This window comes from Malus sylvestris, chromosome 12 (assembly GCF_916048215.2).
Source record: "Malus sylvestris chromosome 12, drMalSylv7.2, whole genome shotgun sequence".
In the NCBI taxonomy this organism is placed as follows: Eukaryota; Viridiplantae; Streptophyta; class Magnoliopsida; order Rosales; family Rosaceae; genus Malus; species Malus sylvestris.
Window position 1 is genome coordinate 25,333,911 of NC_062271.1, and position 71,523 is coordinate 25,405,433.

A 71,523-nucleotide genomic window follows, 5' to 3' on the forward strand; every position below is an offset into this window, starting at 1 on the left:
GCACAGGCCTTCACGTGATGTTCACCTCCCACATCACACGCTCACTTTGGATCCAAGTTAGGTGCACAGTCCTGTCGTACAGACCATTATAGGTGGTCCCGACTCGTAGGTGACCTGCGATTATTTGCACAGTCTTTATGTGATCGTAACACTTGAACGTATTTATTTACACCTAGTCCTGTCGTACGTATCACTCTAGGTGGTTCCAACTCGTGTGAAAACATATTTGATGAGCTATGAGTTCAGCCGTACAGGCCACAATAGGTGGATCCGACTGACATATTACTAGCTATTTGGCATGGCATAAATGTGGTTTTAGCTATTCTGAGTATGGTTTCGATATAGATATGTATTCTATTTTCTGGGAAATTATACGGGTTTTACGGCGATGGGTTATTACTTTTGATAAGTGAAATGCTTTTGAAAAGCTTTGTTTTTGTCCACTCACACTTTCTGTTTTACGCCCCTCCAGGTTCTAGTAGCAAAGTTTCTTCGTCAACGAGGATTCTTGGCATATCCCAGTACAAGTGGCTTCCTATGATGGTATAATCCTTATCTTACCTTACTGTACTTTACTTATGCTATGTAATCACGTGTGAAATAGGTCCATACTCGCTCACCGCGCACTCATGTACTTAGGCACTTTTAGGTTTAAATTTATTCACATTTTACACATCATCACACTTTATGGCTTCGTCACCTTCCAGGTATCGGCCAGCACAGCTCGATTCGGTATCCTACAACATGATAATTTAATGGTATTAGTAATGAAGTTGTCATGCAACACTTTCAAAATCTGAAAACGCGTCGAGATATATTGTCCGCTTTGGGCCACAACCACGTCCTCACAGTTTTGTTTCTGGGAACTCACACGAGAACTTCCTAGTGGGTCATCTATCGTGGGATTGCTCTCGCGCAAACTCGCTTAACTTCGGAGTTTCGATGAAACCTGAAGCCAGTGAGCTCCCAAAAAGTCTCGTGCTAGGTAGAGATGAGCATAGATTTAAATATCGATATTATCGGCGAAATATCGCCGATAATATCGATTTTTCGGGGAATGGATATTTAAATAGGTATCCGTGTGATTTTCGTCAAAATATCGCGATATTATCGATAATATCGCGATATTTTGGAAATATCGCGACATTTTTTGGAACTGTGCAATCGGACTCCGAGAAGAACGCCGGAGAAGAATGTCGGAGATGGTGTGCCTATTCCCGAGCCGATTTCGTCCCAAAAACCTTGCAAAAACACAATTTTTAACATCAATTTCACATATAAACTTCAGATTTCACGCATGCAAGAGGTAATCAACATAGGGTTTAGTCGGATCTCACCTGAAAACTTGGGTGTGCCTGGGTGTGGGTACGATCGGGGAAGCCGAGCTTCCTCTGCGCGTCGCCGTGCTTCCCAGAGACGGAGGAGATGGAGGGAGAGGGAGGGAGGGTGGTGGAGATGCTGCGCTGGCATCGGGGTGGACGGATTTGGGTGTGCCTGGGTGTGGGTGCGATCGGGGAAGCCGAGCTTCCTCTGCACGTCGCCGTGCTTCCCAGAGACGGAGGAGAGGGAGGGAGAGGGAGGGAGAGTGGTGGAGACGCTGCGCTGGCATCGGGGTGGACGGATTTGGGTGTGCCTGGGTGTGGGTGCGATCGGGGAAGCCGAGCTTCCTCTGCGCGTCGCCGTGCTTCCCAGAGACGGAGGAGAGGGAGGGAGAGTTCAGGAGGGTGAGAGTTCAGGAGGAGAGGGAGGGAGAGTTCGGGGGAGGGAGAGTTCGAGAGAGAGATAGAGTTGAGAACTCTGAGAGAGTGAGGGGTCCGAGAGGGACTCGGGAAAAGAGAGAGAGATAGGGTGAGGGTTAGTGGGCTGCCACGTGGCAGCGTGACAGAGAGTGAGAATCAAGATGAAGGGTCCAGATTAGATTAGGATAAAGGACTCAATTGCACAATTTATATAATTTCAGAAAAAGAGTGAAAATATAAATTAATCTGGGGGTCTAGATTAGATTAGGATAAAGGACTCAATTTCAGGGAAAAAGTGAAAATATATAATTTCAGGGAAATAGTAGAAGTTGTATTGATTGGTTAGGCATATGGAAATGCAAAAAATTGTTTTTCTAATGATTCTAATCAATTTCAAGAAAAATAATGAATTTATAAGGGTAAGATGAGTCTATAAAAGTGATATAATGAGTCTATAAGAGTGTCGGTCAGTTAGACAATTTAGATTTTTTTAATCATTTTTGCCAATTGGCTTGTTATCGCCTTTTTTTATTATCAAATTGGATTATTATTCATTAAATTGGATTATTATCAAATTGGATTATTATTCATCACCATGTTTTATATTAGGATTATTTTTTTATGAAATTGGATTATTATTCATTAAATTGGATTATTATGAAATTGGATTATTATTCATTAAATTGGATAACTACTCTTCACAATACACTCACTATACACATAGAGATGATGAAGATAGTGAAAATTTTGAACCTCATAGGAACTCTATGTGGTACTAAGTCACTTATGTATCTTACCATGCAATGTATAAAGTGTAAAATGTTGTACTAATTCATTATATATAAATGATTATGGTGTGTTTAGACTTCTTTCATTAATTACTACATATTTTCTACACTCACAATGTTTGTCAGCTCGCTATATAATCAACTTGATAATGTTAAATCCATCATGCAATGCATTTCTTTCCAATTTTTTGTGATAAACTAATAGATAATTGACTAAATAAACATCCTACAAAGTTTCAATAAAAATTTCCAAGTTTTTCTTACAATTTCCGTGGTTTCCATGTAATTTTTATCGATATCGATATTTTACCGATATTTCCATCGATATTTCCGTGTTTTCGGACTACCGATATTTCCGATATTACCGATATTTTCTTCCTTGGAGATGAGAATATACATATAAGGCTTAGAGGATCCACTTCCCTGGACGATGTGGGATGTACAGTACCCATGTTTTGTTTTGGTACAATAATTTTTTTTTTTTGTTAATTTTGATGAATGTACCTATACACACACACACACACATAATATAATAGAGAGTATACTTTATATTTTATTATTTTTAATCCCACAAATTATGGGTTTTATTTAAAATCACATTAATATAAACAATACAAATTTCAATTTTTAATTTTTAATTTAAAAACTATAGTAACTTACATTATTACATTAATGTCATGGGCTTTGATAAACAACTAAAAACAGGTAAGGTTTCAATCAAAGAATATTGATAATCAGAGACCGTATCTAAATTGTTCAAAAAAAAAATAGGGGTGTGATATCCACACAACCCATTTTACTTCCCACACACCTTTTTAATTTTCGGCTTTCGGATTAGATGAATTGAAGAAGATCAACAGATATAAATTATCAAGGGGCGTGTGAAAAGTAAAATGGGGTGTGTGGATAACACATCCCAAAAAATATATAAGTTACATGAGCAATTCAGACTAAATATTACTAAATTATAACTTCACTATAAATTGTTATCCAAAAACGTGGAGGTAATCGAATTACCGAATAACTAAAACATGCATGTATATGTTCATCATGCTTTAAGAAAAGTATGCTTTTCTGTATTCGTATCAGATGATTGAAATGGCTTTTATGCGTTTGGGTTAACTTTTAGTCAAGCCCACCAATGTTCTTCAACGTTTGAAGCCTCAAGGAAAAACTTTCAGTTAGTCATTTGCACTCGATATGCTTTGTTTATTTTCTTCTCTTCTTTTCTTTGTCGAAGTTACGTTGCATGTTCTCTTCTCGTCCCACAGAACCCACACCCTCTTTACTTTTCCAAGTATTCAGAAATTTCTGGTACCCTCTTTACTCTTCGAGATACTCTCATGCATGCAACAAATTTTTAGTTCGTCCAATAAATGCTTCTTACGTGTTTCAAAAATACTTTATCTATCCACGATTGATAAGTGGTAAAACTCCTCGTCCTCCTTGAGAAGAGTCAAACTGTACGGCCAAACGCCTGCATTTCCAAGTTTTGACTAATTCTAGGACAACCAGCTACTGCAAATTTATGCTGACTAGATATTCAAAACCCAAAAAGATGGACTAAGGTGAATGGAACTTTTGCCCAACAAAATGAGATCTAACTTACCATTCTGCCCTTTTCGAGCATTATCCTGTGGCATTTCAGTATAAAATTGGCTCTAGGAGTTTGGTATGGCAATGGGATATTTGGAATTAATAAAAAAATGGTGGTCGAACGAATCTGATGATCCTCTACCACAGTTTTTTCGAATTCTCTCTCCTGTTGTTTACAATCTTTGATTAATTATTTGTATGTCCATGGAGAAACTTTTTTATTAATTTCTTTTTTTCCAATAGATTTTTTTTTAACCATTGTATCGTTTTGAACAATTCTAATTGCATCAAATAATAAATTACATTTTTTGATTCGATCGTATGAATCAATTCTTACTTATAAGTGGAGGATTTGGGGGTTAAATGTGGACTTAACTACAAGCCTACAACACAACTAGAATTTGAATTTGAGTCGTATTGTTTTCAAAATGTATCATTAAAATTCATTTCACATGCATAATGATAAAAAAAAAAAAAAATCCATTTTTTAAAGTACCTGTAGAAAAGGGTCATTTCACCATTTCCATTACAAGAATGGGAAAATCTTAGGTATGATCAGGAATTTATTTCTATGTTAGTGTCGTTTTGTGACTTGATCAAGTAATGAGCGAATACTCAAATAATGTTGTAATACAATATGTGGATGACTCACATGAATAGTTCGTTATTATTTATCCAAAGAAAAATCAGATGGATTATTATAATTTATTCATATGAAGAAAAACGGATAGGTTACTATTCATGTACAATATTTCACTATTCATTTGAGGAAAGTTTGTAAAGTGAATAGTATTGCTATAGTAATCTTTTGCCTATAAGATGAGAGCATACAGAGGAAGGAAGAAGAAAGAAGAAAAAGAAAGAGATGGGAGAAAAACATACAGAGGAAAAAAAAAGGAGTTAGGGAGGAAAGGAAGAGAAGAGGAAAGAAGAGAGATGCGGAAGAAATTACCAATGAGCCAGGCTAGGGAGAAAAGAGAAAATAGTGAGAGTTATTTTGTACTCCTATTATTTTAGATAATGAAAGAAAGTATTACTGCTGCCCCGAGGACGTAAGCACACTTGCCGAATCTAGTAAATATTGTGTCTTATTTACTTTATTCCACTGCACACATACCGTCGATTTTACAACACGTTATCAGCGCGAGAAGCTCTTGTGTCAGTGGAAAGCACAACACCATAAATCCGGTGAAACACTACCTACCTCTCACCTCTGTCGGTTGGAATCTCACAGATAAGAATTTTTTTTCATTTTATCTTCATATCTTTGTATGACTAATTTTCTTAAAGTAAATATACATTTGGTTATATAACTATTATCATTGGCAGAAAATCTAACGGCCATGTAAACACTCTCTGAACTCAAACTTTCTGACCTCGGATTGAGATACTTCTTCCTTGAAAGTTGTTCATCCGTCTAATACCTATAACATATCAAATTTTCAGAAAATTCGAACGGTGATATCGTCGCCAATGTCTGAAACACCAACCCAGTTTCCAATTCCGTAGAAAACTGGACAGCCATCTTATGAGTATCGAAACTCCTTTTTTCAGTATCTCAGATCGAAATTATGTCTTCATGAAAGTTGTTCGGTATCCTCCTATCCATATCATACTAAAATTTTAGCCAAATCTAACGGCTTGATCGTCTCATAAGTTGCAGGCACTACTCTTGACTCCAAAACTTATGGTAACAGTATCGATTTTTTTGAAACTCACCGGAGGAGGAACACCAATTGAGACTTATTGTTACTATTACTTCCTGAGTAACTAAAAGGACCTAGAGTTGTGAAAGAAAAAAAAAGGGATGGGACAGAAGAAAGTGGTGGACAAAGAAAAAGAAAAAGCAAAAGATAGGGACTTAATCATTACCTTTTATGTTTTGGCATATTTATGTGAATGATGCTGGTTTAAAGCCCTATCATAAGTTCTATTTATTTACAATGGGTGAAATTATTACCCTTTGCTTTAAGTTTTGATATTTATGTGAATGGTGCTGAATCAAAGTCCTTGTCATAAGCTTTATTTACTTAAAAGCAATTTATTTACTATGGTTGGAATTACCGCCTATTGCTTTAATTTATTTAGTGTACTACATTTTATGATGAGTATATAAAAAGACCTGAAGTTCCTTGATTAGATTAAAACATGAAGTTTCTTGATCCTCATCATATAAAATGATTGGACATGAAGTTCCACCATTAAAAAAAGATCAGACTTGAAGTTCCTTGATCATCATTATATAAAAAAGATTGGACTCAAAGTTCCTTGATCAAATCAAAACTTGAAGTTTTTGAATCAACTGAGAGAACATTAGTTCTGCAATTAAATTAAACTGAAGACCATAAGCGCCTTAGTCCACAAACTATTACATGAGAGCCAGAAGTCCCTTGATTCATGTAAATGAGGACCATGAGTTCCTTAATCCATGTACAGATTAAGTATAAGCATGAGTTCCAAAACATATGAACCTAAAATGATGTCGATATTGAGAATAAATTTTGAGTCCATATGAATTATGTTTTGACCTGAAGTTCAAAATATGAATAATTTTAAGAACTTGAAGTTCTAACATTTTGTATAGACATATGTTATATGTGCTATGAGTTAATTATCGCAATTTCTGTCATACCTGAATTTCTTCCTCTTGGAAATAAGGAAATGGTGAACTTAGCAAAACCCGATTTTGTGGCCATCAACATCTTACACAAGAGATACTTTCATGAATTCATAATGCTTGAGAATTCATACAGAAGCATATGATATTAGAAAACATCTTTGCTTAAAGGCTCTTTGATTCATATTAATGGAACTCATAGTGTCCTATATCTAACAAACTGGAAGTTTCAAGCATGTATAAAACCAAAAGAGAATGAAATTTTCTACACACACACACACACACACACACACATGTACATACACATGAGTTACAACTAAAAAAACAAACAAATGAGGGGCCTTTGATTCATATTAATGGAACCCATAGTGTCCTATATCTAACAAACTGGAAGTTTCAAACATGTATAAAACCAGAAGAGAATGAAATTTTCTACACACACACACACACACACACATGTACATACACATGAGTTACAACTACAAAAACAAACAAATGGGGGGCCTTCACAAAGGTTGCTCATGTGAAACCTCAGTACTTGGCAGCACCTCAGAAGGGGGAGGCATTGGAGATTGATTATGTGATGCTCGAGTACTTGGCAAAACACCATAAGGGGAAGACATCAGTTGCCTTCAGAATCTAGCCACGAATCTATGGTGATCACTTTGAATCTGACTTTCAGATTCCTGCAGCTGGTCGATCTCTCTTTTCATACTCGTCGAGTAAATATTTGCAAGTTTGTGCAACTCTTTATTCTCGTGTTTGAGCCCTCTAATCTCTTGTCTAAGACTTGCCACCTCAGCTATTACTGTTTCGACTTGGCGAGTTCGAGCAAGTAAGCATTAGCCCATGTTGGATACAGAACCCGCACACTGAACACTAAAAGCTAAAGAGTCTTGAACGGCCAATTCATCAGACCTTTTTGAAAGTATTCTTTTGTCTCTGAAAGTGAGAAGGTTCCTAGCTACTACTGTAGCCGTTATATCTTCCCTCATCATAAAGTCTCCAACCGTAAGAAGGCCATTAGAAGATAAGAAGGACATGCGCCATATATTATTTTGATGTGGCTCGTGTGTATTTTCTCCTAGACTCAAATCTAAACAAAGGTTAGATGGGCAAGCCATTTTCAGAAATGATGAAAGAAAATGGTTGGATAGAGTGAAATCTCAAAAATACAACAAAGATAATTTTCACTGGCGGGTAACCTTCAAAGCGTGCATTTTGAAAGCAATTGATACCTCTATAAAAGGAGAGGCAACGCAGCCACCTATTCAAAAATTGAAGAGACACCGCTCTCCGAATTTCAAAAGCTGGATTTTTTTGAATAAAGTTTGTCAACATTTCTCAAACGCAATCTCAACTTTCTAGATATCAATGACAACTCTGTTAAAATATCACTGGCAAAGTTAAAACACGTAAAGTTCACTATTCTAACTACATCACTATTGCCGACAAGTATGGGTAACAAAGCCACATCCGCACCACTACCTGTTATTGGGAAATCCCTATATATGTCGACCTTCGTCCTTCATGGCAAAGAACACCTCCAAAATGCCTAACTTATCTTCCTTGCCAATAATGCATTTGCGACCAAACCTCTTAACATATTCAATCTTCCTTTTCTCGAATACCTTTTCAACCAAGTCTATCAAAATGCCACACTTATTTTCTCAGCAAGAAACCCCTTTTCGATCAAAAGGTTTACACCAGCATCAAAATTTATACTTTTTCTTTCAAGAGCAAAAGTATCTCATATTATCAATCTTGAGAGCAAAAGTATCTCATATCATATCATGTTCTTTCCCTGCCTTTTCCTTTACCATTGCTCTTACCTGCAAGGCAAGGAGAAATAAAGCAATCAATCAGAACCTGAAATCAAACTTCCGATTAGGAGCCGACTACCTAGAACCTTTCCTGATTGCTTACCTTGCATTGCTCTCGAGTAGTCATCTTCAACTGTTGTTGAAGCTGGATCTCAAGTCACCAACATGATAGAATAATTGATACGTTGTTGGCTCTATACACTGAAGCTGCCAATCATGGATGAGTCACCAACAAGTGATGAACCATCCAAGGGTAAAGATTGTGCACCACTTTTACTGGGCAAGAGACTGAAGTAGAATGATTAATGATGAGTTTATGGAAGTCTAAAGGGAGAAAATTGGTGGTTGACTGGGTAAATGGAAGACCAAAGTTCAATGATGGGAATCCTACTCACATCCCCAACAAACTCTACCAGTATATGTCATTCACATGATGTACAAAAGAGTAATGAACATTACTAATTGATTACATGTTACAGAGACGCCGCGTGGATTGAAGTCTCAGTCAGACTATCCACAAACTTGACACTACTAAATTGTTGCATGCCTGAAGCATGACAGTCGCCGCATGGATTCAAGTTCCAAAAGGGATAATCCATGGACATGGCAATTTTAATATATTGTATGCCTATAGCATAATCGATGTGTAGGTTCCAATGATTCAACTCCCAAGAATTGGAGATTAAAAATCCAAGCTCTATAACACTCTTGAGGAGGTTATGATCCAAACTCTCAAACAATTCATCTAATAAGATATGACTGTCCTAGAAGAGACAATGTAAAGCCCCTGAAGAGGCAAGGATATCCAAAGTAATGATATACTTATAAATATGCATGTGCATGCACATGAGAATTATGGGATCACAAATTGATGATTACCAATGTTAATTTTGGTTTTTAGTAGCTACTAAATTCATCAATGAGATGTGTTGATATTGAGCCACATTCTTTTGTTCATCGACAAAAAGAAAAATTATTGGCCAAAATGGAGAAAGACAATTCCATTACCATTTATTAAGAATGTGGAAAAATAGACCTATAGTACAAATCGCCAAATGATGTTGAACCCAGAAGGTTACATATGAGCATTTGTAATACAGTGAACTACACTCAACATGATATGACACAAGGTTCCTAGTTGAAACATGAAATTGTGATATACTCATGTAAACATGATTTCTCATTATGAAACTTGTTCATTTAAATGGAGAATTATATATTACACGAAGTTTTATGAAATACCTGAAGCATATATGCACGAGTAAATCCCTCAAGTATACATGGAAGCAAGTTGCTCTGTATAAATTCCAAAGGAGAATGTGTCATAAAATGTAGAAAATCCCTAAAGGATTTAGACTGCTTGAAGAAAGCCCTGGAAGGTAAAGCATAAATTATGTACTCAATACCAATAGATGGTATAAATTGCATTTGTTTGTACCATACTTAGGGCCTCCGTATTTGGACCTCGTATAAATACTCGAAGGACTCAAATGTAATTATGTAATAAATGAAGGGGCAAATATGTAATAAGTGAGGAGCCCTTATTCTATAAAAGGGACTCCTCACTCTCATAATGGGGGAGGCCGGAGATCCCAAAGCCTCACTCTCATATTCAAAGCTCTATCTCCCTCACAATCCTCTCACAAACAGAGAAATACAATATCAGTGTGGACGTAGCCCAAACATTGGGGGTAAACCACGATACATCTTGTGTTCTTTACTTTCTTGCAGATTCACGGTCGGATTTACGTTGTTCCAAGACCCTTCCGGTTTTGTGCATCAACAGCCTTAGTGAGTACTATCTTTATGATGTTATTGCAACATACTAAATCTCTTGCATGAGTTGATAATATTAGAATGGGACTCTTGAAGAGTTTAGAAGATTATAAAGCGTTGAAAGGAATACTGTCTCGAGTTGCAGATCGAACAATATGTCAACATAAATCTTATTCAAAATGTTTATGGTAGTAAAAAACTATATGGATTGAAGATTATGAGTTGAATACTCAAATGATTAACCAATATTTAGACACTAAGAAAGATCATTCATCCTCGTGAGGGAAATGATGAATTGATATTTGGTCCAGGAGTACTATACCTTAGTGAGGTATGTGCCTTACTGTATTTAGTACAATACACTGAACCAGATGTTACATTTCTTGTGAAGCACAATACCAACATATGGTATTAGAATGAAGTAAAGTTTATCTTTTGATAACTCCAAGAAATTATAGACATGTGTTTGTTCTATTCTAAAGAACTCACCAATAGCCATGGTCTTATTGGGCAAGCAAAAATATGAATATCTATGTAGCCTACATACAAATCGCTCTTAGAAATGTTTTGTATTTACATATAGAAATAAATTGATCCTACAATGATCAAGGAAGCAACATTCATTGCCACATCTTCATATCTCTCAGAAATACATGAGTTTAGTTAAAACTTGTGGCCATTAAAATTTGGAGCGCATGTGAACCACTTTCTGAAGCAAACACTCCAACTATAATGATTACATCAACATATTAATCAATCAGATTAAAGAATTTGAAATTAGGGGGAGATACTCATCAGGGGGAGCATCCAAAACATATCAAGGTTTTAACAAGGCAACCGAAATTGACGTATGGCCATCCAAGGAGTGTTGTAATATAATATGTGGATGGCCCACATGAATAGTTCATTACTATTCATCCAAAGAAAAATCAAATGGATTATTATTCATATGAAGAAAAACGGATGAGTTACTATTTATGTACAATATTTCACTATTCATTTTAGGAAAGTTTGTAAAGTGAATAGTGTTGCTATAGGAATCTTTAAGATGAGAGCATACGAAGGAAGGAAGAAGAGAGAAGAAGAAGAAGAAAGAGATGAGAGAAAAACATATAGAGGAAAGAAAGAGGAGTTATGGAGGAAAGGAAGAGAAGAGAAAAGAAGAGAGATGCGGAAGAAATTACCAGTGAGCCAAGCTAGAGAGAAAAGAGAAAATAATGAGAGTTATTTTGTACTCCTATTATTTCAGATAATGAAAGAAAGTGTTACTGCTGCCTCGAGGATGTAGGCACAATTGCCGAACCTCGTAAATATTGTGTCTTATTTACTTTATTCCACTGCACACATATCGTCGATTTTACAACAAATAAAGAAATATTTCACTACAAGATAAAATCTCTCCACAAATACGAAATACTCATCATTACTCCTGAAAAGCATCCACACAAAAAATACCAGATTCAATTGATATGTGACATTCTACACGTTTCTAATTTTAGCAACAGTAGAAATTTTTTCAAGATAATTTATTTTTTTATTTAATATAACGATACTTGAGGAAAAGGAATTTGAGCTTACTTACACAATGAGCCCATCATGTGAGTTGAACGTGATGCCTCACTCTTACAACAAACAAAAATAACTAAACCGTAATACTAATGACAAATGCCTATATACATGCATGATGGAGGCCCAACTTTAGAAGTTTTATATGAACAATAGGAGCAAATTGGAGACCCAACTATGCAATTGCAGATTGTGATGATGATGTTGTAAAACATTTAAGAAGGGCATATAACTTCTCAAAGTGAATGAGGTGCTTTCTGATGCGGTAGAGGTGCAGAGTATAGAGCAATGCAGCCAATGTTACCACACCAAAAGACAGCAAAGTCAACTTCCAAAAATCCTGCAAAATAACAATGCAGTTAAACAAAAACCCAAATGGGTTTCATTAATAACTTTATTAAATATTTTAGAAACTTAAAAAGTTTCTGAAGTGAGAAATATAAAAAATTAGTGTCACACAAAGTCACCAAACTATGGATTCTGGGGTTGAACATGGGGATTGAACACATGAACTGGACTATTTTAGTCTTTAGGTGCAAAACAAAAATGGAAGCTGTTCAAAAGTCAAAACTAGAAGAAGTTGACCATTAGGCTTTTGGTCTATACTCTATAGCTTGACTAATATACGAATGATGTTTGGGTCAATCGAACTAGGGATGCAACTCGAGAGAAACTTAGATGCAGCTGATCGTATATTTTCTCGTGCGTATTATTATTATGTTGTGTATATCGCTCTTGTCACCTGACACAATCACATGAGAAGAGAGTAGACACAAAGTGATATACTACCGATTGAACCTTAGCTTTTTCTGTAGTACTTTGTGGGTTAGGTAGTTTGTAAGGTCGACCTAACTTTAATTCATACTTCACAATTTGAGTTTGAACTTACTTTTCAATTTCTGACAGGTTAAAAGCCGATTAGGGTTTTGTGAACTTTGTTGGATTTGGATTGACCTTACCTGAGTTGCACCCTACCTAGAATCATCAAGCCATAAAGTAAAATATGATTACCTGTGGATTAGAGATGATTATTCCCATGACATAACCCATCAGATCCATAATTGACTGAAGGGAGTTTTGAACACCTCCCACTACACATCGATCCGATTCAGGAACTCGATCCTGTCCAACATATGGATACATCTAAATGTCAAGGCATCATAGAAATGCTGAAAACACTTTCATCACAAATCATAAAAAAACCTATAAGATTATTAGTTTAGTTTAAATTAATATTGTTTTACTTTACCTGCATTTGTTGGATTACCGCTAAATCAAACATCCACAATCCAAGCCTAGAAGCAGCCACTCCTGCCATCAGCATATATGCCGATAAGTTGCTATTAGATATCCAAATTGAAGCAACACACAGTAGGAGGAAGGTCCACTGCATTAAGAAATAAATATGAATTAAGATTAGAATCTGAAATTGTGATCACTCGAAAATAAGTCCGCTCTAGTAAATTTAACTGAAATTGTCCAGTTCAGACCGATCCATCAAAGGAGCCCCAAAGTTTTTACCTGAGACCAGATGGACCAAAGTCCGGTTCTGAGTTTTAGAATATGAGATTGCACTATAGGGTACACAATTGTTGCAGCAATTCCAATTGCAGCACTGATTCCACGTGCTATCCCAATGACATATGCAGGTATGCCTTCCCATTCCAGTGTAGCTGTCATCAATGTCCCAAAGCTGGAATAAGAGATTCAATTGGTAAGAGACTTACTCACAAATCACAACGCTAGAATAAATATATGCACAAATAGAACCGGTTTTAAGTTTTTAATCAAAAAGTTTAGACAAACTACATGACTAAATTTCAAGTGCAACAAAAAAGAATATGGATGTTATTTTCAAACTTCAAAGATGAAGGACTATTCGAAAGAGGTTTATGTCTAAACGTATCCCTACTAATCCCCTAAAAAATGGTGGGATTCCTAGGAACTAGTTTAAACATCATTCTTTATACGAAGAGTCCGTCTTAATCCTACAAATTAGAAGATAACATCATATATTCTTCCAAGACTGCACTTGAAATCAAGTCGTTTATCTCGTCTAATCATGTCCGACATATCAAACATGGCCTAAACCATAGTTTATATACGGTTTATTGCCCATTTAGTATCATTTTGGTTCTATTTTTGATTAAAAGTTTGCAACCAGTTCTATTTGTGTGTATAGCCAAAGCCCGACGGAAGTTAAGGTTAAAGGAAATTAGTATTGGTAGGGTTTTTACCTAAGCACAGTAAAAAATAACAGAGACAGAGCAACACCAGGGAGCACAACATCTTGCTGCAAATACACTCTCCATGCAGCCACATAAGGGATCCTTGAGACCATTTCAGTTACTCTCTTAATCCAGCTTACCTCGGCCGGTTCCAAATTGTTTTTATCATGAGAAAGCAAGCTGCTTGTCTCCTGACCATCAGTAGACACATCACTTCTTGAAGGCATTGATATCTTCCGTTGGCTGCTTTCGCCTAGAGCCGGAATCCCTTTGTATACAGACATGAAAAGCCAGTATTCCAACCAGATAGTTGTAGTGTTCCAGAGTGCTAAAGTTAAAGCAGAAGCCTTTAGGGACACAAAGCTGATAATGAAGCCAGTTAGCACAGGAGCACATAGCTTGCAGAAGAGATCGATACGCCGAAGGACCGAGTTCATTTTTGTCAGTATTTCTGGATTAGAATGGCTTTCTGATATCACCACAACCCTGCAGAAAGAGCAATTGATATATAATATGCACAACAAATCTGGGCTAAGGATAAACAAGGACTTATCTTTGACCGACCCAAAAAACCTCATCCTAGAAATTACTTCTATTAAAAGTTAAACATGGCCTGTTTGGGATCTTATTTTGGAAGGGCTAAAGCCTAAAGGTGTGTTGTATTTGTCAAACATAAGGGTGCTTCATTAAGAAGCGCTTTTCCAGAACCACTTGTCAGGTGCTTCATCAAGAAGCACTTTCAAGTTTTTTTTTTAATTTTTTTATTTTTAAACTCACTTGAATTTTTAACAAAAATTTCAGCATATTTCTAATAAGTGCACTTTTAACATAAGCGTGTTGTGCGCATAAATTCGTCATTGTAGTCATACTAATTCTCCTTGTATACACCTTTGCTTTACTCTTTTATATAAGTTTTACATTCTATTTGCGTCTTGTAGGTTGTAACAAGCAAAGAGTGAAAATGAGCTAAAAAGAAAGTACAAAGACTAAAAAAGCTTTTACAATCCTATTCAGTCTGCACTATCTGTGCAGATCAGCGGAGTTCGCAGAATAAATTGTACCGACTCGGAAAGAACCCGAAGATGAGCCGTACACCCTTGTAAAACTACGAACGTCTATTTTCTATAGAATTTATGGTCATGAATATCATTTTTGTAGAGGGCGTTGTGACAGTTTTAGTACATGAAGGTCGGGCTGCACGAGAATTCAAAGTTTTTTACAACTGGGCATATTAGGGGGTTAAAATTTCTATTTACTGTTGGGATGAGCCAAAAGTTTGGAAGAAAACAAATGAGAATGCTTTTTGATATAGGGTAATGCTAGGGAGATCAAAATTTTTAAACTAAATTTGCAAACAAATTGGATTAATTAGTGTCGATTAATGTGCTTTTTCTTATTAGTGCCACATCATTTAGTTTGCAATTTGGTTTAAAAAAATTGGGGTATCATTTTTGTTCACCATCATAAATTATGGTGTATGTTCACCACACACTTAATCAATTGACGCGTGTCATTTCACTTAATCTTGGTTAATTTTTTTTCAAAAATAATAGAGTAACATTTAATGTGAAAGTTAATTAAAATTATGTGTATAATAAGCATACACTATAATTATGTTAGTAAAAAAATACTCCTAAAATTTAGTTTTTCTAACGTTACTCTTCGATATAATGAAACTTTCAAACTCAATAGGTGAAAAGATAAGGAGGCTATTCTTGGCCTTTGGCTGTTACAAATGAAAGGGGACATATTATCCCTGATCAGAGCAGCGTGCAAAACAATAGAAAAAATAAAAGAAATAAAAAAGAAAGCAGCCACCAAACAGAGGAGGCAGCAGCAGCGTGGTAAACAAGAATTAAAATAGAAAATTCAGTGCCAGCCGCACCATCTAATCATTAGAAATGTCTAAGTCAAGTTTGTTTTTTTTTTTTTAAGTTTTCGATTATGCTTTTGTTATAAACGAATTTGACGATGTTTATTGATAATTTCAGATTATATTTCACTTTTTACATGTATTTGTTATGCTTGATCACCATAATTATTTCTTATATTGAGTTTGTTAAATAGATAAATTTAAATGATCGAGGGTTGTGTTTATACCAAGAGACAAAAGAACTATTGCAAAGTTCTTGGAGTTAAGCAGCACGAAAAATCGAAATAGATATTGTGTTTTGGGCTTTGTGTCTTTTGTCAATTCAATTGTATTATGCTTTCTTGAGATGCAACTTAGCAGATAACATTATAAATGCTTTGAGTTTGAAAAGAGTGTAGAAACCATGCCTTATTCCATACTTAGGAGAATCAATATATAGTTTAAAGAATAAATATCATGCCTTTAGGTTGACAAACACTAATATCTCAATCTGTTTGCATGTCGTTGCTTTAGGAAGGTAGTTAGTAGTGAATACTGAAACCCTAACTCGTCTTCTCACTGTTTCAAATCTTATTCCAAATCTGTTTGCATTTGATTATTTTTGTTTTATTCTATTTTGTTTATTATCAGTTTCAAATAATCTTCAACATATTCTATTAAATCTCTTGTGTGAATCTTTGTTAGTTTTTGTGAACAAATTAATTTAAATTCTTAGGAATCATAATCTAGATACGTATTAGTGCAATCTTGTGGGAATGATCTTGTACTTGCTTTCTATACTAGGTGTTTGATCTTGTCTATTGGCAAGTTTAAAACGTGTAATTAGTAGCATAATATTTAGAATGTTAATATTCATGACAAAGCACTTATGAGCAAAATGCTTCCTATAGAAGCAATCTCAGAGCAGCATCGTTCTAATGAAAGTCTGAGCAATTAATTAGAGAATTTACCAGTCTCTTTCAACTAAGATGGTGCCGGCAAGAGTAGAAGTAACTGCAACAGCTCCTGCGACGTTGGTTAATATTACTAGCATGATAAACGCATGAAAATTTGTGCGGCTTAAATCAGAGTAGACCAGTAATGCCATCACAGTGCCTCCAGCAATAATAGAAGAGAGATTTTGTGTTACCAACCAAAGCCGGAGAACCTGTTCACAGAAGTGAAAGATGTGTATAATTATGTAACAATTTTTTTGTCTCCCTTTTTCTTCTAAGAATTCACATATATAAGCTAGCCTATACCTTTATATATGTAAATCTATCCACCCAGTGTCCAACTAAGGGTCCGAAAAGCGCGGTGGAGGCTGATTCCACCGCGCCATAGATAGCAGCAAAGAGTAGGGAGTCGGGCCAAATGCTTATCATGTATAAACCAACAGAAAATTCCCACACCCTGCAGAAAACAGAAGAAAATTCAATAGAAATTAAAGTTTGATCAAAATCCAACCTGCTCTTTCATTTGTTCCTTTTTAGAGATTTCAAGTGATATCAATAATCAACAAGTTCATAATCTTCAACTTAGTTTCTGATCTTTAATTTATCCTTTTTTTTTTTATTCTTTCCAGCACTTGATGTGGTTTCATAAAACTTTCAGCAGCAAAGTAAGAAAAACAAATTATTAATTTCAACGCATCATTTGACGTAATTAAGGAAGTTCACAATAAATTTAAGGAAAAAACTCAAACCAAAAATATAAAAAAATTATACATGAAAAGTAGTAAATTAACCTGGTGCCCCATCTGGATAAAAAGTGGCCAAAGTAGAGATATCTGATTAGATGAGGAGGAACTCCATCATCTTTTGGATTAGGAGGGTGTTCTTGCACTCGGGATAAAAAGGGTTCTCTCACTTCCTCCATTTCAGATCAAAACACCAGACGTGCAGAAGAGCGACCGAGGGTTTGTTGTTACGTGGTGCAAAACTGAAACACTGCAGCTATCAATACAACAATCATAGATATTAATGCTGACTTGAGGATGCGAATCTCTCTAGCTACGTGGTTTTGATCTACTCGGAAAAAAATAGAAAATTGGGTCTCAATCCAGTGCGTCTACGCCTCAGAAAAACCTAGCTGCTAAACAGAAACTCACATTTGATTTGATCACGTGATCGCGATGCTACCAACCCTTCCTGAACTTTCCAACAATAAAAATCCAAATAGTAAAGGCATCTACTTTTTCTATAGCCTATTCGCCTCATAGCAACTCTACCCATGGAGCCCTCCCTCCTCACTGGCAATCCACTATTGAATTCATCCTATTGAACAGTAACTGTCTTTAATGAATAGTAACTGTCATTAATGAACAATAATTGTCATTTGCATCTCAACATTTTGAGCCCCCTCCCTGGCAATAGGCAATAAAATATTAGTTTTTTTTGTTTGTTTAAATAATACAAAATAAAATTATTTGTAATTTCGGATAAGATTTTTTAAATCGTTCTCGTTGCGCCACGTGTCATTTTATAAAAAAAACAATTATTGAGCGATGGAGTTCGATAAGATTTTTATCCAATGTCATCGTGCCACGTGTCGTTATCTTTTGAGAATTTTTACGATAGATTTCGATCAGATTTTAACTCGTTCAAAATTGCGCCACGTGTCATTATCCGAAAAGATAATTATTGGAGATCGATTTCGATAAGATTTTTATCCAATACGATCGTGCCACGTGTCATTATCTTTTCAGAATCTTTGAGGATAGATTTCGATCATATTTTTAACGAATGACGGCATGCCACGTGTCCTCATCTACAATCTGATCCTTTCTGAATCGCCCATATAATCCATCATCCATCCTCACAAATCTCACAAATTGGATTGAAACTTTGAGAGAAAGATAGGAATTTGATTGAAAGTAGTTGAGAAAATATGAAATTGTGGTGTAAGGTAGATGGAGAATAAGTGGTATTTATAGAAAAGTAAAAACAATTTTTTACAAATTTTTTTTCAGATTTTTTACAATTTTTTTCGAATTTTTTCCATTTTTTTTAATTTTGTTATTCAAATAATTAATCTCTGCCGTTGGATTTTAAAAAATTTGAATTCCAACACTCCAGATTGTGCCACGTGTCACAACGGTAACTTTTCTTAATTTTAAAACTATTTTTTCTTTATTTATAAAGCATATTAATATCGACCGTTGATCTCAGATCGAATGGTTGATATTAAATAAGATTTTTTTTTTTTTTTACCGTTGAGATCCAACGGTCCAAATTAAGGAGCCGTTGAGATCGAACGGACCGTGGGAAGCCACGTGGCTTCCCAACGGTAACTGAGACCACTGCAAAAGTGGACTGCTTTTCTGAAAAGCTGTTGGGCGACGCACCCCCATGCGCGAGTGGGGTGCACGCGCTTGACAGAAAAAAATAAAAAAAGGGTTTGGAGCTCGGGCTCACGGGCTGTCAAAAGTTGACAGGCCTTCTGCTCGGGCCTTCTCACCAGCTCGAGCTCTTCAAGGCTGGAGTTGATTCACAGGGCCTCAGGCCCTTTCCTCTCCCCTGCCCCCCGGGCAACTCCCATGGCTGGAGCTGCTCTCATATGCAACTAAAGTAGATAAAATTGTACTATAAAAGTTGACTTGATAGGTTGCCTACTCAATTATGTCATGAAAATATTTGTCACTCATATGGATTAAGCAAGCCAAGTAGGCAGAATTATATTTTAATATTGTATTTTATCTATAATAACTACTTAATTATACATTTTAGTTCTGGCATCCGAAACTTAATTTTCTACTTATGTTATTGTAGTCAACATTGCCTACTTTGGGAAGTAGCTAAAATTTGAAAACTCAATTGCCTATACCAAAGCTAGTTTTGCTTATGTGGCTCATCAAAATGGATTTGCATACTCAATTGCTATTGGAGATGCTCTAATATGATAGAAGGATTAGTTTTTAGACCATATTATGTGACAGTAGTTTACATGCTCAAACAATCGTTACGATATATTAGTGATTCTTACGTACATGACGCTTTACGTAATATTAAAATCGAAACCCTTCAACTGGTGGATTTCTACAAACATTAGATTAATCAGATGAAAAGTCACATCTTCGTTATAGGCCAATCTGTCTGCCACCCTTCCATGCCCTTGTGATTCAACTCTAATATGCTTTATATCTGATCATCAGATGGTAATTATATTAAACACATGAAAGTATTATAGCAAATTCAAGCAATCCTCCAATCCTTGGCCTTCAAATAATGTTAACAACTAGGATATTTAATCATAGTATATACTTTGCAATATTAAATTAAACAAATTAAAAGGTGTGGTCCAATATTTTGGTGGATAGGATGTTGGTTTTTACTCATGTGTCTCGGGTTCGAAACTTCTCACTCCTCTAAATTATTGTAATAATTTCAAACTTTTCCCTCTCCTATTAATAATAATAAAATTAAAAAAAAGTTAAAGGTGCGCAGGGTAACTGATACAAATGGACAAAGTTGTAATACAAATATTAAGGAGGAAATTTTTGTGAGAAAGGTTTATATTAACTCATCCGTTGAGTTGGATACTTCATCATAAATATATACATTTTTCAATTGGCAGTTACGTAAAACTTTTGACTTTTTGCAAGTAATTATCTTTTAATGATTCAATAAAGACAACTGTTATTAGCACTTTAAAAATCACATTCTACACTTCTCACAAGTGTATTTTTCTTTCTAATTATAGAAAGTTTAGAATGCAAAATGAGATTTTTGAAGTTTTAATAACAATTCCCTAAATAAATATATCTTCCTATCAGTCAGCTGTGTCACGGCAACCTCGCCGGCAAGTCCCATGTTGTTGTTTTTGCTTTCTTAATTTTAAGAGTATCTTAAGTTGTAAAATACTCACTCTTCACATGTAAAGTGTTTTTATTCTTGACAAATTAAATCATAAGTTGGCAGTGACACACGTAAAGATGACTTATTAAAAATGTAAAGGTGCAGCCACACAATACTACGATTTTGTAGTATTCATTTTCACTTGCAAGTGGGAGGTCTTAGGTTCGAATCTCGTAGATGGCGAATTCGATACTAAATTAAGTTGAGATGAACTCGAAGTGTAAGGTCAAAACCTGTGTGGATTATGTTGTTGTAAACATAGGATAGTGCTACCTACATACTTATTTTTATTTTTCAAACATTCAACTTAATTTTCAACTATCAAATCGAATGAATTGAATGAGGTAAATGTCTAAAAATTATCAAGGATATGTGGGAGGTAAAAATAGACGTGTCATCGCACAACCCTATTGCAATTCTACATAATCTAAATTACTTAATAACAAAATTTTCTTTGTCAATAAAAAAAGAGAGTAGAAGTTAGAAGGATCAAATTAAGAACTTAAAAAAACAATAATCAAAGTAAACGTTATTGACAATATAGTAAACTAAACACAATTTTTTTTTCACAGCCGCAAAATGAATGCGGGGAAGGCAGGATTTGAGAGCGTTGAATCAGTCAAATTATTGCATGATTTATAACTTGATGGAGTCTTTCATGTTCCAAAGTTTCGTGTTAATTTATTGTGTGTGAGTAAATTAACACGAGCTAGCGTGATGCAAAACTGGCCAAGGATTTGCTGTCCCTAAAATAATGTCTCCTTTCGTGTCTCATTTTTATTTGTTTGACACGTGTCTTTCACCTTAATAGTGGTTAACTTCTGTTAAGCTTTATTATCTTGTATTGAGAAATAATAAAAAAACCTCCAAAATACCAAAAGTCAAGCCGAAGCGGCCGAGACTGTCTATTTCCCCAACGCCTTCGTCTTCATCGCCGAACACCCCAACCATCCCAAAAGTTGCCATAATTCTCATTGATGGTGTCCATGCTAAAACTCGAAACGATGTTCCATGAAAAATATATCGATAAAGATCGGAATTGAATCGGATCGGAATTGTCGTTTGGAATCTCATTGAACCGGAGCCAACGATTTGATTCGAGTCGAACTAGAGCCGGCGATTTAAATTGAAATGAACTGGATCTGTCGATTTGATTTGAATCGAACTAAATCGAAGCCGGCGATTTGGATTGAATTTCTGAGGAATTGGGAGATAACGATATCGTGGGGATCAATTAGGCTCTGAAGCGGGAGTTTAGAGGGAGAGAGAGGGAGGGAGAGATACAAATCGAGGCCGAGGGTGTTGTCGTCGGTGAGGTGGGGTGGTTGAGGTGCTTGGCTGACGGCACCGGTTGCTCGGGAATCTGATACTCCTCATGTATTTTGGGGAATTGTTTTTTCGACTGAACTCACAATAATACAACTTAACAGACGTAAACTTCTGTTAAAATGGATGACACGTGTCAAATAAATGAAAAAGAGACATAGAAGGAGACGTCACTTCAGGGACAGCAGATCCTTGGCCTGCAAAACTATTAATTTATTGAGCTGAGCGTTTGTTTTTCATATAGCACGTCTTGGTTTCGATTTCTGATGATGGTGATTAGGAGAAGGCTGAAATACCTTTGTGAGTCTTCCCGATCTCTGAAATTGTGGACTGCTGTGGTGAAGTCATTAGCTATTCCCCTTTAGGAAAAAAAAAATAGGCATAGTTATATTTTAATATTTTATTTTATCTATAACGTCTACTTTTACTTGGGATTCTTAACGAAACACTCCTGGTACTGTTCACTTTTAACGTTAAGGACATTTTAACTCTAAAAAGCCACTTTTGGTACTATTCACTTACAACACATTTTTGTCATTTTTATTAAAACTCAAAGTTTTTAAGCTCTTTTCATTAATTTTCTTCTTTTACATTTTAGTTTTGGCATGCAAAGCTTGATTTGCCTACTTGTGTTATTGTAGTCAACATTGCTTATAGTAGGCAAAATTTGTAAACTCAATTACCTATACCGTTGAAGCTAGTTTTACTTACATGGCTCATCAAATGAATTTGCATACTCAATTGCCATTAGAGATGCTCTAATATAATACATGAACTAGATTTTTAGACCATATTATGTGACAGAAGATCACATGCTAAAACAACCGTTATAATATACTAATAATTCTTACGTACATGACTCGTTACGTCATAGTAAAATCGAAACCCTTCGGCGGGTGGATTTTATAAGGAACGCATATGTTAGATCATAGTACAAATCAGATAAATTGAGCAAAATTAAGAGAATTAGAATCCTGCACATGCAATTCTACAGACATAAGATTAATTAGATGAAAAGTCAGATCTTCATGAAAAGTATTGAGTAAACTATAATGCTAAAAGTACTTTTAGCAAAGACAGATGGGATTAGAATAGTTAATATGAAAGTTTCATTAATTGATATTGTTCACCTGTCTTCAATAAAAAAAACATTTTTTTATAAATATGTACATAACTGTTTTTGCTTTCTACTGTTTTGAAATCATAATTTTGACAAAAAAAAAACATTTCTTTTTCTCATTTACCAAACTCAATTAAGGCTTCAATTAAGTATATACTTTGCAACGTTTATTTAAAAGGAAAACTAATGAAAAAGGTTTAAAAACTTTGAGTTTTAATGATAAGGACAAAATAAAGGGTAAAGTGAATAGTACCAGGATTGACTTTTTAGTGTAAAAATGTGGTTTTTCGTTAAAGTGAACAGTACCGGGTGCTTTTCGTTAAAGTTCCCTTATTTAAATTTGCACACAGAAGCAATGCTGCAATCCTTGGCCATCAAGCAATGTTAACAACTATGATTAGTCATTAGTATACACTTTGCAACATTTAATTAAATAAATTAAGAGGTCGAAGGTGCATGGCAGCTATACAAATGGACAAAGTTGTGATACAAAAATTAAGGGGAAAAAATCATTGAAAAAGGTTTATATTAACTCATCTGTTGAGTTAGATGCTTAATTATAAATATATACATTTTTTCAATTGGCGGTTACCTAAAACTTTTGTATTTATGCGAGTAATTCGCTTTCAATGATTAAATAAATACATGTATCAGTCAGTCAGCTGTGTCAGGTTTGTAAAATACCACTTGCAAGTCTCAACAGCAACCTCGCCGGCAAGTCCCATGCGGTTATTTTACCTTTCTTAATATCAAGCGTATTTTAAGTCGGATGTGGTGGATTGACAGACCCCCATCTTCGTTAGTTCATGTTTTATGTAATGATGGTCTTCTTTGTTCTCGTTAGCCGGATGTGGTGGGTTTGGGGTGACACTTCAACTTAGTTCAAGTGTTTGTGGCTTGTATCCCCGCTCACTGTTTTGCTTTGTTTTTAGTTTCGTAGTGTTTGCCTTTGTGTAAGCTTTCTTGCTTTTGTTTGGCTTCTTAGCCCTGGGATGTGTTTCTCCTGGTTCTCAAAAAAAAAAAAAAAATCAAGAGTATTTTAAGTCAGAGAATACTCGGCCCCTCACATGTAAGGTGTTATTATTCTTGCACAAATCAAATCACAAGTTGACCATTGACACACGTCAAGATGACTTGTTAAAAATGTAAAGGCGCAAAAGGAAATCAAAGTTCTTTTAAATTTTATTCGTGTCTCACTTATTTAGAATGAGTTTGAAGCTGTTTCTTGTAAATTTTATTTGTGTCTCACTTATTTGAAATGAGTTGGAAGCCACTTCCAAATGAGTCTCTTAACTTTGCTTACATTTACCAACACATGCAAAATGAAATAAACCTTTTAGTGGCAGAATAGTTATCTTAAAACAGTCGCTAAAGATATGCACAACCTCTTCAGTGACAAAAAATCGTTGGTCCTCACCGAAAAAGCTTCAGCGACCATTTTATATATATTTTTTTTCTTTGTAAATTTTAGTAAGCGCATGCATAGCATCTGTTCAATTGCTTGCAAGTAGGCCTGGCATTTTGGACCCAACCCGTTAACCCGACCTGACCCAACCCGTTAATATTTGTATTTGGGTGGATGCTTAACGGGTCGGGTCGTTAACAGGTGAACCCGTTAACAACCCGTTAAATAACGGGTCACTTTGGGTCAACCCGTTAGACCCGTTAGGACCCGTTAACACCCGTTAGTTGAGGATATTTTAGTAATTTTAGTAAAATCTTAATGACAAAAAATAAACTTTATGCAAAAAATAAAAATAAAAATAATTGTTAACGGGTGTTAACGGGTGAAACGGATGACCCGTTAACTTAACGGGTCGGGTTCGGGTGACCCATTAACTTAACGGGTCGGGTTCAACACGACCCAAACCCAATAAATCCGACCCGTTTGCAGGTCTACTTGCAAGTAACAACTCAAACTTTAGAGATGAAAGTGCATTTAACAAATAATTGTTTTCCAATGAAAATAAAGGTTTGGGTACATTGATAGGTCCAGGAAAAAAAACAAAGATGAGCGAAGAAAGTATGAAACTTGTTACAGGCACATCCATGGCGGGCGAAGGTCAGCACGACTCCAAGCACAGCCTACGACATCCTACCACAAGAAGCAAAGACACTAGAGATCAGTTTAGCCGGATATGCGCAATTGACGACAGAAGACATCAATTATCTGGCAAAGCATACAGTTATGATATCTATTGACCACATCATCCTCCACAAACTTTGGCAAAGCAAATCATTCAAATATTCTAATAATTCTGAGACCACACCTCGACTTCTCAGCATTATGTATCGTAAAACTACTTCCGATTCAGTTTCATATACGTTGTCATGGGGAAAATGAATGAACGGTCCTTAGAAATGCACAGTGATGAAATCTATTCTATATTTTTGTATGAGAAACAAACGTTGGACTTTTTATTAGGAAAATGAGAGAGATCCAACGATTGGTTGAAATTTTCTGGTAGACAGCTATGTCAATCCACACACACACAGATATTAGCAACTTTCTCCTCTTCAGAATTCAAGTTGACCAGATTGCCGCAAATATTTAACAGAGGCAATACAATGAAGACTCGACAAACCAAACCAGTATAAATATTATGTCAGCAATAAGGGCTTTTCAAAGCGCAAATGCAATATACACTCCTAGTTTTGTCATCCTGCACTGGTTCCGTGAGTTATGAAGATGATAAAATATTGATTTTGGAGTACAAAATGAACCGATAGCGAGACCCTTTCAAATGGTAAAGAAAATTATTACCAAATGCTGAGATCTTGGGGGTGCTGTATACCACTCAAGATTGATTGTTTTAATCTTAACAAACGATGAATCAGGAAGGATAGAGAAATGAAAGGATGCAAAGGGTTAATCATGAAGGACAACGGAAAAGAAATATGTGTTTCTCCCTCCTCTTACATTGGTGATGGGAAGGAAAGTAGCAGGGGGGAGGGAAAAATAAACTCCAAAAGACTCAACAAAGAAGATGCAAATTCTAAGCTTGAAAACCGATGTGAAACAAATTCTTTTTTTTATGTATCTCATAAATGAAGGAAAACAAATACAAATGAGCTACGGAAGTCAATCAACAAATACTAAGTATCAAGTAAGATCAATTACATACATACACATAGAAGACGTTGTCCGACAAAACGAATGTTCGTAGGATTACAAATTTTGAAATTTCTCACATACGGGATCACACTCGTTGTTCACTATTTTTGCGGACTCGAATTATTCTAAATATTGAACGATGAAGTAAAACAAGAACAAAAAGGGCAAGAACAAAAGCAATACCAGCTCAAAATTTGATCGGGCGTGAAGGCTAACTTAGTCGTGCTAAGAATCACACTTCAGTTCATCTGAATCTGAATCACTTGCATTATAACCTGCCAGACACAGAAGACCAAACAGAGGCAAAGCTAATAAGGCAAGGATGATTAGCACAATGATGACGATAACAGAAATTGCAAAGACAGAAGTCAAACCTGGCTGCTTATCACCAACTTTCCAAGCTGAAGATCGCGTCCTCGACGCTCTTGTAATCCATACTCTTCCCTGTAAAATCGCGAAAACCGAAAAGCATTAGCACAAATAAGAATCATAACGCAATCACAACCAGAGCTCTAATTAAGTACTAATCCTAACATTTAACTCTACAATTTGTAGTGCCAAACACAAAGCTTGCAACTTTAGCTAATAAAATTGATCAAAAAACAAGTTCAGCCACTTAATGTAAACTAATTAGGATTAGAACACGAAAACAAGATCAGAAAACAAAAAGCTCAGAACTTGAACCCTAAAACCCAAAACCCACATAAAAAAACCCAGAAATCAAACCAAACCCAGAAAGGCAATTACCATGTGGGCATCTCTGGCGACGCCATAGCCGTTGTAATACATCTGGCCCACCAAAACCTGCATGTTAATATCGCCGGTCTTGGCCTCCTTGAGCGTGTCCTTGAACCACCGCTTTATGCAGTCCGACACGACGGCCGAGAGCGGCACGCGGTGTTCGTTGCTGCTGCTGTTCGCGTTCACTGAGCTGCTCTCAGACTCCATCTCCTTCCCCTTCGACAACCTCGGCCGCTTCGACGATTTCTGGGTTGTCGGCGAGGTGGGCCTCGTTTGCTTTGGGGGAGAGGTCACTAGGCTCTGCGACGTCGTTTTGGCGACTTGGTACAGCCTGGCGGTGGAGGGAAGCGACTTTCCCATATTATTAAATTGCAAACAAAAAGACTTGAAATTTCTGAATTAAAAAAGACTGCAAGAGATTCGAAAACGAAAACAGTTTTTTGAAGATCGCGGATTTTTGGGTTTTTTTGAATTTTTTACTTACCTTTTGTGTTGTTAAAGTGGAAAAGCCAGATTCGAAAACAGTTTTTAACAAGTGGGGAGCCGAAGCTGCGAGGCGGGTTTTTTTTTTTCTCAGGGGACACGGCGATTCGTGACTGTTTGGAACTGAGCGTGGGTGTTAAGGTACGAGGGAGGACTGAGGAGAGAGAAAGTGGCGGCCCGGTTAAATCGCTGCCATGTCCAGGGGCCGTACGACGTCGTGTTGGCGGTGGATGGTGGCGAACGTGGTGATCTTGTTTGCTGAAGACTTCGTTTGAGTTTTGATGTCTGTATTTTTTTGGATTACTTTTTTACTTTTAAATATAAAAATGGCGCTATTTGACAAGACTACTTTGTAATATTTATCAGCATCGCCATGAAAACGCATGCTAAATAGTAATATCAGCAGCTTTTCCATGTCATTGTGGGCCCTCAGCCACCAGTTTCCACCAAGCTTATGTATTCCATGACGTGTGTGGTGAGCGATGACGTTGAAATGTCTAGTCATTCATGCAGTTGAACAGTAGTAATCCCACAACATGAGTTTGTGCTATGTGTTAACGTGTGAGGGACTGTCCGTCGTTAATTTTAGAGAACTTTAACGAAAAGTATCAGGTACGGTTCATTTTAACGAAAAATTACATTTTTACATTAAAAAGTCAATCCTGGTACTGTTCACTTTACCCTTTATTTTGTCCTTATCATTAAAACTCAAAGTTTTCAAGCCCTTTTTATTAGTTTTCCTTTCATTTTAGGGCTGGTTTGGTATTACTGTGCTTTGAAAAAAAGTTAGTGTGAGAATAAGCGGCTGTGAAATAAATCAACAGAGTGTTTGGTAAACTTTTTTTAAAAGTGCTTTTGGAAAAAAAAAAAAGCAGTCTCATAGTGGGTCTTTTCATTAAAGGGGTACTGTAGCTCCGTGTGCTTTGAAAAAAAGCCAGTTTTTCAAAGCTGCAAATAGCAGCTTCAGCTTTTTCCTTTGATTTCAGCTTATTCTCACAGCAGCTTTCAAAATAAGCCCTTTTTTTTTTCAGTTCATCAAACACCTAAAACCCTCACAGCTTTTTTTCATAGATGCTTTTTTTTTAAGCACCTCACTCCCAAACCATCCCTGGAAAGGGAAGTTGATTAAATGCTAAGTGAGTTTGACTATTGGAGGCAATCATGCAAGTGGACCTTAGTTGGCTCAAGTGACCATTGGCAGCTAATGTTAGGTCTGGTTTGGTACTGAGATAATTCTGAAAAAAAAACTAGTATAAAAAAAAGTTGGGAGTTTTTTTTCGTTTGGTAAACATTCAGCTTCAGCTTTTTTCATAGTTTTGGGTGAAAAAAAAAGTCAAAAACAAGAAGCTGCAAAACCCAGCTTTGAAAAACTGGTTTTTTTTCACATCTGTTTTACATAAAAGTTTACCAAACACTATAATACAACCTTTTTTTTTTCAAAAGCATTTTTACAAAAAAGTTTACCAAACACTTTACAGCTTTATTTCACAGCCGCTTATTCTCACAACACAGCAGAAGCAGTTTTTTTTCAAAACACAACAATACCAAACCAGCCCTTAGTCAGTTTGAATGGTGACTGTTGATGAAAGTGAAACTTGCAAAGGCAAGTTCTGAACTAGCATCCGAAGCTAGGCGGTACTCTGGTTTGTATTGTCGTTGCTTGGATTAGAGAGAAGGAAGGGCTTACACCAAAACTTGGTTGATCTGATCTTGTATGCCCGGGAAGGAGGAGTCGATAGAGAGAGCTTCAGATCGAATCTTTAATCTCATCTCTAGAGGCAATATCTTTCTCTATGCCCATGATCCAAGTAGACCTTACTAGGCTCGAGTGACTGCTGATGGTTGATGCTAGTGAGTTTGATGGTCAGTTATTGATGTAGGTAGAACTTATTTAGCGTGCATGAGTTATTGTCAGGCGTTCATAATAGTAAGTTGATTGCCTAACCGTTGTTCGTTGATACAAATGTTACTCACTAGGTAGGATTGATGCTACCATCGCTTATCTAAATATCACAATTGGATAAATCTGATGTCTCTGCCCAGTTAGTGTGCTTATTGGAGTTCTAATTTGTCATATATCTATGGGATTATTGGCACCATCGTATTTGTCTCATTCTTTTTCTTGCAAGCATCGTTTGTATATCAACAGAACGGATAAGAAAGCCTCCTCAAATGTTGTCATCAAAGGGATTGCTATGAAAAAATAGTATTAATTATTGGTAACATGAACATGAACCATCAATGAAACGACGAAATCGGTTATTGTCCCCAATTATGATCTCTCACCCTGTAATCTTCGAGACCAGCTTTATCGCTTCATGACAATTGCGGCACACTCGAAGGTTGTTCACAACTCGATTGGTATCTGTAGGAGCAGTGCTGATCAGACCAAACGCAACGGCCAGCTTCTCGCTTGACAGCCAAGGAAATGCTCCTTTTCTTCCTCTTCTATGTCCCAACAATATACGAAATCTGTGGTCGGAACATAACCTGCTGCTTTCAATTCCTTAGCCAACTCGTGAAGTTTTGCATATATCTTATCTGACAATGCGTGGGACTTGTCTCCAACAAGGAGTTCGTGAACAGCCCCATTTACTTCGATCCAACTGCAACCCGGGATTTTCTTCATCCCTTGCTGACTCGTTCGTGATCTGGTATCTGCTGCCCTCATCCCATTTATGACTTGCAGAGTAAATATTTGACAGGAGAACATAGTGTGCTGAGTTCCATGGTTCTAGCTCAATGATTTGTTTCAGTACAAGTTCAGCCAATTGTGTATTCCTATGTAGCCGGCGTCCACCCATGCTTCCCCAAACGCTGCAATTCGCATCCACTGACATACTTTTAATTAACTCATAAGCTTCATCCAACAAAGCTGTGCAGCCAAGAAGCTCCACCATACATCCATAATGCTCAATTGTCGGAGTCAAGGAAAAGACCCTCGTCGTGTTATTGAAATACCTCCGACCCTCATCAACTAGACCGGCATGACAGCACACACAAAGCACCCTTATCAAATTGCTAGCCAGTCCCCTAATTCTAGCGCTCCTAAACTTGCACAAGCAGAAAGAACGCCGACCATGGCATTGCAATCGCGTTTCAAATTCTCCTTCTGCATTTGAAAGAAGAGGTCTATTGCGTCTTTAGGAAGCCCATTTGATGCATATCCTGAATCATGTTACCCCAAGAAACCGTATCCTTTTCCGGCATCCCATCGAACACACAACGCGCTTTCTCCATCCCGCACTTGGCATACATGTCTAGTAAAGAAGTAGCAACAAACACATTCCTCCCAATGCCAATATCCGTTATGTACCCATCCATCCACCACCCACTCCCTAAATCCCCTAACCTCCCACACGCGGAACCCGAACGAGGCTGAAACCATCAGGCCTCAAACCCATCTCCAACGACCTGCGAAACTTACCAATAGGTTCCCTATACCGGCAAGCTTTAATGTACGCACAAATCACGGCAGTGCAAGAAAAACATTCTCCGGCATTTTATCACTACTTGCATGTTTTGCGTTTCTTTATCCATGATGTTTCCCAAAAATTTCATCATACTTTAAGGTTTCACTTAAAGAGTCAATATTGGGGACGGATTTGACCATGTAGAAAGTCTTTGGTCTAGATGCCATATGACCAAGAGATTTTTTAGTATACAGCGAAACACAAAACAGTACACCCGTGTTTTAAGTTGAGACATTAAAAAATAAACCCTAAAATAAATCTCTGCAGAGAAGAATTTGCAAGGAATAGAAACAGTAAAGTTAATAATTTGTAGTCTTGAATAAGTTCCACACATCGACATTTATATGAACAACAAAACAATGGCCGCTAAAATATGATACATACAGACTATATAGGGATACATATATGCACCCTAAGAACCATTACATTACATATAGGATTACAAAAATTTCATTCCCGCTACGCTACATGGTACATTTATATCACAACAATTTACACCTAACAAGATCTTAAAAATGAGTATATGCGGACATACATTGGAACCGCGCTTGCACGCAGAGCTGTATCTGTCGTTCTTGTATAAAGCATTTTGCCTCAACTAGATTTTCCGTGGATAGAGCTGAGCGACGTTTCAACAAATAGATTCTGAAGGGAGAGAGGAGAAGGAGGGGAGTATACAACAAGAATTTTGAGTAAGGAGAAAGGATACTCCAAACTACAGAAACGTCCAGCGTTCTGTGAGAAAGAGAAGTGACCACCCAGTTCAAGCCAATAACTGCACTGGTGAAGAGCTGTAGTAGAATAAACCCCTTTAAGTATCACTCCAACTATCATCATCGTCATCTTCATCACTTCCTGCATGTGCCTGTAACAAAATTCTTATCGTATTAATATATTAACGAACAAGGAAATACTAAGAGGGAGTGGGGGACAGAGTAACCTGGCGAATTGCATTTGCTTTCTCTAAGATAGCAGCAACCCTCAAGTTGGTTGCCGGACCCTGAATGCTGGGTCTTGTCACCGTTGAAGATCTTGTCATCATTGCAGGCTTCAAGTTGAATGACTAAGACAACAAATATTGGTTCAGTCTTCAAATTCGAGCCCAAAATGGGGAAAAGGTAGGTGATGCAAAAGCAAGAAGTAGAACAAAAAAAGACAGCTCTAACCTTAGTTCTTATCTGTTGCAGCATTGAATCTCTTTCATCTACCTTAGGTTCGACCTGAGGCCGAACTCGTTCGGTTACTTTTCTCAACTGCAAAATGTTAACATGTCAGAAAGGTATTTTGTAGAGCATAAATCTCAAGAAGAGCATGTGCTGAAAGACACCATCATATGATTTTCATTTACCTTGCTTTGGCCATGAGCAGCAACAGCATCAATAAGGGGATTTCTAGGACGAGGGAGCTTAGAAACTGGAACTCCATTAGACCTTCCACCTTCATAGTCTGACATTACAGCAGAGTTATGGGATGACCATGCTATTTCTCCCTCTGATGTTGGCAAACTATGCTGAGGCTGCTCAACCATTGGTGGTGCTGTCACAGATGTGGAAAGAGGTTCTCCTAGTTCTGATTCTGAATTTTTCAGTGAATGTTGAAGTATCTTAGGCTCAATACCTGTCTCCGGAGTTACCTGCTGCACTGGCTGGATAATAGATCCATGAGAAGATTCAGGGTCATGTGTAAAAGTTATACATTCCGAGCTTGGTCCAGTGAATGGATTTGAACCAGTCTTAACTTTTTCTTCCTCTGAAGCTAAGTGATTACTTCCAGACCCATCATGAGATACCTCTGGTAACGATAAAAATGAGTTCGAGAATTGTGCCCCCCCTAAATCAGGTAAATTGTACTGATGATTAGCATCGTTAACCATGGCTGGTAAATGCAATGAATACGGAGCAGGATGCACCACATTGCCCATTACAGGTTCAGAAACATGTTGGAACTTCTCGCCTTCTTCAGATGTGAGAGGCAAAAATGGGTTCTGGGGAGGCAGCACCTCTCTCTGTGGTGCTGGCATATCAAATTGAGCTTTCTCATCAGATTCCGGTGGCTGTATTGGCAGCAAAGAATCCTGACCAACTCCAACCAATTCTCTCTGTGAAAAAAGGGAAGCGTGTTGTTTTCCCATCCTCCATTGCATTGGTGGTAAAGGTGGCAATGGTGGCATGTCTTCCAGATTGACCACAGTAGCTTCAGGGGGCAGGACTGATCTAGGAAGGGTAGAATCTAATGATTCTAATGTTTGCTTCGTAACAAGAAGTTCCTGGCCTGATGATTCTGGTAAGAACTCTGATGTTAAAGCTTGGCTTGGAAGATATTCAGGATGAGATTCCGGGGAAGCATCCCAGCATACTTCCTGATTGATGTGCTCCATAGAGGGTAACCGGTTGGGTTTCTCCAGATCCATGTGGTTTTGAGACCCTGCCTGTACAGATTGAAGACTTGATAAGATGATACTCGCTTGATCTTCTTCCGAACTTTCCACATCAAGCTCAGCAGATTGAACCTGCAGAGAACACTTTAAGTCAGCTTCTGGCTGATCCCTTGCTCCATCTGTTGGCAAATCCTTGATATCAACTTGATTTGCTTGCAACTCCAATGAATTCTCCAAACTAGTTTCAGGCTCTGGGAGGTAGCAGGTAGGTGAAGACACAACTTCTGTATTTTCTAAAGATGCTGAGTCTATGGTCACATCTCCAACAGCCAAACTGCTTTCAGTTAGTTCATCCAGAGTGAAATTATGACCATCGTCAAATACTTTTGAACTGGAATGGTCATAAGTAGTTGATTCGCCTGGGTTTGATTCTGCAGGGACATCACACACAGCCAAACTGTTCTCAATCTGTTCATCCAGAGAGAAATTTTGACCATCATCAGATGCTTTTGGACTGGAATGGTCATGAGTAACTGTTTGACTTGAGTTAGATTCTGAATCTGGAGAAACATCTGTTTTACTTGCTTCCATTTGCACTTCTGAGTCTGTGACAGATTCTGGAGAAACTTCATCCAGTTCAGATTCTTTGTCACGAAAATCCCCAAATCCAGGAAGAGATCCATGCAAATTTATAAAATTCGTTGGTGAAGAAGAAATTGCATTTGGAGATGAATAACTAACATCATTGACGTCATTATCAGGTTGGGCGACAGCAGCAGAGGGCACAGCAACAGTTTCTACATTTAGTGTTTCAGGCACCACTACATCTGAATCCAAATGATCCTCATGGCCTGGGAAAGTTGGACAATTAGATGTCAGTTCCACAGAAACAATATCACCTCCTACATCGGCATCGCTGGTGAATAATCGTAATTCCTCGTCATCCATGGCCCTAGATCTCTCTTCTACATTGAATTTTTCTTCATAATGTGGAACACCCGCTTCTTCTTTAACAGATTCAATTTGGGGAACGTCCTCGTCTAAATCAGATAATTGCTGCTCTATTAGGCCATTTGTCTGGGGAACATCCTGCTGCTCTGTTAGGCCATGTGTTTGTGAAGCATCCTGCTGCTTTGTTAGGCCATGTGTCTGTGAAGCATCCTGCTGCTTTGTTAGGCCACATGTCTCTGGAGCATCCTGCTGCTCGGTTAGGAAATGTGCCTGCCAAGCATCCTGCTGATCTATTAGACCATGTGTCTGTGGAGCATCCACTACAGGCTCTTCTGAGCTATGACTCTGTGCAGCATCCACTGCAGGCTCTTCTGAGCTATGACTCCGTGCAGCATCCACCATAAACGGCACTACTTCAGAGTTGACTGCAGTTAGTATAACAGGATCAGCAAATCTGGAAGCCATGCTACAAAGATTTGTAACATCTCTATAATAAGGCAGTAATGTATTACCTGAAGATGTTTGTTCTTCTGGCAGAGCTGAGGAAAGCTGCTCTTCTGTTGATGAAATACTTAAACGTGGTGAATCAATCTTTCTCGCAAATCTTTCTAAGGAATCTTCATCAGCACATTGTGTCTGAAGTATTTCATTCACAGCAATATTTCCACTTTGATCTTCAGAAGCAAGGGATTCAACTTTTGACAAATGTGGCAAAGCATCAGAACTGACACCTAAATCTTCTATATCTGATTCATCAACAGGATGTCTTGGTGAAGTACTTGGGGATTCATCGTTAGTCTGGGAGTCGGGGACAACAGCCAGAGAATTATCCAGATTTGTCACATTTTCATCAATGTCTAGTGATTTATAACCAACTTTAATTTCGTCAGAGGGGGTATCATCTAACACAGGTCCTGCCAATGATACCACTGGTGAGTTTGCTCCAGGGTCTGAGTGCTGTAGTGTAGGACTTGTATCCCTAACAAATGCACTGTAAGATGTATCTCCAGGATCAGGGTTTATGTCTTCCACAATGCATGCATTATGAGACAACGCATGCTCCTTTGTTGTGGCTGCTAGGGGATCCACGAATTCAGATTGCTGGTTGCACGACATCTCAAAAATCTCAGCTCCACAGGTTTCAGTGAAAGGGAATTCTTTAGCTGCTCCATTACACTCTGATGGTGAATTCTCAACCACATTGTTTGGATTATCAGAGTGCAAAAAACTGGCTGTATCTTTTTCAAATGAATTCTTCCCGTCATCTGATGTAGAGGAGTTTCCAATTGATTGAGAATCCGAAAATCGAGTTTGAAGCTCCAGATGCCCATCATCTGCATTAGAGTCTATCCCATATTTTTCCACATTCTGGAAGCGTAGATTGTTCTTAGGCTGAAATTCATTGTTAATTTCCATTTCTGATTCCATATTTGCAAGAGCATCCATGTAATTGTCTACCTCACTTGTCCTATCAACATAACAGGAGAGGGTGGACCCCTCCATGCTGCCTTCAGTTTTATGTTCTCCACCAACTGCTAATTGCGTATCTGCTGCCACCTGATGAAGGTTGGAATAATTTTCATTTGTCTCAACATCAGAGTTTGGATCAGACCCCTCTGGAATTTCTCTATCAAAAACCCCCCTATTAAAGCCATCCATGGATGGTTTTAATATATCTTTATGGACATCAGGTGAAAAGCTAGCAATTTCCCTTTCTGGGGACATTTCAGCAGGACTCACTGTAGTGATGTCAAGTATTCTAAGGTCTGGCTCACCACTATCATCTAAGGTCAATCTCAAGAGCGGTGGAGCAACAGAAGTTTCACAAATAAGTTTGTGTTCTGGTGAAAGAGTCTCCAGAAATGTTTTCATGTAACTTTTCCCAGTTTTTGAGTCAACTGCAGATCCATTCAAATGCCTTTTCTTCAATTTCACACAACATACAGGATCACTGGAACGATTCTCAATACGCTCCTCCAGGAACAATTCATGCAGTCTGCATTGTTTGAAATATAATAAGTAGCCACTCATCCATCTGTTATTTAAACATGAACATTTACACTAGCGTGAATGAGAATAGTGCAGTAATATAAAAAAAGAGCTCTTACTTGGCATTTGACTTGGCATGTGACGTCAGTGCAACTTCTGGGGTTTCTCCATTCCTCCAGCGGGATCCTTTCTTCTGCTACACATTAAAGACGACAGTAAATATTGTAATGACATAAGTTGTATTGTATAGTATAGCAATGACATGCCAACAGAAAAAGGAGAACCTAATTTGTAAATTCTTAGTACAAAAAAGGTAACATTTCCCGGTTTCCACATAGGCCTGCATGCAGGTGCACGCTCCAAACAAAATTAGGAGATGCCTAACACATTGATTGAGTGGCATCTATTTAAGTAATATCTTGCTCATACAGAACTAGGCCACCAAGACCATGGATAACAATCATGGTCGCTGCCCATTGGTGTCAGCGCTCGTTACCGAGGAGCAATGCCATGTGTTTTTCCTTTTCTTTTCGTTTTATACCTTTTAAGTAATTTTGTGAGAGGTCAAATAGTAAATAAATTGCTAGGTAAAAAAGGTCCTTATGGCTGGTTGCAGAGACAGATTTTAATGAGCATGATGTGTATAATAACATGTATTACAAATTCACAATTACCTACATGACAGAAAACCTCATACAATTGTAACCATAGCAACTAAAGAATAAGCAGTTAATGAGAAATGATTGTTCCATTGCAATACCTTCACTTTACGGGTTTTCTTTTCTCTCTGCATCTCTACTGTTATTGAAGATGCTGATTCGACTTTAAAGAATGATGGATCAGTGTACCGCTTCAAACATGCCCCAGCTCCAGCAACATCAAACCTGTTAGAATGGGATAAAGTGATACAAAAACAACAACAAAGCCTTTTCCCACTAAATGGGGTTGGCTATATGATAAACATAAATATTTAAAATTTTCCAATATCTTTGCATTTGAGTTTTTAGGTTAAAGTAGCATAAGTTAACACAAATTGGGTCATCATACTTGTCCAAAAGGAACAACCGGGGAGGACCACGGCATTCTTCATAAGAATCCATTACAAAGCGAGGTAAGTCTCCACGGGTGATCATATTCTGTTCAGAACGCAGATTAGGATGCCAATCAACCCCTGCAATAGAATTATGCACTTGCATAAATATGCTGTAATCAATGTCTATTAGCAACATGGACAAAAGGAAATTACTTTTTACTAATGCATTAGATTTTTAAAGCTTTAAGCAGGTGCAAAACAAGTTACGAAGAAGAAATTACATAACATGTAGTCAAACCTGGGTTGGAAAAGAATGAAGAATGATTGGTTTGAGATAGAAGTGCCTTCTCAATTGAAGGAAAGTCTGCTTCAAGCTGTTGGACACGAACCACTAGACCGTGGCCTCGTGTAGCGGTTCCCATTACTTCCTCGTGCAAGTCATGAAATATTTCAGCAGCAAACCTATAAGTAAAAATTGGCAACGAAGTGCATTTCTCGTGAGTCCATTACCAACTAACTTAAAACCTAGCTACCAAATAAACTATTTAAAATGCCACCATAAAATTTCAGTTATGTGATACAGGCATATCAACCGGAAAGACCCAGATTACATATCAGCTGAAAACGCTTTAAACATCATTTCTTGGACAAAGAAGTACTTATGTATTGATGCCCACGTTCGCAGTAACCAAATTAAATCCAAATTCTAGAACATTTGGATTTCAGTTTGATCCTACAACCAAAATTCATAATCCAATACATGGCAGACTCATTCCCGTAAAATATTCCCAAATACGCGCACTTCAATAGCCTTAATCAAATGGTAATCTCCAATAATCGCATATTTAATCACCGGCATCGTTCAGTACTGGTGTCAACTAAGTCAACAAATTTCACTCACGGTTAATCCAGTAATAAAGTCCAAATAAAGCATCGTAATTCTATCACCTCCAAGAGTCCAAATTTCAAACCCTAAAGTCTCAGCATTTATGGTAAAAGCAACAATTTTCAACAGTTCAAATAAAAAACCACATAAAAACAGTGAACAAAGATACTTACTCGGCAAGGTCGCCCAGCTGCCGCAAAACGCCGACGAGGCCCGCCATGGCCACGCCTTCCAGAAGAGCCTCCGGATCATCCCGATCGGCTGCTCCGTACAGTTCCGGATCGGCCAAGCCGTACTCGTTCCTTATCTGGTACCTCGTCAACGGCATTCTTCAGCTCTCCACTCCGATAAACCCTAATCTCCCCAAAACTGCAAATTGTATATGGTACCTCCGCTCTTCGATTTCACATTTCCAGAAGAGAGAGAGCAGAGAGAGCAGAGAGAGAGAGAGGAGTGAATGAATATGCGGTGGTCAGAGAGAGAGACAGAGAGAGACAGACGTGAGGGGAGTGAGAGAGACAGACGTGACAGAAAGAGCAGGGAGGGGAAGTAATTAAATGATTTTGTTTTTATTTTTCACTGAGAATTTTGGAATGAAAGCACCGGTGAGAGAGAGGGACCCCGGCGCGCATCTTGCCGCTTATAACGCGCTCGCTGTATAGGATCATGGTGTATAACTAAACCCTTAATCTCGTAGATGACGTTTTACTACAGTGATGAAAATTAATTATGCACACTCACTAGTGCAAGTTTAATTTCCATCTAGACCCGTTTGGTGGTCTTTAGAGATATGATTGAATTGGTAGAGATATATAAGGCATGACTTGTAACTCATGTATAAGAATAAGTTAAGATAACTTACTTTATTGTAAATTCCTAACTCATCATGTCTAGTACTGTTCATCTCGTATGTTAACACAACGAACAAGAAACTAGACTCAAGTTCATTTTAATTAGTCATAACTTATCCCAACCAGCCCACTAAACAAGTCTTTTATTCTCTTTTTCTTTTTTTCTTTTTTCGTATTTTTGTACAAACAATAATTTAAAAAGGAGAAAATGAGTGCGAATAAATCATTTGTTATGTAGTAATTAGTATGTTTGTTTGTTTGTTTGTTTGTTTGGAGAGATTTGTCTCGTTTGTTTGGGTTGGAATCGCTTGCCTTGAAGACCACAACGTGTTGGTGCTTCCAATTATCCAAAGTTAAAAGGAGGGCTAAGTTGCTAATGATGAAAAAATTGGCTTGGAAATTACTCTTTTAGTATTTTGGGTGACTAGGCTGTTGAATATTTGATACTGAATATGAATCATTTTATATATCGATTAAGCTCATCACATTGCTTCTCAAAATGCTAAAAATGTTTGCTAACAATTGTAAACGCTTCCAATAAAAACACTTCTAATATAAGTGATTATGAGAAGAAGAAAAAAAATTGCTACGAAAATAGTTGCAAACGAGTCCTAAATCAAATTCTTATAATCCAATCAAAATCATTCATGAGGTTACACCCAATTCAATTAATAAAGATTCACCAATATGATAGGCAATGACACAACCATCAAATATAAATTGTACGAAAAGATGATATGTATTTGTAATGAGTTCGATATTTAATTGTGATTAATTTTACTGTAGGGCATTAGTGCCTTGTCACAATTGTAAATACTAAATACCCTATGAAAAATATCAAAATAAACTTGTTTACAGCTTATAAGCACAACGTAGTTCTAAATTTCCCTTGCTTAATTTATGTTATTTCCACTTTATCCATGTTTATATATATCTCATTTCATTCCATCATGCTCTTTTATCATGTCGGTCTCTCGATTTCATCACACTCTGTCATCTCAATTGAATCTATTTGAATCAAATTCAAATAGATGACTGCATGTTGTTTTTATGAGAGTTGATTTTCGATTTGAACTCTATTGATGGCTATATATTATTTGTAGAGAGCTGTTATTCTCACCCTAATGTCTTATCTTCCCACCCACCTTTTAATGACTTTTTAATTATAAATTTGTCCATTTGTAAAATGACTAATAAGGACCTTAGTTACCCTCTTTTGCATTATTGTTTTTTTTTTATATAAAAAATAAAAAAGAAAAGTTTGAGTTTGATAACTCTTTAGACTATATGTCTTCTTTAAACCGTAACTCATCATTCTCATCTCTCATCCTTCTCATCTCTTTTCATTTAGAGAAAGCAAAATCATTCAGAGAAAGCAAAAAGAATGAACTTAGAAGATAACGTTTTTATGGAAGAAATAGATGATTATGTTTCCATCAAAGAGGTAAAAGAATAATTTTTTGTGTGCAATTTGTTAGGATTTAAACATTTGCCTTTCTGGGTTTTTATTTTACATGCAATTGATGAAAGTTTTAATTCTCGGAGAAATACAAATGTATTAGGTCTTGTAACTATCATTTTTGTCTCTCATGTTACACAACAAGATTTCAAAAATCGAATGGAATGGCTTTTTATTTTTGGGTTTACTTGGACAATAAAGAAGTGCTCGAATGTTGGGTCTAAGACGAGATTATTTGTATGTGTATGCAGTGTCTTTAAAGCCTGAACTGTTTGAAAGGATGCACTTCGATTTTACTAAAGGACTCAATCAGATGATCTTATTAAGGATTGAATGCATTTAATTTAAGTTTAAGTTATAAATTTCTTGTAGTCTAGTTTAATTAAGTTGTACTTTTATGCAAATGTTCTTGAAATCAGGTCATTCAATTCCTCCTATAGCAACAAATTGGGAAATATACCGTGAACCATGGTGTTTAGAATGGGCTATTCCGTACATTGCTCATATACAACAGTTCAAATCTATTCTAGGGTCTACAGTCATAACTAAAGAGATTGTGCAATTGATGAAAATTGAAGTTGGTGCAACGCTTGTCCGAAACTTTTAGCTTTTACTTTTATTCAAACAACCAGAAGGATGTTATTTATAAATTGATGCAAACGTATGCCCTTTTTGATGAAATCTCAGGTGGGAGAAGTGGGAGAGCTATCTGAGATATTTCAATGGAAGGGGAGGTTCCAAAGGGGCTGCCAGATTGGAAAGAGGAGGAAAAGCAGCACCTGGTCAGGCTCTCTGACATTTGTGCTGCTTCATCGAATTTATTCCTATTTGAATGTGTTGTATCTACGATTTCGTATTACGTTGCCGTACAATTTGGCAATAATGGATAGTGTATTGTGATCAATCGAACTAGAAACATGAAGCATGGTGTTGTAATTAACTTGACTAAACTCAATTCGATAAAACAACGAAAACGTGAATCAATTAGAAAAATAAAACAACATGACTTGAGAAATGGTGAAAGTGCAGCATAGAAAGCTGAGTTGAAAAAAAAAAAAAATATATATATATATATAAGGGGTTATTTTAGGAATAATAGTGGGTGGGGAAATAACTTTTTTTTTTAACTTTTTATAGTGGGTGTAAATATAACGTGGGTGTGGAAATAAGACAACGGGTGGGGAAATAACATTTTATTTTTTTAATTTTTAATGTGAATTGTGTAGATGGCTGCATGTTGTGTTTTTATGAGTGTTTATTCGAATATGTTCTAATTTTGGCCCTAATGTGACAGAATTATACTGGGAACCGTTTAAATTTTGGTTTAGCAGTCCATTTTTTTTTATTTTAATTTTTTAACAGTCTGAAATGTGAATGGGAATATGGAAGCTTCGTTGAGTCTTTTTTTTTTTTTTTTTAATTTTGATTTGGTTGAGGGAGAGTGAAAAGAAGAGAAAGGTTGGTGGAGAGCTAGTAGTTTTAGTGGGAGTAAAAGTCCAAAAGGGGTCGCTTTTTCAAGGTGTCTTTGCTTTCTGGTAACCATTTTTCCATGGGATATAGTTGTACTAGTGGTTGTTCCCTTTTGGTTTCTTAGGTTATGTTTTGCCCTTTTGATCCTCTTCTTGGGTCTTGCTCATTCACCTCTCCTATGTTAAGCTCCAAGTATACAAGATTTTTTAGTATGCATCGATGTATAATGAATGTTATATATTTAGATTTTTGGCAGTTGAATTCTTATTTGTTGGATATTTGACTGCACATTGAACAATTCATTGTTCTGATACACGCTATATATCGGAGTATATAATAAAATTTTCATATGTATAATAAAAAGTTAAAGCTAGTTTTAGCTCCCCTTTTGCACTTCTAAAAGGGCAAGGCCGTAGTTACACCTAGGTTTGAAAATATGCCTCCACTCTCCACCAAGATACAAATTAAGTTGTACCCTCTCCAAAATGTAAGAAAAAAAGTGTAAATCTACTGCAAGTTTTAGCACCTCCACCCTATGTTGTATTTACACCTCATTGATCTTCTTTTATTGAAGCATGAACAATGACAAACATGGCTAAAGTCGATAATAACTTCTCGTTTATACATCAACATTCAGCATTGAAGATAAGCTATTCCTTAAACCTATCTTTTTCTACATAATGAATTAGGTCCACTTCTATTGTCAATGTTTTTTCTTTTCACTATAAAAACAATATATTCATATTTAGATGATGCAATGTAGGTAAATATTGCATAATTAACAACCATAGTATAGTAGGCGAGTAGGTATAGCTACAAACAATCATGTAAGCTTTGCTTAAAAGCTTTAAGTCATTAGTAGTGGGATGCACATGCTTTCAAGTGTGTACATAGTTTATGGTGTGTTTGTGTAGCCGCAATTGAATTGCTTTTCCACTTGCCAGCAACTTCTTCTCCAACGACTCTATCTGTATGGCCGACTTGTTTGTTAATGCTAAAAAGTACATATACGTGGGGGATCATAATTTTTTAGGGTCAGAATAAGACAAATTGGAACACGAACTAAGGTTGGTTATAAACTCAACACCAAGTAATCACACAACTAAGAGTATGCAATATCTAGTTCTAGATGTTCTTTGGGATTCTCCTGGTTTAATACGAGTTTTATATCCTATAAGGACTCTCTCCCGACTATTATAAATACGTCGTTCTAGGTTTATCTTTGGTAATGCAATTATAGCATACTCTATTCTCTTGCCTACTGCTTGAGCCTCGTAAATTGCTTACTAACTTGACCTGGAGAGTCATTGGCCGATACCCCACCGGTACTAAGGTAATCTTGCAATCCTTTGTTGTTTTACAGATAGTCAAGCTTGTGTATCTCCTCCTCAGATAGTGGCGCGTGAATTCGGTTCCAATAATATGGATTTTATGAACTGAAATTCCACCATTTTATTACACATAAAACTTTGTCAATCTTTTTTAAATATGGTTAATTTTCATAAATATTGTGTTACATTAGTGGTTGTTGTTACAAGGTACTTGAGTCTTTGACCCACCATGCCTTAGCTTATTTGTTACCTTACGTATGTCTCATTAGGGTAAACACTCTTCTTATTCATTTACGGGAAAATAACATGGCAACCACAAGTTTCCTTGTTAACTATTTGACTTGCACAAAAAGTAAGTGTATAGGCATTCTATTTGGACAAAAGAGCAACGCCTGAATTCCATAACTACATGTCCACAACCTTCATTGAGTATATAAAAGGCCTGTACAAAGTTTAGCCCAAGGTTATGGGGGGCTTTTACCCAAACTTTTCGAACAAATCACTGGTCCAATCCATTTTTACCATGGTTGATAGGTCCCATTTGTTTCTCTTTGTGCTGATAAATGACCTACTTAACTCAGTGGTCACTCTCGCACTATCATTTTGAAGAGTTGCAGGGATATATGATTGCGCATTGTGAGCTAAAACATATTTTCAAGGAATTGAATAATGTTGCAGCTAGCCAAATGGAGCTATAATTTAGACCTTGGTCTGTATAGTTTTGAGCTTCCCCCTAATGACTTATGCAACATTTAACAGATGATCTTGTAGGAGCCCTTTAAGGGCCACTCTATTTATATTAATGATATGGTTTAGTTTTTTTTTTTAGTACATCAATAATTTACACTAAGGGGAGGGGGAGTTTGGCAAAGACACACAATGAGCAACCTAATTTGGTATCGAATTCGCCATCAACGAGATTCAAACCTAAGACTTCTCACTTCCAAGTGAAGAAGAATATTACCAGACCGTCGAGCATGAGAGTCTTCATCCCCTCTGTTCATCAAAAAATAAAATAAAAATAGCCGTCTCCCTCTTAAATACTCCCTTATCTATATATTAACTCCTCCTTTTTATTCAATTTTCTCATCATCCCCTTATTCCTCAACACCCAACTTTTTGTAGTTGTAGACTCTGCATCCAGACCTCCACGATTTCATCGGGTCCGACGGGTACAATCTGGATCTCTCGTGAGTCAATGACGATTGTGAGTTAAAGGTTCTTCTGATACAGATGACGACAAATCGATTAGTATAATTGAGGACTTGGACCAATATTTTGTAGAGAAATCCGCAAGTTTGAGTTTTTCGGGTATATCAAATTTCATGGATAGGTTGCTGAATTCGTGTTTGATTCGTTTTCACGATCATCATAGTTGTCCCTCATGTTCTTCCATTCTGCTATTTGAGTAGAGTTTCAGAGAAGCTTAAGTAGAAATTTAAAGAAGTGAAGTTTAGATTAAGCATGGTAAGCTGAAATTCACTAGTTGCAAAATTTATTAGTCGCTTGGTTACCACGTTGTTTATTTCAAAACTCTATGGGTGGTCAAATAAATAATTGTTTTCTTTAAAAAGTTACTAAGTCATTCGTGGTAATTTTATATAAGGAAAACTAATGAAAATGGCTTGAAAACTTTGAGTTTTAATGATAAGGACAAAATAAAGGGTAAAGTGAATAGTACCAAGATTGACTTTTTAGTGTAAAAATGTGGTTTTTCGTTAAAGTGAACAGTACCAGGTGCTTTTCGTTAAAGTTCCCTTTTATATATGGGTATAAGAGTTTTTTTCCTTATAAATAAAATTGATGGGTGCCCAGATATGAAATTTGGGTACACGAAGAACCACTTTTAAGGTGCGTTTGTTGCATTATACTATCTCGGACTGAATTAGCTTCAGAGATTAAGCTGAATTGATTTAAGAAGTGTTTGGTGCTGTATTAAATAATATAATCATAAAGTTTATTAGTTATCATGCTTCTTAGACAAATATTTTATTATTAATTTATGTTTTATTTTTTTCTTTCTAGAATCCTCTTTCTCTCTATCTGAACCTCTCCCTCTTTTCCTTTGCCCACTATTTCCCCCTCTCCTATTTTTTTTCTCCCATTTCATCTTAAATTACTCTGGTTTTCTTCTTCTTCGAAGTTTGAAACTTTGAATTCGTTTTGTTTGCCTCAAAAGAAATGGCATGGAGCTGAAGCTGGAGTTGTGGGGTAGCAAAGGGATATGAAATTGCAGTATAAAACTTGAGTTGGATAAGATCCATAGTAAATCTAGCTTCCATTATTTGTTCTCAGATCCTAAGTTCTTCAAGGGGAGTTCGTTATCTATGTTTTCTGGGTACTGTTTCCAGTTCAATTGACGAAAATGGAGGAACCCATTTTCGCATATTAGGTGTTCCTCCATGAAGCAAAGAGGGCAAATTTGGGTTGTGGGCTCGTTGGGTCTCATAAGAGGGAGAGAAGTCAATTTGAAGCAAGGAGACGGTTGAGTTCGCGGGACGAAGGAGATTGGCGAGAAGGCATGGTTTGGTGACTGGTTCGCAGGACGATAGTATTGGAGACGGGATTAGCAATCCCCTAGTTTTCAGGGGTCTCACTAAGACCCCTAGTGAAGGATTTAGTCGACACGAGAGTGATTTAGTCTCATTAAATTCAATCATTGCTCGTACCAAATCCGGACTTGTAATTTTAACTAAGTCAGTCCAGTCTAGTGAAGCTTAATAATGAGAGATAAAAACATGCATTAGGGGAATTAAGTAGACTCAGCCCAGTTGATCTTATTTGGGCCTGAAATCTACAAAATCCAGTAACCAGAGAAAAACATAAGCCTTAGCAGAGGTTTTGGCTCTCCCTCATGCTGGATGCACATGAAATTATCATAATATACAAAAAGGAACATTAATATTTTGTTATTCTTAATATACAAACCATCATGTCCAAAGTAAACAAACAAAAAAACCCTGAGTATCTTTGTTTTATGGTGGGTCAATTTAATTATTAAAAAGTCGTATTATACAATACTAATATTCGGATGGACGGAGTCATTGGTCCCGTTGCTCTTTTTTCCTTTTGGTTTATGGGAACATATACAAGCATGAATGGTGGTCCATTAGTTGCAAAAGCATATCATTAGGAGCAATTACTCGTAAAGTATTTCTCCAAGTACCCACTAATCATGAAGATTGTACATAATGCATACTAGTTCAAGATTTGATGCATTAATTATAAAAAGAAAAAGCATTAAATTATCGCCGATGTTGGTCTTGTATATGAAAAATACAGAGTTAGAGCCAGCCTAAGAGAATGCAAATAATAGATCACCGACTTTGGTCTTGTATATAAAAATGCAATGTTAGGGCCGGCCTGACCTTGAAGAGAACACAAATAAAAGACTACCGACTTTAGTTTTGTATATAAAAATACAATGTCAGGACAAACTCAACTTTAAAAAGAACCTTAATAAGAGAAACTGCTCATATTTTTGGTGAAGAGTTGACAATAAAGAAGACAATGACCCATAGCATCTTTTCTTGCTTTATTTATTTGCTACAAAAGTATCCATAAATAAATGACGACCCACAACATAATCATAATTAGGAATTAATTCATTTGCAAAATAGGGTTCGTTTAATTTCTTGCTTTGGCTGCAAAACACAACTCCTGGGAGTTTTCACTATACTATGTATCGGGAGATACATAATTAAAGAGGCCAAATATTTAATCTCGATATTGCATGTAGAATATAGAAGAAACTAAATTTCATACACTCGCATGAAACACGTGAAACTGGTGGTTTATATTTATATTTGTTGTTTCAACTTTTTATCGATCTTGAAGAGTAAACACAGACAAGAACACATAATTCATATTGGTTGGGTAAATGTGCCTCTCATCTCTTTGAGAGATTTCACTGGAAATCAAGAAAACCTCTTTTGTTTCAAATTTTAGATCTTATTCTCTTTCACATCCCGCTCACACCACTCAAAGTATTTCCCTTGTAAGTCTCGTTTTGTTTTTAAAACCCTGAAGTCCTAAAATTCCATATTACAAATTGCCGCTTTAGCATACTCGTATGTTACAGTATTGAATCTCGCTACACTAAGTAACCAGTGATCGCATCTTAAAGATTAAGTCAAACACGAGAATGCAAGCCAATTTCACAAAAATATTTATGTTAGTATTCAAATATAACATCGTAACTTCGAAATGTCTGCTTTCATTTCATGCAACTGGTGCATGAAAGTATTTTTTATTCTTTTAATTTCGAATATCAATGTCCCAACCACATGAATTTATGACTTTTTTACTTCAAAATTTCAAATCGTCTTGAATCGTAAAAAAATCTCATGCATGCACCTCAGTATGGTAGCATATAGAAGCCATCAGTCAGACTTGCAATTGGACCCGGAGCAATATAATTAGGTTTACGTAAACAATGATATACAATGTACGTACAAGGACATATTAAAAAAAATAATACAAGGACATATTAAAGGTTAATTTATCCAAATTAATTGAATTCAAATTGAATCGATGACTATATATATTTTTTTTCTGGTCAGAATTGTTGACTTCTTTAGCTACCGTCTTTGATCATAAACTTGAGGCCCAATCTCTTGTTACAATACGTCATCAGAACCAACGCTTCTCAAATTAATAAGTAATCGGGGGTGTTTGATTAAAGAGAGTTTTAACGAAGCACTTTTTTACTATTTATTTGAATGAAAAATGATATTTTTATTTTAAAAAGTCACTATTGATATTATTCACTTATAACACATTTTTGTCATTTTGATTAAAACTAAAAAATTTTAAGTCATTTTCGTTAGTTTTCCTTTGATTAAATACCCCAATTTTCTAATGGAAGCAAGGAAGGCGCTTTGAAGTAAAAAATATCAAAGTAGAAGACGGATTTGCATGACACGCGTGTAATGTCATGGTGATATTCATTGTTAATAAATTAAAGATAAGTGTAAATTTTTATTCAGTGTCTTGTTTTAAAAATCCAAAACACATACTCGTATCATGTAAGTTTGTTTTCTCATAATAAACACCAAAACCGAAATACGAGCTTATCGGTTCTCTTCCTTTGTTACAACTTGCAACATTTGGTAACTACATTACCGCATGGCATTTTAATTTCAAATATTGTAAGGACTAAAAGTTCAAAACCCTAGAATACAGTCTGTATGGCATGGTTTTGTCTGTTCCCTCTAGGCATAAAAAACAGACCAATTTCCAGAAAATAGAAACTTGCTTGACTCTGGTACTGATAGAATCTAAATCTTATTACCTTTCTTTTAGGAAATCTCAATCTTATTACTTAAGTCAAGAAATCTTCTTTGGTTTAATTTAACTAAATTTTCTGTCCTTTTTGTACGCAAAAACCATTAGTATTGCCTAAATTGGAATCAAAATCTTGTTACTTAAATCAGAAGATCTTATGCAGTTGTGTGTTTAACTTTAATTTATTAAACTTTAATCTTCATTTTCTCCCATTTAGTAGGCATCCAATCAATCCTAACTACTAGTTAATCATACGCCAGCGCAGGGAAACCCCACTGGTCCCTCGTGGACCTCGTGGTATCTCATCTGCCAGCTGAAACTATAAACAAATTCCCCAATTTTTCCCCAGCTCTGGTTCATCTTCAATGCGAGCTCTCTTCTTTCAGCAAGCACATTCTTCCCTTAAAGTTCACAAGGCAGAAAATTGTAACATAATAATGTAATTGATATTAAGAGTATAGTAGATATGCAGGTGCACCTTCACCTAACGAGTACTATTAGTTGTTTGACATTGTTGACTAAATGTGTTAATGCACCTAATATTCAAAATCTATTGACATTAGAACAAAAGATAGTCAAAGACTAACAGTAGTTTGTCTTGCATCACAAAATTAACAAGGGAAATATAAGACCCGCAAATATTTTTTTTGGCATGCACCCTCCTGTTTATTATTCGTATTGTGAGATGTGTATACGAAGAAAAAATCACTTCCCATAAGAATATCTCTTGTATATCAGACTATACATATTTACCCTTATCTATATTGAGTCTAGAATATTGGACATCCGAAATTTTATGGCGTCTCTCACATCTTGTAATGTGAATTCATTTTTGAAGGTTTTTTCTTATTGGCCTTTATATGCATTCAAATTAAACAAATATCTGAATTGAATGAAGATTCAAACCTGAAATTCTTTCAACATTAAGAAGAAAACTATCACTAGTGACCTAAAAAACTTGGCTATGTACATGAAAAGATACAGAAAATTACTTCATGAATATAGTATACGCATTGGGCCACTCATCAAGAAAAGTCCTTTATAATTGGCAGCTTAACTAGCTAGTAACCAGTAGTTGTAATATTTTATCTGCTGAGATTAATGCTTTCTTCGTTCATACAGATCTGCCGCCATGCTTCCCAAATTAGGCCATCTACTCAAGGATTATTGACCACAATTTAGCTTTAAAATTGACAAAATCAGTCTCCAACCAAAAGGTTAAAGGGAATCGGACTAATGAATCATGCTAAATTTGGCTCCAGGATAGGCAACATGTAAACCCAAGATATGCTAAGTTTGACCCTAAAAAGTAATAAAATATGAAGAGAAATAACATATAGACCTGCATGGTTGACGATAAAAAATTAACTTTAAAGTAATTTTTAAAATATTAAATTTTAGAGAGTTAAAATACAACCAAAAATTACGTTTAGCCTTCATGAATGAAAATGACCTGAAAGGCAAGGCCAAGGAATAGAGGTACAAAAGATGAGATACATATGTATCTAAGTTATCTTGATAGGACAAGCAGCCCTCTCTGGAACCCACTCACCTAACGCATGTGTATGTCTGTATGTCTCAACTGCGCCTATAAAACCCTTTCTTTCTTCACTCAACACCACATTCATCCTTGTTATAACTTAAAGCGCCCGCCCGCCCCCCGCGGGCGCCCTTTCTCTCTCTATCTGTTTATAGAGTTAGTTGCCAAGCATGCGTGCCCAAGTTATGCCAGAAAAAGCCCTTCATGGAATCCATGGATTGGGAAGGGACAACATTACTACTACTCCTCCCCCCAAAAGGTACTTTCTCCTCAATTCATTTTTTCATTTGTTACTAAAATGTATTACCCAAATTGCACATACTTTCAGAACCTTTTTAATCCAATATTTTGCATGGAAAAACAATGCCATATTGAAAAGAAATCAATTATATTCGTTGTTATTAAATTACTTTTTATATAAATAAAGTAGAGAATAAGCGATATTAACTTAGGAACTTTAATGAAAAGCTCCGGTACTGTTCACTTTAATGAAAAACCAATGTTTACACTAAAAAGTCAATTTTGATACTATTCATTTTACCTTTTATTTTGTTCTTATCGTTAAAACTCAAAGTTTTCAAACTTTTTTCATTAGTTTTCCTTATGAACTTCTACTGTCAATTTCTCAGGTTGGATGGAAAAGTTGCTATAGTGACAGGTGGTGCTAGAGGCATTGGAGAAGCAACAGTGAGGCTTTTTGCAAGGCATGGCGCCAAAGCAGTCATTGCTGACGTGGAGGATGCAGTTGGCACAGCCCTAGCAAATTCCCTGGGCCCTTCAGTTACCTTTGTTCACTGTGATGTTAGCTTGGAAGAAGACATGGAAAACCTAATTGAATCAACAATTTCCCGTTACGGGCAACTGGACATTATGTTCAACAATGCCGGGGTCCTCGGAAACCAGTCGAAACACAAGAGCATCATGAACTTTGATGTCGATGAATTTGACCGCGTAATGCGGGTGAATGTTAGAGGAGCTGCATTGGGGATGAAGCACGCTGCAAGAGTGATGGTTGCTAGAGGAATCGGAGGGTGCATAATTTCAACTGCAAGTGTAGCCGGAGTAGCAGGCGGCCTGGGGCCACATGCTTACACAGCTTCAAAACATGCCATTGTAGGGCTCACAAAGAACACAGCTTGTGAGCTGGGAAGGTACGGAATTAGGGTAAACTGCATTTCTCCGTTTGGGGTTGCCACGTCAATGCTGGTCAACGCTTGGAGGATGAGTAGCGATGGTGATGATGAAGATGAAGAGGAATGTACGGATTTGGGGATGCCTTGTGAGCAAGAAGTGGAGAAAATGGAAGAGTTTGTGAGAGGGCTTGCCAATTTAAAAGGTCAAACTTTGAGGACAAAAGACATAGCTGAGGCTGCTCTTTATCTTGCTAGTGATGAATCCAAGTACGTTAGTGGCCATAACTTGGTTGTGGATGGTGGAATTACCACTTCAAGAAATTGTGTTGGCTTGTAGCCTTTTTTCATTTTTGTTTTTTTTTTTCATTTCATGGTGTGATTTTGTATATTCATAGACTAGGAAAAGGTTTGCCGTACGTGTTTGGGTTTGTAGTTTGGTTCATTTTTTATTTCTACATTCATCCGAAGTTGAGTGTAACATTTTTTGTGACCAATTTGGTGGCTTAATTGATACTCAATCTCTTAATTTAGCAAACTATATTCCAATTACATCGTCTTTTTCATTTTTCTTTTAGGTTGGAATGAGTTTATAAATAACTGAAACATAATGTCAAGTTGGCTATATATAATGTAAGTTGACTATAGTAAGTGATGAACAATAAATTTTATACATCATGTTTGCACATGTATCTTGATAATAACTCTTTAATTGTTAAATTTATGAAATCATATTTTATATTTGTTTGATTAGGTCATATCAAAAGCATAGCATTATAACTTTTTTGAAGCAGGAATTCTTCAAACTAAAGCTCAACCAAAAAGAATTAACTATCATAAACCCTACGTCCCCTATGGAAAAGGGTTCGCTAATGCAGTAAGCACTGCTACAGCCATCCACTAGCATTACTTTTTTGGATTTGAATGTATGAAGAATATGGGGGATAAAGGGGACGGGAGATGTGCATATTTGTGTATCAAAGCTGTCATGGCCATGGTGTTGACATCTAAATAAGAGCTGCACATTTGACTCGTGAATGAATCAAAATTCAAACAAAGCCATTGATTCTTGATGAAGAGCAATAGTAGGGAAAAAAAGACACCAATGGAAGACCGGAAAGTTTGACAAAGTACAAGAAAACTGTGTTCACTAAAAATGCTTAGCCCAAAGTTCGAGATCAAATGTTTGTTTAAGAAAATTTTGTCCCCCACAGTTTATATCAATCTATTTTCCGTACAAAAACTTTCATACATTTGTTACCTGAAACACGTATATTTATTATATTAAATGAGTAGAAATTTTTTTATACACTTGTTACATGAGATGAACATGTCTTATGTAATTATTGTAACATCCCGTAGCGTCTTGGGGAGTGGATCATGTAAGTCTTATATGTATATTTCAATCTCTTCCTAGCATGAGGCATTTTGGGAATTCACTAGCTTTGGGTTCCATCGGAACTCCGAAGTTAAGCGAGTTCGCACGAGAGCAATCCCATGATGGGTGACTCATTGGAAAGTTCTCGTGTGAATTCCCAGAAACAAAACCGTGAGGGCGTGGTCTGGGCCCAAAGCGGATAATATTGTACTACGGCGGAGTCGAGCCAGAGATGTGGTGGGACCCGGCCGAGATGTGACAATTATACTATATGAGTGGCACATGATCGAGAATGTGAAACGTTTTTGATATATTTAAATTGGTAAATAAAATATTTTCATATCTCTACTGACAAGGCTATGGGCTTGTTTAAAAATATTTTTAAAATGACTGAAAACGTTTTAAGGGAAACTATTTTTAAAACCAATCATTAGTAAAAATACAAATGCAAGTGAATTCTGAAAAACATTTCAAGTATTTTTAGAATCTAAAAACTTTTTTTTTTTTCTGAAAGAAGAAGAAGAAGAAAAATGCTCTCAAATATTTTGTTAGAGAATTATTATGTTATATATTATATGAGTAACAAATGCAAATGACACATCTATTTTGTTTACAGAGTAAACGATAAATGAAAGTCAATGACTGATAAAGGTCTTGCTTCCTACTAAAATTAACAAAAGCTATTCCATGATCCATGATCTTTTTATACACCTTCAAACTTTTGACACTCAGCGGAATATACGTGCAACTATAAAGGAGCATATCTTATCTGCACATATCAACCATTTCAACAACTAAGAATGGCTCATAACTGGATGACAACGAATATGTTTGATGTTGCATTCATACATGAATGTCTAATATGTTTTGATATCATGAAAAAAAAAAAGTTTTATCATAAATTTAATTAACAATATAAGAAATCAATTACTGATAAGCACATAAAAAGTCAAATAAACTTCTGAATGAAACTTTTTTTTTACATTCGCATAGTTGTCAACCTGGTACTAGAGAAAATTAAAATACCTAAAGGCCATTTTGAACAGCTCAATCAAACCTTAGAAATCAACATTGATCAGAAAATTAGATCGACTTGGAATTAAGCTGTCAATGTTCAAACATTACCACATCCTTAGTTGTAAAATTTCTGTCTTCTTCCATTGTTCATGGATCCAGGACTAAATTAACACACAGTGGGTTCCCCACTTGTTTTTCTTAGACAAAAAATCCTAGGTAATGGGGTGCAACCATTTTTATTACCCAGATGGCCAACAATTTAGTACAACTTGTAGAGTCATAGATTTAATTATTTATGTGACTGGGCAATGCGCCCCTGGCATCCTGGAGTAGCAGGTCAAGTGGAAAGACTAAATTACCAATGGTCTGTATAAACTATATGCTAAAAATAATACACAAATTAATATGACTGTAAGAATAGTGAAGTGAAGAAAACCAACATCTATGTGGAAGATGAATCAATGGTAGAATTGAGTGACACTTATCAAGAGATAACATAGGTTGTTATAAGGTAGTTAGTCTTTAGCTTAGTGGAAAAGCTTTGTAAAAACTATATAACAGACCTTGTAAATTTGTTACTTCATTGTCAAGAAATACAACAAATTTTTCTCTCTCTAAAGCTTGATTCTCTCTCTCTCTCTCTTTGTCTCTCTATTTCCTTTTCTACGATTACCTCTTAGTTCTAAGTCTTTTCCCTCAAGATTTCTGCAATCTTAACATGGTATCAGAGGTATAGGTGGATCCAACGCTTCTGCATACTCTCTGCAACATATATTTCTCTTCTCAACCCTCTGATTTGTTGATTCTTTGTGATTTTCTGGGTTCATCAAATTCCCAGTCTTGGAGATACTTGATTGATAGAACAGTGCACATTACCTTTTCGATAAAAGTTCAAAGTAAAAAATTTTCTTGCTGCTACAACAATGGTCACTGCGGTGCAATTGCAAATTATGCAATCACCCATTACAAATCTCATCACTACTGTATCATCTTTAGTTACAGTGAAATTAGATGACTCCAACTATCTTATATGGAGCTTTCAGATAAATCTTTTGCTTGAGAGTCACGGCATTCTTGGTTTTTTTGATGGGTTTAAGAAGTGTCTACAAAGGTTTTTTGATGAGGCAAATCTTGAAGGAGTTGAAACAGATGCCTATCAAGTCTGAAAAATGCACGATCGTGCTCTTATGCAACTTCTCATAGCTACATTGTCATCATTTGCGATTTCCTGCATTCTTGGAAGTACTAGTTCCCATGCAATGTGGACAAGTCTTAAAGAACGATTTTCTACAGTCATAAAAGCACAATCTTTCAAATGAAGACAGAGCTACAAAACATTAAAAAAAGGTCTGATTCCATATCTGTTTATCTGCAGATAATCAAAGATGCAAGAGATCATCATGCTGCAACAGGTGTCTTATTTGAAGATGAAGACATAATCATTCTTGCTCTTAAAGCGTTATCAACTGATTATAATATTTTTCGATGTGTTGTTTGAGGAAGAGAAAATGAGATTTCATTGAAAGATTTTCGATCACAACTTCTTGCTAAGGAAACAATAATTGGACAATCTTATGAGTCTTCTATGAATTTTGGGTCTGCAATGGTTGCAAGTAATCAGTCAGCAAAAGGAAAAGCTCTTAGTCTTGAACAAATTCCATCTCAATCTCAGGACTTTGATATAGGCTCCTTAAGCCAAGGCTACAATATCAATGGATGGTCTAGTTCCAATGGGTATAATTCTGGTTAAGGGTCATCTTCTCAATATGACTCTGGAAATTTCAATGGCAATTCACTTCATTCTAATGGATAAAAAGGTTTAACTATAAAGGAAAAGGAAGAGGAATATTTCAGTACAATAATGGCCCCAGATTTCATTCTCCATCATACAACTTAGGCCCTGAAATTCTTAGCTCCCCAAAACCATTCCAACACACATGTCTTGACTATCCAAGTGAGATTCCTACTTGCCACATCTGCAACAAAAAGGGTCATGTAGCTGCAGACTAGAAATGGTGCAATCATACAATGTCAAATTTGTTAGAAGTTTGGGCATTCAACTACTCAATGCTACCACAAAAACAATTTTGCATACCAAGGGAGACCACCCTCAGTTAATCTCACTGCAATGCAAGCAAGTTATAATCCTTCTACACCACCTGAATAGTTTTGGGTTGCAGATACTAGTGCCACATCTCACATGACCTCATAACTTGCAAATCTAAATTTGTCTACTCCATATCAAGGCACTGATATCATAACCATTGCTAGTGGTGTAGGTTTGACCATTTCTAACATTGGTACATCAAAACTTCAAGGACCTAGCCATACTTTTACACTAAAAAATGTGTTGCATGTTCCTAAACTCTCATAACGCCTACTATCTGTATATTAGCTCTGTAAAGATAACAAATGTAGATTCATATGTGATGATATTTCTTTTTGGGTTCAGGACAAAATCATAGGGAGAATACTCCTCAAGGGACTGTGAAAGCTGGTTATTACGTCATTCCATTCATTCTCCACAGAAGACATTATTTGCATCAAACTCACATGCATGATATCTAGCCAAACATGTTAATACAAGTTTATGGCATTAGAGATTAGGACATCCATCAAATGCAATTACTTATGCAATGCTACAACATACAAAGGCTTCTACACTCACAGACATTTCTTAAACTATTTGTACACCTTGTTTGGAAGGCAAATTTACAAAATTTTCTTTCTTATTTCCTACAAATAAATCTGTAACTCCATTAGAAGTGATTTATAGTGATGTATAGGGACCTGCCCCTGTGTTGTCATTTGAAGGGTCTAGGTACTATGTTAGCTTCATTGATGAATGTACCAGATACACATGGATTTTTCCAATAAGTAATAAAGTTGAAGTTTATGCAATATTTGTTAAGTTTCATCTTTTCTCAGTACTCAGTTTTCTGCAAATGTTAAATCATTTCAAAGTGATGGTGGTGGTAAATATACAAGTCACTAGTTTCAAAAAATTTTAGCATCAAAAGGAATTTTTCATAAAAAATCTTGCCCATATACCCTAGAACAAAAAGACTTAGCAGAAAGGAAACACAGGCACATTGTAACATCCCACATCGCCTAGAGGAGTGGATTATGTAAGCCTTATATGTACATTCTCATCTCTACTTAGTACGAGGCATTTTGGGAGCTCATTGGCTTTGGATTCCATCGGAACTCTGAAGTTAAGTGAGAAATAGGCCAAAGCATTCCCAAGATTGGTGATCCACTAGGAAGTGCTGTTTGCGTGAGTTCCAAAAAACAAAACTGTGAGGGTGTGGTGGAGCCCAAAGCGGACAATATCGTGCTACAGTGAAGTCGAGCCCGGGATATAGTAGGGGCCTGGACCGGGATGTGATAATTTGGTATCAGAGCCAATCCCTAGCAGGATGTATGCCGACGAGGACGTCGGGCCCCTAAGGGGAGTGGATTGTAACATCCTACATCGCCTATGGGAGCGAATCATGTAAGCCTTATATGTACATTCCCATCTCTACCTAACACGAGGCCTTTTAGGAGCTCACTGGCTTTGGATTCCATCGGAACTCTGAAGTTAAACGAGAAAGAGGCGAGAGCATTCTCAGGATGGATGACCCACTGGGAAGTTCTGCTTGCGTGAGTTCCCAGAAATAAAATCGTGAGGGCGTGGTCGGGGCCCAAAGCAGACAATATCATGCTACGGCGGAGCCGAGCCTGGGATGTGGTGGAGCTCGGGTCGGGATGTGACACACATTTTGGAAATTGCTATTACATTAATGTAAACAGCTAAACTTCCATCCAAATTTTGGTTCTTTGCTTGCTCTACAGCCATATATTTGATCAATAAAATGCCCTGTGTTACCTTAAAAATGCAATCTCCCTACAAGTTGTTGATTGGCAAACTTCTAGTACTTACACATCTAAGAGTCTTTGGATGTGCATGTTACCCTTTACTGAAACCATATATCAGTTCTAAATTACAACAAAAAACAACAACTTATGTCTTTTTAGGGTATGCAGAAAACTACAAAGGTTTTACATGTCTAGATGGGAGTACAAATAAGATGTATATTTATAAACATGTTCTTTTTTATGAAACACAATTCTCATATTCAAAACCGTCATCTGATACACATCACATCCCAAAACCAACATATGTGTCATCATTGCATTTATCTACACCATCAATACCATTAGTTTCTCTGCATAATCAAGTCACATTACCCTCATCTTATATGCATTTATCTTCATCTCAAGCTTCAGAATTCTTGAATCAGACATCATCTAGTGCCACATAATCTTTGACTACATCTATAGCCTCAGAGTTATTGGAAACACAATCATTTTGTGCCTCAGATTCTGTTCAAACACTTATGTGTTACATACTTCAGATACACATTCAATCTCACCAATCACAGAACCTTACCAGCATGCAATTAAATAATTCTCTATCCATGTTGATCCTGATTTCCAATAAGAACATCTCATTGTTGTTCTACCTATCCATATGAATCTGCATCCAATGTAGATAAGGTCAAAAAGTGGAATTATTAAAAAAAAGGCTTATTATGCTTCAGTAGCTGCAACTTCCACACCAACAAAACTAAGAACATTCAAAGCAGCTACAAAAAAAAACCATAATGGCAATCTGCAATGCAAGAGGAAATTGATGCTTTTCATTCTCAAAACACATGGTCACTTGTTCCTTTTCCCAAGCATAAAAACCTTGTTGGTTGTAAGTGGGTGTACAAAATAAAAAGAACTGTAGATGGGTCAATATCCATATATAAGACAAGGCTTGTTGCCAAAAGGTATAGTCAAGAATAAGGTATAGATTATGGAGAAACTTTCAGTCCAGTGGTTAAACCAACAACAATCCGATTCGTTCTTGCATTGGTAGCTCAGTTTAAATGGACTCTAAGACAATTGGATGTCAAAAATGCATTCTTGCATGGTATACTTCTAGAATGAGTATATATGGAACAACCTTCAGGTTTTCAAAGTTCTAACCATCCCTCAAATTATGTCTGCAAACTTCAAAAATCACTTTATGGTTTAAAACAAGCTCCCAGAACTTGGAATAAGAGGTTTACAAGCTTTCTACCAGGATTGGGGTTTCAAATGTCTCAAGCCTATCCTTCATTGTTGTTAAACATTCATCACTAGGCACATTTGTTCTCTTGCTCTATGTTGATGATGTAATCCTCATAGGCAGTGATCCTCAGTTAGTTTCATATGTCATTGCAAATCTTACCAAGGAGTTTGATATGAAAAACTTGGGAATCTTGAACTACTTTTTAGGGCTACAGATACACTACAACTGTAATGGTTTGTTTGTCTTTCAATCAAAGTACATAAAGGAGTTAGTGGACAAAGTTGTTTTACAAGACTGCAAACCTTGTGCCAGTCCATGTCTTCCTTATCACAGGTTGCTCAAAGATGATGGCAAACCTTACCATAGCCCTGAGCAATACAGAAGCATTGTTGGAGTATTGCAATATCTTACTTTCACTAGACTTGACATATCTTTTTCAGTCAATCAAGCTTGTCAGTTCATGCACAATCCCATTGAGTCACATGTTATTGTAGTAAAGAGAATAATCAGGTATCTCAAAGGCACTTCTGAGTATGGCATCAATTTAAATCTGGACCTATTTATCTGCAATCATATAGTGATGCATATTAGGTTGGGGACCCAAATAATAGAAGGTCTACTTTTGGTTTTATTGTCTTTCTTGGTTCAAATTCAATTTCGTGGGCTTCAAAGAAACAACATACTGTTTCCAGGTCTTCCATAGAAGCTGAATATAGAGCTTTTGCGATCACTACTGCTGAGCTTACCTGGATAAGGAAATTGTTATGTGATCTTCACATTCCAATAACATTGCCACCCATGATTCATTATGACATTGTCTCAGCTATAGCACTATCTACAAATCCAGTATTTCATGCCAAATCCAAACATATTGAAATCGACTATCATTTTGTCAGAGAAAGGGTTACAATGGGAGATCTCCAAATTCAACATGTATGTTCCTCGGATCAGTCAACTGATATCTTAACCAAATGATTGTCTGCACCATTGCTTCAATTGCATTGTGACAATCTCATGCTCAGCTCACTCAAGCATAAGATTGAAGGGGCATGTAAGAGTAGTGAAGTGAAGAAAACCAATATCCATGTGGAAGATGATTCGATGGTAGAATTGAGTCACACTTGTCAAGAGATAACATCGGTTGTTATAAGGTAGTTATTCTTTAGCTTAGTGGAAAAACTTTGTAAAAACTATATAACAGACCTTGTAAATCTATTACTTCATTGTCAAGAAATACAACAAACTTTTCTCTCTCTAAAGCTTGATTCTCCTCTCTTTCTCTCTATTTCTTCTTCTGCGATTACCTTTGAGTTCTAAATCTTCTTCCTCAAGATTTCTGCAATCTTAACATGGACTACTGCCATAGTTCTTTTGTTTTGTTGTAGTCTCTTAACCTTACTCCTTACCCAGCAAAATTATATTAGTTCTAGTTACTACGACTAATAATAATAATACAATATATTAGTCTCTAATTTAATCCAGTTCGATATGAATTAACAGGAGAAAATTAGACATAAAAATTAAGAATTAAACAATTTTTTTGTTATTGGTGGAGAAAGTCTCTCAAAAGTTTTTAGAATGACACAATTAGAAAGTAAGGAAAATTAATGAAAATGGCTTAAAAACTTTGAGTTTTAACGATAAGGACAAAATAAAGGGTAAAGTGAATAGTAACATGATTGACTTTTTAGTGTAAAAATATGGTTTTTCGTTAAAGTGAATAGTACCAGGAGCTTTTTGTTAAAGTTCCCTAGAAAGTATCCCATACCAATTATACTCAAGAATGTGAGGGTTCCTGTAACAACATTACGTACTGGCAACAATTTTTGTTGGTAACTTTTACAAGATATTTAGAGCATTTTCACCCCTAACAAATAAGCTAGGCCAAAGTCTATTTTTCAGGCCAACCTTCCTAAAAATCCACTCCACCCCACCCAATAGGTGGCCCAAAGTCCACCCTAGCTTCTAGGCCAGCCCATAATGGATTGAGTGAGGAACCGGCTCATCTGACGTTAGCCACTGGCTTAGTTTTTTTTGCAGATTATGTGTGGGAAACACCTATGCGTGGGTGCTCGTTGCCGACAACTAGCAGAGTTAGGCCCCACGTTGCATGCGCACTAACTAGGGCATCAGACTTGGGCTACGTGGCGTGGCGATGGTCGTTGGAACATATTTCCAATGGTAAAAAAATTTGAATTTGAAATCTAACGATTAGTGACGTGGCAAAATTTGGACTGTTTGATATCCAGATCAACGATCCAGGATTTTTGGCCAAAAAACATTAAAAAAAAGGAGTTAGAAATCTTACCGTTGGCCACGTGTCCACTTTTGGGTTGTTGGATTTCAATCTTTTTTAATTCCAACAGTCTAGATTAATTACTTAATAAAAATTATTAAAAATTATTTAAAAATACATAAAAATTTGAAAAATTGGGTACTTTATTTAAATCGGTTAAGATTCTACTTAAAAATCTATTAAAAAAAAATTGTACCGTCGAATAATGACACATGTGGTGACAAGATTGATTAAAAATTCTATCCAAAAATAAAAATAAAATTATTTATTATTATTTTATAAAAAAAATTAATAATATTTTAATATGAATTGGTAGAGATGGGCACGGTGCGGTTCGGTATAGTTTCGAGTGACCAAACCGTTTAGTTCAGTTCGGTACGATTTTACACAGTTTCGATTCAGTTTTTGAAAAAAAATATATACAATTTAAAATATACATTTATTTACGCATAAGACAACCTTATTTTTCTTGCTTTAGATCACCGACAAGGATCCTTTAAAAGTAGAGGAGGTTTGCGATCACTCCAAACGTCATCAATGTATTGAAGAATGATGAGGGATTCACATACAAGCTTATTGTTATGAATGATGATAGGAACTTTCTGATGCACTGGGTTGACTTTGAGAAGCAAAGGGCTCTTGTTTTTTTTGGAGAGGATGTTCTTCTTCCAAATAGAGGTAATGGACTCTCTTCTCTGCCAAAGCAATTTTCACTCTCATGACATAAAGGACTTGTCCAGAATCCCATAAGTGCAGCAAAAATAGCAACAACAATGCAGCAAAAACATTCAATATATGGTGCGGTTTCCGTTTCGGTGCAGTTTTGAAAACCCAAAATTGAAACCAAACTATTTTCTTTACTGCGGTTCGGTTTCGAAACCGCAACCGTTTCAAAACCGTAAAACCAAACCGTTCGGTGCGGTCTGATTCGATTCGTGTTTCGATTTCGGTTTTTGGTTCCAAATGCCCACCCATAGTGACTAGACTCTTGCCTAACTCATTTTTTTAGAAATGGAGATGCACTTAGCAAATTATTGTTCATTGCAATCAATTACTATTTATTTAGGTGGATTAAATAAACTTTTGGTTGACTTATTTTTTAAGGATAGAGTTGCTCTTAAAGTAGATCTAGTTTTGGAGAAATTTTTTTAGAACATAAGTAAACTGTTATTGTGATATTACATGTCATCGATAACATGAGTGGCACATTTGAGTATCTCACCAAATAATATTTTAGCATTGACACCAGACGGCTGATCTAAGGGAAAGAATCCTTGCCAAATCATTTTCTTAGAATCATGTGATTATGATCATTAATTGTAAATCGTGCGATCAGTTTTTGTTAAATACTATTTATATTTAATTTTAAATTTTAAATTTTAAAATAATTTCTAACCACATGATATACTATAAACGATCACAATTACTAGATCTTTAGGATTTCAGAAAAAGGATGAGACGAGGATCCTTTTCCTACAAATTGAACCCGAAATAATTATGAAGATTAGAGTGATAGGACATGGACAGAAATCGGATCTAGGACTGAGAGCCTGGCAGGACCAGCATGAAGCCCAATAGGGTCGACTTCCAAGGTTTAAATGGGCTGCTTTGAGCTGGTGAAGGTGGAGGAGGATTGTCTGCGCTTCAAAGTTTCGGTGCCCTTTCATGCCCTTCTGTTTTGTGTGGTCACGGTTAAACCATGTTAATATTTTATATTATTTTTTTATAGAGATAATAAGATAAAAATGAATAATAATATAAAATATTAACGTGTTTAACCGTGACCACACAATCAGGAGGGCATGTGAAGGCACAAGAACTTGGAGGGCAGACAATCCTCCTCCAAAAATAAAAGAGATCTCGACCAGCTGGCTTGAACCTGAAGCACTTGAAGAAATGTATGTTTATTTATGAGCTAGGGAAAAGATGTCAATTACTCGTAATTTACTTCCTGTTTATGCAAACGTCAACTCAAACTCAGCTGATGCAGCAAGCGTCAACAAGATCTTGAAGAGACGTACAACTGTTTTTTCCTCAAAGTCTTGTGCTAAGTAAATAAATTCACCCAAACACTTGCTTCTAAATTGACAAATCAACGAGGTAAATGCTAACTTTGGTTAAACCCTAGATTTCAATTTTTCTCTCACTTGCTCGAACTATCTTGTAATTCTGGTTATGTTAGATAATCTCCTCAGATCCTATTTATACTTAATAGGATTTTTAAGTCACAATAAGAATCTCAATAAAAACCTAAGGTCCCGTTTAACATTTCGGACTGTACTGATTATTTTAGTCGAATAAGATAAATAATTATCGAATGGTATTGACTAAATTAGTTAGAAATTTGGTACATATCAGCCTAAAAATCGACTATTAATATTTTGTTTGTTACCGCACGGAATAAGTAGTACTGCTAAATATCCTTATTAGTTTTAAGAGAAAAATTGTTAATAAAATGAAAAAAAGAAGGAAAATAATGATAGAATAATTCACAAAGGGCAATGCCTTTAATTTGTCTTTCATCTTCTGCATAAAACCCTTTTTGGTTGATCTTCTGCAGACAACACGGATCAATTAAGGATGTGTTTCATGACAAATCAAGGCACTGTGAAGGTGCGGCTTCAAGCAGAGACGACGGTCGAGCCACGTTGACGAGGATTGACAGAGCTTTTGGCTCTTGAAGTTTTCAGGGAATCGATGAGATCTGCTCCAGATTCCTGCTAAAGGGCGATTGCAGGTCGTTGATCCTGTTAACCAACTCGATTACTTGGATTTCTGTTGTGGTGGGTCATCGCAAACGCCGAAATTGAGCCAAGAAGTTGTCCAACCCTCAGTAATTTCACAGAATTTTATAGAAATTATGGAGTTCTAAAACTAATTTGAAGGGCACTATTACTTCCCCAATAATTTAGGGCGGAACAGAGAAAAGAAGAAGAAGAACGATGACAACAAGAATGAATTATGCGAATGATGCGAGAGAGAGGAACGCGACGAGAGAAGGACAGAGTGGGAGAGAGCGAGCGTTGTTTCCCATCCGACTAATAATCCTTAGGTAGGATAAATTAACAGGTGTGTATCGTATAAATCATGTAGGGCCGGTATAATTAATCTGGGTGCTATTTAGTATGTAACAGCATCAAACACTCGAGTCCAAATTATTTATCTTATTCGATCTCTTATACAAGCTGCAAAATGAGGCCTAAACATCCAACCCCACTAATTAAATCCCCTTAGAAAACTTCTCCATCAGAAGTTGCTCGAGCTCATGTTGCACATGCTAATGCGTTATCACGAGTTGGGTTGACAATGTAATTTTAAACAAAATGACTCAACATTTAACAATTATCTACTCACAAATGAGCAACTGTTTTTAATATATTACACAGTGTAATGATTGACAATAATTCACGTGCACGTGAACGATTGTCTTTAGCATTTCTTGCTTAGTTAACAACATAAACTACATTTGGTGGTGGAATTGATACCAACTAAAGCGTAAAAAGGGTTCCAAGTTGGGACCATGCATGAATACAACTGTACCAGGTAGTTGGAAGAATTTAGTTCAACTGTGCTTCCAAATTGGATTGGACCAGAAATGAACAATGCAAAATTTTGAAATGGGGTTCGCTTTGTTGCTTCTCATCTTCCCATCCTCACAAGTCTCGAAGCCACATACATCCACTGCGGTGGTACGTAGCAATATTGCAATTTGACCTAAAAAGTTTGTAGCTAGCAAAGGGATCACTGTTTTGCCTAGAAGAAAATCCACTGCTTTAAAGTCCTTAGCAGGCAAGTACGAAAGGTGTATGAGGAACCGTAGACTTTTGCAGAGTGACTGTGAGACAGACAACGATCTAGCTCTCCAAACTTAAATTTGATGTGCCCATTGAATTTGAATCCACTACGTGTAGGCTTACATGTCATAGCTTCTGACCCATCTTTTCTCTTTTCAACTTATTCTTTAGAGCGGGACTAAGACCATTTCTAACTAAAGGATTTGGATCCTCTCCTGAGCAGCAGGAGATTAGGATCCTCGGGATCAAACAAACGGTTATAATTATTATAACTTTAGAGGGAACAGTTATAATTATTATAACTTTAGAGGGATCCCCTGTTTGTAGCCGTTCTATCAAAATCCAACGGTCTATGTTGTTTGATCCCGAGGATCCTGATCTCCTGCTGAGGAGAGGATCCAAATCCCTAACTAAAGGGGTAGACCGGTAGAGAGCTTGTTTTAATAAATAATGCAGTACTATATTTCTTACCGTCTTTAATCGAGCATCAGGCCAATCATAGCCTTATTATAAAAAATCATCTTCAATCGATGGCTAAAGGACCATAGACCAAACCTAATTTATTATTCTAATTGAATTACTATAGTTAGTTAAATTAAATTACCTCAATAATTTTATGTTATGGATTGTCAATAATTTTCATGTTGTTAAATGTTTTAAAAAATGTTGTTTAAGTTTCATGTTGTTAATTTTTTAATGTTGTTTAATGTTACTGAATGTTATTTAATGTTGTTTCATGTTACTTAATTAAAAAAAATTGTAAAAAAAAAAAAATCAAATATGACGTCAGGATGTGGCCTGGCCCGAGGCTGGCTAGCTGGCTCATTTGGGCTGCTCGGTTGGCCCTTAGGCCCTTTTTTTGTCTAGTGGGGCCCACGAGCCTTTTGGCCTGGCCTTTGGTTGGAGACGGTTTTTGGACTATTTTAGAACATCTGGACCCTTCGGTTGGAAATGATCTAAATAACTAGGGAAGGTATTCGGATCCTTTTCCTAGGAATCTTAAGAATTCTTGATCGTGACCGTTTATCGTACATCGTGGTTAAGCACTATTTATATTTAATTTTAAATTTTAAAATAATTTCTGACTGCACGATATACGATAAACGATTACGATCATCAAATTCCTAGAATCCTCAGAAAAATGTTTTTTCAAATAATTATTATCTTAAAGTTTAATGTTAATAATAAAAGACGGGGGCTCATGTCTCTTTGGTTCCTAGTACTTCGGGGACCTCGACTTGGAAGGCTATTTGGCAAATTAAAGCCCTGCAAAAAATTCGTCACTTTTATGGCGGGCTGTGAGTGAGGCTTTGGCAACTGTGGGGGGATTATATCAACGCAGGTCTGCTTCATCTCCCTTGTGTCCTATTTGTAAGACTTAAGAGGAATCTATGTTTCATATGCTGCTGCGGTGTCCATGGGTTGAGACAATTTGGTTTGGTGGACAGCTTGGTCTTCGGATGGTTGGTGAAGGTGTTTCTTCTTTTCATCAATGGCTCAGTGATTTGATCAACCTGACTCATAATCTTCAGGACCGATCGAGGCTTCTTTCTGTCATTGCTTTCTCTTGCTGGTACATTTGGAAAGCTAGATGTAACTATGTCTTTAAGGCTTCTACCATTGCTCCTTCATAGGTGCTGCATACTATTTCTTTCTACCTGGGTTCTTTTTTGGAGGTGCAGGTCCCTTTGTCCCGCTTCCAGCCATCCTCCAATCCGGATCCTCGTTGGTCCCCCCCAACTGCTCCCTTCATAAAAATTAATGTTGATGGAAGCTGGTTTCAGATGGATGGTAAGGCTACGTTGGCAGCGGTGCTGCAGGATCATAATGGGTAGTTTGTTGCAGCCCACAAGTTATCTATTGGAGCTCCGTCGGTGGTGTTCACTGAAGCTATGGCGCTGCTCAAGGGCTGTGAGTTGGCGGCGGAGCTAGGCTTCCGGTGGATTGTTGCGGAATCGAATTCGCTTGAGGTGGTCTCTTCCTTGCAGGGTGATATTTCTAATGGCAGCTAGGAAGTGTTCCCAATCCTAGAATCTACATTGAGGTTGGGGAATTCTTTTCAGGGCTGTCGCTGGTCTTGGGTTCCAAGACTGGCCAATCAGTCGGCGGACCGTCTAGCGTCGAGGACTAATTTGGAGATGTGAGGTAAAACTTGGGTCAGGCGACCCCCAACTTCGTTGGTTCACATTCTTAATAAAGATGGACTTCCTTTTCCTCCGTAAGTGTTTTTGGTGTGGGTGTGTGTTGGGATGACGTCTCACCTTTATGGTAGCGTCTTTGTTCAGTTGTTCTCCCTCACATAACCCTTTGTGTGTTTTGCTGTGCTTGCCCTTTTGTGGGCTTTCTATGTTCAGTTGGCTTTTGTCCTGGGTTTTTATAAAAGCTTCGAGTACTTGTCCAAAAAAAAAAATGTTAATAATAAAATATATTAAAAATAATAATTACATTATTAATCTGAAACGTCATAATAAAAGGATTTGAATTGTCTGCCCATCCCTATCCCATACCCTTCCCATCTCCTCCTATTTATGTGATCATGATTAAGTCACGTCAATATTTTATATTGATTTATTTTTATAGAAATGATAAAACAAAAAACAATGAAAATGTAAAATGTTGACGTGGCTTAATCATGATTACATAAATAGAAAGGGATGACAAAGGTATAGGTTAGGGGAATGTAGACAATCCAGGTCTATAATAAAAATATATATAGTTGCCCTCTGGTCTCCAATCGGAACTTCCATTAATACACATCAAACCTTCTCAACTTTCAACCTCCATGACAAATAAAAATGAGTTCATCCTCAGAGAAATGCAATTCTTCAGGGAAGCCAACAAGAAGAAGGTTTACAACTAAAAGAGTTTCCAAAAAATGTGACGTCGATGCTGCTGAAATCAGGAGGCAGATTTTCCATGCCATACAACTCCATAGATCATCATCATCAGCTGCACCTGCAGCGGCGGCGCCACCACCACCTGTTTCTATGGGTTCACAGTTTAATTCATTGGTGGAATCTATGCCTCTGCCTGGGCCGGTGTGGTCAACAACTGCACCTTCAGTATCGCCTCATGCTCCTTCAGCAGCCATGGAAGCCTTGGAATTTGAGTGGGGGGAGAGCCAAGCTGCGTCATATTCTTGGTGGCTAGGGTTTCTGAAGACTTTGGATGGCAAGAATGCTGACAAGTCAAACTACCCTTTGCCATTGGGGAGTCCTAATTGGTTGTTTGGTCAGAACCAGAACAGTAACCGTAAAGTAGGTGATCATCAAGAGACAGCTGCTTTGGTTGATGCAAATGATCAGAGCCCTTCACCAGATGAATGGTTGATGTTTCCAAATACAGAAGATGAGGGTGAGACTGTAATTCCTTAAGCTTGCAAATTTAGAATATATGTGATCTAGCTAGCCAATTGGGTTTTGGAAATATAAAGCTTAAGTTCTTGGTCCATCCTTAACTATGTGTTTCATATTTTGCTTAAACTTGAGGTGTAGATGATGATTATGATGATACTGTACTTGTTTCTTTTTAGTGCAAATCTTCTACATGTTAAGGGAAATAAACTACACACGTCTTTCTTTTTAGTGCACTCTTGTATTTGTTTTGGTACCTTAATTTGTGGTTAAAAACGGCAAGTGCAAAATGATAAAGAATGAGAGCGAAAATCACTTCTCATATGTTAATGTGTCAAATACAATTTTCCATTACCATCCAATGATATATGGTGTTAATGCACAAAATCGGGTCGATCTTGGATCAACGTAAATCCAACCACGTGAATCACACACAAGAACACAAAGATATATCGTGGTTCATCCAAGTTGGGTTACGGCCACACTAATGTCGATTCCGTTTCATTATGTAAATGAAGGTACAATATACATGGAGGCTATAGAGGCAGTGTTTGTTCTCTTTGCACTCCTATGCTCTTCGTGTTATCTCAGAGTCTAATGTTTTTTTAAGTAAATGTGAGGGAGCCCTTTTATAGAATTATGGTTTCCTCCCTTCTTACATGAATTATGGGCTAAGTAATGAAGCCCAAATAACAAGGTCCAATATATGGTACAACAGAAGTCCCCCAAGTCTTCAGTCAAGAGAGTTTTTTGGCTGGAGACTTCAAATCCAATCCATGTGTGGGTCGAAGTGACCGGATGCTGTCATGAACCAGTACTTGACATGAGGCAATGCTCAACGTAAAACAATATTCAGCTAGAGGCAGCACACGTTGCGAGGCTGCTCGGATAGAGGCAATGTTCACGGCGAGGTGATTGCTCGGCTGTAGGCGATGCTCGTAGCAAGGCGGCTTGGCTCGTGGCGTTCCTTGTTACAAGTATGCACTCGACGTTAGCGTGCATTCAGTATGAGTTAGCTCTCGACATGACTTGGATTCGCTTGTTGGGTTCGTATATGGGTCTATGTGTTGAGATAGTCTCTTGACTGAAGACTTGAGGGACTTCTTGTACCATATATAGGGTCTCGGTATTTTGGCTTTATTACTTAGCCCATGATTCATGTAAGAGGGGATGAAATCTTTATTCTATGAAATGGCTCCCTCACACTCACTTAAGATGACATGAGACTCGGAGAGTAGAGGAGAGCAAAGAGGGCAAGCACTGCCTCTATAACCTCCATGTATATTGTAACCACATTTTACATAGTGGAAATGAATCAATATCAGTGTGGACGTAGCCCAACTTGAGGTGAATTAGGATATATCTTTGTGTTCTTGTGCGTTTGTGTGATTCACTGTCGGATTTACGTTGGTCCAAGATCGACCTGATTTTGTGCATCAACATATAGTATTTACAATAATTTTATATGCGTCGAGTTTGTTCATTAAATAATTTGTCAATAAGTTATGTGTTAGTCATAAATAAAGTTGACCTAAACTTCAATTTAACTTATATATAAGCTGATGAATAAAAATTAGTGAACAAATGTGAAGATCTAGTACTCCTCTATAAAATAATAATTGACTGAGTTAGAAACACTAATAAACTACATAGAAAAGGTTATTAGTTGAGTGATAAGATGATTATTGTTATGGTTCCATTTGGGGTTTTGAGGTGGTTGAACTGTGAAAATTGTAATAGGAACTAGTAAGTGGTAAGTTACTGCTTTTACATGCGTTCACCAGAAATTCAGAATGTAACTTTATAGAGATGATCATGTATGTGAGTTAATCTTTTAAATGTGTGTATATTTTGGATGTGACATTAGGCTAACATATAAATCCAGTGTGGAAATATAGGCTTTAATTTCGTTGGCGTCTAATTCACTCCATTCTCAACTTAAAGAAGAGTCAAGACTCAAGAGTGGCGTGGTCTTTTTAAATGATTCAGTTGTGGAAGAAAAAGATCATTCATCTTTTGAAATGATTCAATCACAAATGGTCCATTCAAATTGGGACTGATTGGAGTTGAGTTGGAAGAGTTATTGTCACGAGCACTGTTTTAAAAATCCTCGCCGAGGCGCCCAGCATTTAGTTGTGGAAGAAAAAGATCATTCATCTTTTGAAATGATTCAATCACAAATGGTCCATTCAAATTGGGACTAATTGGAGTTGACTTGGAAGAGTTATTGTCACGAGCACTGTTCTAAAAATCATCGCCTAGTGCAGCTGGGCGCCTAGGCACTAGGCAGACCACCGTCCCTATTAATGCCTTGGCGTTTGAAAAATAAAAAAGGGTGCATAAATCTACTAATGGGTCTGCCTATACCACCTAGGCACCCACCTAGCTTGTCCAGACTCGCCTAGACACTTGCTTAGGTTGCGACTTACTTAAATAAAAAATAGATAATTTTCTTTTTGCATTTTATTGTTTCCAATAAATTGTAAGAGACTTATTGAACCCTTAAATAAACACACATTATATGTTTGCTCTCCATGTTTTCATTATGTTCCAATACTTCATAATATTAAGTCATTCTATTTTATAGTTTATGATGAAATTATATATAATTTAAGTATAAATAAACATTTATTTATACGAAATACAATAGATTTACTTAAATCCGTCTTATCTACCTAGGCTCCAGCCCGCTGTCCGACTAGCGCCTAGCGTCTTTTAGAATATTGGTCACGAGGGTTGGAACAGTGAAAGGATTGCAGGTTTTTGTTTCCAGTTTAGGAATGGAGTCATAGACCAGAAGCAACTACTTAGTAGTGTGTTTTATGAGCTAGCTGTGTTCCTTAAGCAACAAATTCTGCATGAATTGGGCAATAAACAAAGAAAGAAATATACTTGTGTTGTGGATAAGCCTTTATTATTGCACCGTTAATATTGATAATCTTTGTAGGCCCAAGCATGGTACACCATTATTATTGTCTCAACTTAATCATCTATTATGCAAGTGATTTTTTACCACAGTAGTGGAAAGGTGTTGAGTATTTGAATGACGGCGTGGGTTCAAACCTCATTGGTGACTAATCTAACAAAATTTATCGTTTGACAAAAAAAAAAAAAAAAAAAAAAACCACCTATTACTAGGTGTTGAGTTATATCACAAAAGGTCTCAGTAATTTTAGGAG

General features: G+C 36.6%; 5 protein-coding genes and 1 pseudogene across 8 annotated transcripts; 1 reads left to right on the forward strand and 5 right to left on the reverse strand.

Moving 5' to 3' along the window:
• Window positions 1–997: 997 nt before the first annotated feature.
• On the reverse strand, window positions 998–1,609 carry LOC126593083 (uncharacterized). The gene is made up of 2 exons (XM_050258955.1): window positions 1,338–1,609; window positions 998–1,241 (listed from the first exon to the last, which is right to left on the reverse strand). Exons 1-2 carry the CDS (start codon window positions 1,607–1,609, stop codon window positions 1,004–1,006), a joined length of 510 nt encoding a protein of 169 aa, XP_050114912.1. The 3' UTR covers window positions 998–1,003.
• Window positions 1,610–11,850: 10,241 nt separating this feature from the next.
• LOC126593071 (solute carrier family 40 member 2-like) lies at window positions 11,851–18,111 on the reverse strand. The gene is made up of 9 exons (XM_050258939.1): window positions 17,967–18,111; window positions 17,733–17,924; window positions 17,248–17,398; window positions 16,957–17,153; window positions 14,143–14,619; window positions 13,427–13,598; window positions 13,155–13,292; window positions 12,917–13,027; window positions 11,851–12,245 (listed from the first exon to the last, which is right to left on the reverse strand). The coding sequence occupies exons 2-9, from the start codon at window positions 17,861–17,863 to the stop codon at window positions 12,081–12,083; spliced, it is 1,542 nt and encodes a 513-aa protein (XP_050114896.1). The 5' UTR covers window positions 17,864–17,924; window positions 17,967–18,111; the 3' UTR covers window positions 11,851–12,080.
• Window positions 18,112–25,207: 7,096 nt separating this feature from the next.
• On the reverse strand, window positions 25,208–27,959 carry LOC126593084 (uncharacterized). Of its 2 annotated transcripts, XM_050258957.1 has the most exons (5): window positions 27,628–27,959; window positions 27,150–27,474; window positions 26,777–26,846; window positions 26,586–26,677; window positions 25,208–25,382 (listed from the first exon to the last, which is right to left on the reverse strand). In XM_050258957.1, exons 2-4 carry the CDS (start codon window positions 27,348–27,350, stop codon window positions 26,628–26,630), a joined length of 321 nt encoding a protein of 106 aa, XP_050114914.1. In that variant the 5' UTR covers window positions 27,351–27,474; window positions 27,628–27,959; the 3' UTR covers window positions 25,208–25,382; window positions 26,586–26,627. The 2 variants fall into 2 exon arrangements, with proteins under 2 accessions (XP_050114914.1, XP_050114913.1); XM_050258956.1 differs by lacking the exon at window positions 27,628–27,959 and having other exon boundaries at window positions 27,150–27,606.
• A 1,880-nt stretch (window positions 27,960–29,839) lies between these two features.
• LOC126592297 (putative pentatricopeptide repeat-containing protein At3g08820) lies at window positions 29,840–30,950 on the reverse strand (annotated as a pseudogene).
• A 423-nt stretch (window positions 30,951–31,373) lies between these two features.
• LOC126593066 (protein SCAR2-like) lies at window positions 31,374–38,956 on the reverse strand. 3 transcript variants are annotated; one of them, XM_050258932.1, is made up of 10 exons: window positions 38,509–38,956; window positions 37,748–37,911; window positions 37,464–37,587; window positions 37,177–37,300; window positions 36,536–36,612; window positions 34,940–36,423; window positions 32,448–34,837; window positions 32,266–32,352; window positions 32,040–32,162; window positions 31,374–31,964 (listed from the first exon to the last, which is right to left on the reverse strand). In XM_050258932.1, exons 1-10 carry the CDS (start codon window positions 38,661–38,663, stop codon window positions 31,911–31,913), a joined length of 4,782 nt encoding a protein of 1,593 aa, XP_050114889.1. In that variant the 5' UTR covers window positions 38,664–38,956; the 3' UTR covers window positions 31,374–31,910. The 3 variants fall into 3 exon arrangements, with proteins under 3 accessions (XP_050114889.1, XP_050114888.1, XP_050114887.1); XM_050258931.1 differs by having other exon boundaries at window positions 32,448–34,852; window positions 36,536–36,609; window positions 38,509–38,955; XM_050258930.1 differs by having other exon boundaries at window positions 32,448–34,852; window positions 38,509–38,955.
• An 11,401-nt stretch (window positions 38,957–50,357) lies between these two features.
• LOC126593076 (short-chain dehydrogenase reductase 2a-like) lies at window positions 50,358–51,940 on the forward strand. Its single transcript, XM_050258945.1, has 2 exons — window positions 50,358–50,531; window positions 50,902–51,940. The coding sequence occupies exons 1-2, from the start codon at window positions 50,443–50,445 to the stop codon at window positions 51,740–51,742; spliced, it is 930 nt and encodes a 309-aa protein (XP_050114902.1). The 5' UTR covers window positions 50,358–50,442; the 3' UTR covers window positions 51,743–51,940.
• Window positions 51,941–71,523: the final 19,583 nt, after the last annotated feature.

Coding starts and splice junctions, on each gene's coding strand:
- LOC126593071 (XM_050258939.1), bottom strand. CDS start 17,863: ATGGAGGAAGTGAGAGAACCCTTTTTATCCCGAGTGCAAGAACACCCT. Junction 17,399..17,732: donor TTATCCAGATGGGGCACCAG/GTTAATTTACTA, acceptor TGTTTTCTGCAG/GGTGTGGGAATTTTCTGTTG. Junction 13,293..13,426: donor TTTGGTCCATCTGGTCTCAG/GTAAAAACTTTG, acceptor TTCTTAATGCAG/TGGACCTTCCTCCTACTGTG.
- LOC126593084 (XM_050258956.1), bottom strand. CDS start 27,503: ATGGGAAAGTCGCTTCCCTCCACCGCCAGGCTGTACCAAGTCGCCAAA. Junction 26,847..27,149: donor TCGCCAGAGATGCCCACATG/GTAATTGCCTTT, acceptor GCGATTTTACAG/GGAAGAGTATGGATTACAAG. Junction 26,678..26,776: donor AGTTGGTGATAAGCAGCCAG/GTTTGACTTCTG, acceptor TGTGTCTGGCAG/GTTATAATGCAAGTGATTCA.
- LOC126593083 (XM_050258955.1), bottom strand. CDS start 1,609: ATGCCAGCGCAGCGTCTCCACCACTCTCCCTCCCTCTCCCTCCCTCTC. Junction 1,242..1,337: donor AGGCACACCCAAGTTTTCAG/GTGAGATCCGAC, acceptor TGTTTTTGCAAG/GTTTTTGGGACGAAATCGGC.
- LOC126593066 (XM_050258930.1), bottom strand. CDS start 38,663: ATGCCGTTGACGAGGTACCAGATAAGGAACGAGTACGGCTTGGCCGAT. Junction 37,912..38,508: donor CAGCTGGGCGACCTTGCCGA/GTAAGTATCTTT, acceptor TTTTACTTATAG/GTTTGCTGCTGAAATATTTC. Junction 36,613..37,176: donor AGAAAACCCGTAAAGTGAAG/GTATTGCAATGG, acceptor TTTAATGTGTAG/CAGAAGAAAGGATCCCGCTG.
- LOC126593076 (XM_050258945.1), top strand. CDS start 50,443: ATGCGTGCCCAAGTTATGCCAGAAAAAGCCCTTCATGGAATCCATGGA. Junction 50,532..50,901: donor ACTACTCCTCCCCCCAAAAG/GTACTTTCTCCT, acceptor TCAATTTCTCAG/GTTGGATGGAAAAGTTGCTA.